The sequence below is a fragment of the Perognathus longimembris genome, chromosome 9 (assembly GCF_023159225.1).
Source record: "Perognathus longimembris pacificus isolate PPM17 chromosome 9, ASM2315922v1, whole genome shotgun sequence".
Taxonomy (NCBI): Eukaryota; Metazoa; Chordata; class Mammalia; order Rodentia; family Heteromyidae; genus Perognathus; species Perognathus longimembris.
The window spans coordinates 59,804,458-59,876,546 of NC_063169.1; the positions used below are offsets into that span (position 1 = coordinate 59,804,458).

Below are 72,089 nucleotides of genomic sequence, written 5' to 3' on the forward strand. Positions count from 1 at the left end.
ACTTATGGTGCTGCCACTATAAGGTGCTTTCATACTATGCACTGACTTACATTAGAAAGCCATGATGTGTCATAATGCTGATGAGACAGCACAATAGAGATGGAAATATTTTTGGAAACTATTCCTGTACCACAATGATGGTCATTAGTGTGTAGTTTAACTCTTCCCAGAATGCCTCAAACCTTCCAATCCCATGCCATGCAAATTTAAATATCCCAATGCCATTTTCTCGCTGGTGGGCCCCAGAAATTCCTGGGGCCACTATGAAACTATCTGGCAGAGGAAATGTGACGGATGGAAAACTCGAGCAAAAACCAAAGTTCTCGGTTTGTTAAGATTGAAATACTTTGCTGAATTTTATAAAATATGTGAACAAAATAAATACCCAGGACCATCTGCATGGTTTGGCAAGGGACTCATGCAGGTGGGGGCCGGAATTTAAGTTTCTGTAGCCTTATGTCAGTTCTGCTTCTGTTCATGAGAGTTCAGTTCTGCACGGCAGCTGGTGAAGAAGGAGATTCTCCCAAAGCTCATTTCACTGGAATGGCCAGAGACATCCCAGGTTTAGGCAGAGGAACATGACTCTTCATGCTGTACCAAGGCCCAGTGTCGTTGGGGAATCCTATCGTGTCTACACCACCACATCTGCTGAAGTGACCCAGGGATCTAGCATGTATTATTTCTGGCTGTGACACCCCACAGCTGTGAAATACTTTCTCTGTGCAATCTACACTACCTAGGGGAAATCTATTACTTATGCATGAGAAAAATAATTCTACTACTGACCTTTGACCTATGGGTTGTCTAAGTAACTGGAAGAAATGAGTCTTTCCTGAACCCTTACCTCTCCAGGTCCTGTCTAGTGCCCTGTATTCTTTCTTTCAAAGTACTTCTTTCGGTTTGTACATTCTAGGTGACTAATTAATTAACATCTATCCCTCAAAAGAATAAAATGAAATGATGTCCACATTAGGTACCAGGACCTGCCAGCTGGCATGTAGGTGTCTAACATACATTAGCTGAAGAAAAACGAAAACACTGAGTGAACAAATATTCCATTTTCATGGTTTTACCTTCTTACTGATATTATTGTCATATTCAACACACCCTATTGATAAGTTGTTCGTATATCTGCACATCTACTAGATTATAACTTCCTGGAAAGCTGGCATTATTTCACAATTACATTTAAAAACCTCCATAAGTACTCAGTAAATGTTTGTTGAGCTTACTATGTCATAAAGAGGGAAGTGGTATTTCTGACAGGCATCTCAGATGGTTTCCTTAGCTGCTCTGAATCCCATCTTATTTTAAAATCTACAAAGTAGTTATTCTAGAGATGGTCCCACAGGAGACTTTCCAGTAAAAAACAAGAGTTAAAAAGGATAAGCTTATGAACAAAATACATTTTCTACCTCAAACCACTAAAAGTATTTTAAACCATTTAAATGAAGAAAAGCAAGCCTTCTGGGTAAACTTAAACATTTGAGAAAAGTTTTCATTAAAACACATATGATGAAAATACGTTGATTGATTTTTACTCAACAGGATTATCAACAATAAAATGTTTATTCATAGAAGCCAAATTGGATAACCATAAAAGTTTTATGCTCTTGGGGAGCCATAAAGATTCTGAAACAGTGTTATACATTTTTCAGAATTTTTTTAGGAAATAAAATAGAATATACTTCCTAAGAACTTGATATCATTATGGTACTGACTTGATAAAATTATTATATATAAAGATTTGATGGCTTCCTGGAAGAATTTACTATCATACCCAAGAAAAATGTTTTAGACATCTGGGCACACTAGGCCATTTAGGATAATTTAGGATAACTGATTTCTGATAAAGAATAAATTATACATGCAAGCACACAAATATATATGATGTGTGTGTGTGTGTGTGTGTGTGTGTGTGTGTGTGATTCTATGTAGTGGTTTTTAATTAAATTTTTTTTGGCCAGTCCTGGGCCTTGAACTCAGGGCCTGAGCACCATCCTTGGCTTCTTTTTGCTCAAGGATTAGTACTCTGCCACTTGAGCCACAGTGCCACTTCTGGCATTTTCTATATATGTGGTGCTGAGGAATCGAACCCAGGGCTTCATGTATACAAGGCAAGCACTCTACCACTAGGCCATATTCCCAGCCCTCTATGTAGTGGTTTTTACCTGCCACTTATGAATGTAAATTTTATACTGAATTTATAAATAAATATAGGCTAACATATGAAAAAATAAAATAAAATATAGTAACTGGTAAGCCTATACCAGACACAGAATAATATCTTGAAATCTCTTTATGATATTAAGAATGTTTTCTTTGGGCTGGGAATATAGCCTAGTGGCAAGAGTGCCTGCCTCGGATACACGAGGCCCTAGGTTCGATTCCCCAGCACCACATATACAGAAAACGGCCAGAAGCGGCGCTGTGGCTCAAGTGGCAGAGTGCTAGCCTTGAGCGGGAAGAAGCCAGGGACGGTGCTCGGGCCCTGAGTCCAAGGCCCAGGACTGGCCAAAAAAAAAAAAAGAATGTTTTCTTTAATGAAAGCTTTCTTTCTTTACATCGTTTCACATTCTTTAAGTTAAATAACAATGAACATAATTTGTTTTAAAAAAAAAAAGAACTGCATAGTTTTATTGAAAGATTTGCCCCAGAATCTGAACATAATTTTCCTAGGTTAAACAGATTACAAAGAACTGTGAAGAAACAGAATAGAAAAAAATCTGAAAAGTATGTCTTTCTTTTGTCCTTAAGAATTTCCCCTTGCCCTAGGATAATCATGGTACTGAAAACCAAACCCTTCAATGTCTCTACTTGTTCCTAAATGAACTCATTGTCAGGACTAAAGAGATCAGAGAATCTCTCTGTTCTTATTCAGACTGACATGTCTTTTGGAAAACTAGAATAAAGATGAAACTAGTTCATGTTTCAAATGATTACGAGGTCCTTAATCGTAAGATTGGGAGGTCCTTAATTGTAAGTCTGTAGGTGATTAGTTAAAAGATTGCTAATGAAGACCACTGGCTTCTACTGGTCAGTTTACCTGGACTTTCAGAGTCTTGGCCATTTTTACTACATGACTGTTCAGTTCATTCTCTGGAGAGTTCCACAGTGTGGAATAATGAAAGAAGTTCCCTTTTATTGATGTGTGATTTTGAGGAGAACGTCAATGTGACAAAAATTAGTCATTTGACTGCATTTCATCTAGAACTTAGATTATGGTTGTTGTCCAATCATGAACATAAATGACAAGCAAGAAGAAACATCAGGACATAAGACAGAGCAGGAGCAGAGGAAAGCTGAGTGGCAGCCACGTAGGGCAGGCTTGAGGGAAGAAACCTGCATTCTGACTGTGGATTCTTGGCATGTGGGGCTAGCAGTAGATGTGAGGCAGGGAGACATGGAGAAGGGTTAATAGTTGGCTCGTGATAGAGCAAGACAGGGCAGAAGATCAACTTTGTTCTTGTCATAAATGTACGGATTGTACATTTTATGGTTTACTTATTTCTGAAAAGTTTCTCCTGAGAGTCACAGGGTGATTCCAATGCCTTTTTCTTTTTGTGCCAGTACAGAAGCTTAAACTCAAAGCCTTGCCCTCTAGCTTGGCTTACTGGCTCTCAGCTGGCACTCAACCATTTGAGCCATGATTCCAGTCTGACATTTTGCTGGTTCAGTAGAGACGCAATCTTGTGGACATCTCAAAGCAAATCTCAGCCTCCTAAGAAGATAGCTTTGGGAGGGATTGTGCGGCTTTAAATTTATGTAAATATTTTGAAAGCTTTTTGCACTACCAGGAATTAAACTCCCAAGGGCCTTAGGCTTGCTACCACTTGAATCCTACGCCAGCCTTTCTATTCTGTATTCTGCTTTTGGGGATTAAAGTCCCTTTAACGTTCCCCAGGCTAGTCTAGAACTCATAATCATTCTTCTTCTCCCTTCAGAGCATTTATTATCCTTTGATACCACTCAAGGTGCCCAAATGCCAGGTGATGATGAAGAATTTTTTTAGATTAGTCAGAAGAATAAAAGAAAAACATTCTTACAACTTCATAGTCTTTGATCTGGATGAAATTTAGGATAATGGTCTTGCTTCTAGTTCATTCTTGATTATGAAGACAATGTGTCTAACAGTCAACATAACACAAGAGTGTGGGGACATATTTGAAATAATCTCTGACATTTGCATCCATGTGGTGAAAATAAAAACAACTGTATTTTTTAAAGTGTCATCCTTTCCAAAAGATAGAATTTTATCCTAAATTATGTATAACTTGCCTTTTCTCAACATTTATCCCATGATATCAGACTCACAGTATGCAAGAGTTTCAACATGGAAATTTTTGTATTTTTATGTGTTATCCCTTTTTATTCCAAAAAGAATTAAATATAAAGTTTTACAACTGATCAAATAATATGACAGAATGAACATAAAATTAAAAATAATAAAGATGAGACCAAGGGGTAGAAATTAGTAGAAATACAAGTACAGCAAGGAGTAAAATTAGCTCAGTATACCCTATATGGAAAATGAACTATGTAACCTGTAGGCAGGGATGGGAGGGGGAAACTGAGAGAAAGCAAAGAAAGGGGTAACAGTCCAAAAAAGGTAATGTACTCATTGCCTGATTTATGAAGTTGTCATTCCTCTGCATAAGACCTTAATAATAACAATAAAATTATATTCCAAAAAAGAAAAGTGCCTCTCTTGTCTTCTCATGTCATAAAGAGGAGGAAAACAATTATTTCAAGCTTTGTGATTACATAACATATTTTTGTTGTTTGAGGACATCAACTATATTTTATTCTTTGGCCAAGGAGAAATGCTTACCATGAGCTCCTTGCAGGAAGAATACTGTGTGAAGTGATACATCAACAACATAGTTGGGGGCTGGGAATATGGCCTAGTGGCAAGAGTGCTTGCCTCCTACACATAAAGCTCTCGGTTCGATTCCCCAGCACCACATATATGGAAAATGGCCAGAAGGGGCGCTGTGACTCAGGTGGCAGAGTGCTAGCCTTGAGCGGGAAGAAGCCAGGGACAGTGCTCAGGCCCTGAGTCCAAGGCCCAGGACTGGCCAAAAAAAAAAAAAAAAAAAAAAAAAAAACATAGTTGGTATACATACCACATGCCTTCTTGAAGACAATCAATATTGGCTTAGGATGGCAAGCCAAAAAAGGGGATTAAGTAATGCAATTTTCAGAAAAAAAAGATGAGTAAGAAATACAATAAAACTTTCATAAGACCATGGTTAAAATTGACATATGCTACTTGCTGCAACAGTATAGCTATAAACCAGGAGAGAGAGAGAGAGAGAGAGAGAGAGAGAGAGAGAGAGAGTTGAGAAATAGCTCTTAATATACTCAGAACAAAGAAGAGAATAAACTGAAGCCACTGATAGTGATTTCACTGAATAAATTACCCAGCCATTAACTTACTTGGGAAAATGTTCTTATAAAATGTTTTCTTCACATTGCTTTTGGATTAAAATGTACACTAGATCAGAGCCCTGAACTCTACAAATGACTTAGCTTAAATATCAGAGAATGTCAAAAGCCCATGTTTCCCGGGCATATTTACAACTTATCAAATGTTAAGTAGACAATCACTGTGACATGGAGAATGTGGAAATGTCTGAGGGTTCATGAAGACAGAGTTCATGGATGAGTCTATGCCAGCCAGATACAAATGAGAGGGGAAAGGATTCCAGAACAAGGGAACATATTTGCAAAATCCAGAGGGTGAAAAAGAACATTTAAGCTAATTCACTCTGGGTCATTGGTTACCAGGAAGACAAATCAATCAGAGAAACTCCTGGTCCAGGTCATAATGAGCCCTAGATATCTATGAAGAATTCCCTAGTTTTTTGCTGAGAACAATGAAAATTAAGAACATTCCTGTGAACGTGGTGAAAGGAATGATCTGGAGAGGGAGGAAAGAATAGCAATATGAAAACATGTCAGAATGCCATAATCACTTGGACTTATTTAAGAGATCTTTAATTAAGCAGACTTTTGGAGTGGCTAAAAGGGTGGTAAAAGTGAAGATAACAAAAATAACATTTCAAGTTTTTGACCTGGGTACCTGAATAGCTCAACAGACAAAGTACAGAAATTTTGACTGAAGGAAGGGAACTTGACTGTTTGGAATATTAAAGTTGTGAGATATCCTGGGAGATATTCAGGGGGAAAATTGATATATGAGACTGGCACTCAGAAAAGGTTTAGAATGAGGATTGAGATTGGGTGTCATCGGTATTGATGATAATCGAGAAAATTCTCATTGAGAATGGCAAACACACTATCCTTCCTGACACCTGAACAGAAATTACAATATGAAATGTGAAGATAGAATTGCACCTGCCAGTGTGAAGACAAAGTTAAGAAGGATTGCCTGCAGGCAAAACATCTCAGCAGACAGAATGTCTCTGGAAGATTGTTGATAGATAAACCAAAGCAATGGACAACGTTGCTTGATGTATTTTATGAGGAGACCCCAGATCAGCAGGGAAGATGGATGATAAAGTACTCACTGGAACCTTGAGAATTTCTGGGTTTAAAGTTTCAGGAATGATGACAACTTCTCTGAGAGGAAAATAGACAAAAATAAAAGCTTAGAGTGGAGAGAGTGGTAATTATAGGTCTGGCAATCACTATTAGATTCAAACCAATGTTTTCTTTGCTCTTCATACTAATGTTTTTTAAAGCTAGGAAAACAAAAAAAAGAAAGAGAAAATACATCTAAAACAACTTGTAATTATAATTAAATTTCCAATACGAAGGGAGCACAAAGCCCAGTGGACACAGGTCATTATAAGGGGAAATATATAATTGCCAAAAATAAAAGCAACAGATACAAAGGAGAAAAAAATAGTTATTTTGAATGAAAAACTAAGTGAACATAAACAAGTCAGAACATAATTATGATTGCTTATCTTATTGATAATAAGCCATTCTCACAGGCTATAATCATGGATCACTGTATTTAAATTGGCATTTCTATGATAATTAATAATGTTCAACACTTTTCCATAACTTGTTGGCCAGGTACATGTTTTTGAAAATATGTCCTTTTGTTTTGTTTAGCTTTTGTTTATGTGGCACTGAGGAATCAAACCCAGGGCTTCATGCATGCCAAGCACGCATCTACCACTAAGCTGCATTCCCAGCCCCTGAAAAGATGTTGTTGGTGATCTATTTTTTAACTTGAGTTATTTGTCTTTTGGGTTCTGAGTCATTTGAGCTCCTTATGTGTCTTTTTAAGTTTATTAGTTAGTAGTTGTACAACAAGGCTGCAATTTTATATGTCAGGTGGATCAGTCGCCTTTCCATTATTCTCCCCTATTTTCCCTCTTCCATCCCCACCCCTCAAGTATTTCCTCTATTCTGTAAATTGTCTCCTAATTGTATCTTTAAGCCTTGCAGAAACTTTATAGTTTCATGGAGACATGTTTGTTTATTATTGCTCTTTTTTCCTTGCCATTTTAGTATTGAATTCAAATATTTATCTGAGGCCAGAATCAAGAAGCTTTGCTCCCATATTTTCTAGGAGTTTTTTGTTTTTGTTCGTTTCAGATCTTACCTTTAAGTTCTTAATCCAGTTTGGTTTTGGATGACAGCAATCTTTTTCACTGACTTCAAACTATTTCCTTTAATGATACTCATGTATTCCCACCTATAATTACAGTACAGAAATTCAGCCTTTTACTTAAATAGCTCCAATTATCTGCCTGTCCCTAACTGTTCTTTCAGTGGTATTCTCACAAGATAAACCTGTGAAGACGAGGGATAGTGTATTCTAGTTTCTTTTGAGCTCCTACTTTTATCCAGTTTTGTTTTTCACCCTACAGTGTTTCTGAAATAAACCCAATGGCAAAAGAACACTTTCTTTAATAAAGGTACATAAGAAATTACAATGTGAAATAGAGAACGTGCACATTAACTTTGATGTTTTCCCCTACATTTTTATTGGCATCCATTAGTTTTACAAGAAGGCTTCATTTGGGCACTTCAGTGTATACATACAATGTATCTGGACCAGATTCACACCTTCCACTCCTCTCCCTCATTCCTTATCCCCCTCCTCACAGCAATCTCAGCAAGTCCATCTTTACCTCTACACATGAAGTATTTGACTATATTTACCTCCTTCTGCTTCTACGTTCCTCCACCCCATCCTACTAGTACCTGAGTAGTGTCTCCTTTACATTACTGTATTTCTTTTTTTTAGTAATTGTTCAATTGCTAATTGTTCAAGATTGTTTCGCCTTGGTGTTTCACATGTGCATATGTAGTCTGTAGTTAGGATCAGTAATTGTATCCCCCAAAATCCATGTTGAATTAATAACTCCCATGTGACTTTTATAAAATAAGGAGATTGCAGAGGAACTTACGTAGGATGGAGACAGCTTGCAGGACAGGCCCTGCTCCCATGTGACTGGCACCCTTATAAAAACACGAAGCTTAGATCCAGATTCCCACACATGGTCAAAGCTGAGTGACAGTGTGGGCAGAGAACACAGCAGCAGCTCTGCATACCTAGAAATGTCAAAGACTTGTAGAAATACAAAAGGTGAAACTGATTCTCTCACAGGGTTCAGAAGGAATCGAGCTTAATCCACTTTGGTCTTGGAGCTCCAGACTCCAAAAGTTTATGAGAGAATCAATTTCCATCATTTTGGCCATCAAGAGTGTAACTGTCCTAGCAAACTGCAATACAGGCCCAGAGTTTATAGTGGCTGCTTCTCACCAGAAAATAAATTCACATTCTCTCTACACCTCTAGAAGTTTATCTGTGAAATAAGCATAGTCACATCGCACAAGACTGCTGGAAAGAGTCGATAAGTTGCAATACACCCCTGTAAAAGCACTTACAGAACAATGTGACACTATATACTCTCGGTAGTTATTAGCTATTCTTGTCTTTACCTTGAACTGTACACTAGGCTCTGTTCACTCTATTCCATTATCAAACAAAACATATGTAAATCTCTAACTCTATGAAGTTAAACCTGCAGTGAGAGGATGTAGACAATAAAACAAGTAAGAAAATGATGTAACATGCTGTCCTCCAATTAGTTCTATGAAGAGAAACAAGACAGGGATTGTGGATAGATTGGGACAGAACAGAGTCAGGTCACTCTTCATAGAGTGGTACAATGAGAGACATCATTGAAGGAGGTACAGAAGTAAGCAGTGTGCACTCCTGGAGAAAAAGTAGATTAGGTTGTATCAGTCTATCTTTTGCTGTTGTAACATAATATCTGAGTTCTTCATTTAAAGTAAAGAAACTGAGTTAGCTCAGAGTTTTGGAAGCCAAAAGACCAAGATCAAAGAGCTCCATAGGCTCAACCTGGGGTTAGGATGTCTTGACTATGTCTCACATGAGGCACAGGACTGTATGCCACAGAAGCCAAGACCACGGGCAGTCTTACTCTGTAACAAGTAGTTTTCATAAAAACTGACTAGAATCCTGTGTGAACCATATTAGTCCCTACTGAGAGCAGTGCCTCAACTATCCTGCCAATGGGCCCCACCTCAAAAGTTCTACCATGAGTGACATGATCCGAGATATACTTTTACAGGCTCTTGTGAGGGGGCAGATTTGACAGTGGCGGGGTCTAGGAGAAAAGGAAGGACAGAGACAGGAATACTGTAGAAGACTTTATTCCTGAAATCCAGTGGAAGAGATAAAGCTTGGAGTAGATACACAACAGGCTTCCCTGGTGGAGCCAATGTGATATTTGAAAGAAAATAGGAGAGCCAGGGAAGACTTGGAGATTGAAAACCATACTATAGCTTAAGCATGTCACTCCCTAAATACCCATATTCAACTTTTATGCTTCAAAGTACCACTGTTGGGAAGTGGAGTTCAGTGGCAGGTATTTGGGTCGTAAGGAGAGAGCCCTTGGATGGATTAATGCCTTTCTTGCAGGAGTGATTCATTTTTGTGGGAATTTGGCTCCTTTCCACATGTGCCCACCTGTCCTTGGCTTTCTCCCATGCACTGAAGGAGCACAAAGCCCTCACCAGAAGCCAATCAGATCAAAGCACCATACTTCTGGACTTCTCAGTCCCCAGAATCAGGATACAAAGAAAGCTATTCTTCTTTACACATTCCCCAGTCTAGCCTCTGGTAATCTGTTACAACAACAGAAAACAGACCAAGGCAGGACCTGAGTGAGTGAAAATGTATTTCCTTTGGCTGAATTGGAAAAGATGTTTGGCATAACAATTTAGGGGAGGAAAAAAACACAGTTGCTTCTATTATTGTTCACCTTGTATTTATTATCATTATAATCATTATTTTTATAATGAGAAGTGGCTTCATCAAATTTTTCCATTATTTTTATCTATATCACCCATCATATTTTCTCTTTTTTCTTTCTTTCCTTTGCCCCCCACTTCCCCCCCGCCCAACAGCTACTAAATTACTTCTAGCCATTTTTTCTTTGTGCTGGTACTGGGGTATGAACTCAGGGCCCCATGTTCTCCCTTAGTTTTTTTACTCACGGTGAGTGTTCTACCACAGGGCCATTCCTCCATTTCCTTAGCCAATCTGATTCCTTCTGAATTCATAATTGTCCCTCAGAGAAGTTGGAAAGCTCTTAGCATGCCTCACTAACACAGACATGTCACCTTGACTCCCCTCAGCTTCAGTAGTCTCCCCATCTCCACAGAAAACATATGCTTTTCCTTTTTTTAGAAATGTCACTTTTTTGCTTTTTCTCACTTTAGTCACTTTCTTCCACTTCCCCAATTTCCATTAATCCTTCCGACAATTTTTCTTGCTAACAACACTGACCTCATTCCTATTCATTCTCCTATAATTCCTTAATACCACAATAAATCCCCTGACCTAGGTTCTGGCTAATTTTACTCTGAGCCACAATTACAACTCTTTGGTATAAAGAAAAGCCAGTTGATAGCTTTGGGTCTGGCTTTTGTCTTTTGCTCCTTTTAAAATGAAGGAATTACCTAAATTATCTTTAAAATTAATTTAACTTCTGACTTGGCTCTCTGTGTAACTCTATTCCACACTATCGTATGTGCTTATCCGACTCCCTTTTCAGTCTCTTAATTATTTCTCTCATTCCAGAATCTTAATAATGTTTTTTCACCAGTTTTATGCCAAGCCACGTATTTTTCACTTATACCTGGATATTGGGAAAAAGAGAGCACATAGCATTTATAATTTTCTTAACTTTTGAACATAGGGAAGGGAAGGATAATGTTCCAAGTGTGTAAGAAAGGAACCCTACTTGGGCATTTGTTTACTTGAGTGAGCTCTTCTTTTGATTATCTTAGAGAAAGCTGTGGGGTATAGTTCGGTGGGAGATGTATGCTTAGTCTATAAGGGTCCTGGAATTAATCGCCCGTACTTCCACCCCAAATAAGCATGAATGCCAGAGATGAGAAGCTAATGACATCCTTTCTGCTTTGATTTTCCAGGTACCTTCTTGAAGGTTCATCCTCATTTCTCTGAAGTGCCCTTACCTATGAATTCTTTGTCATCTAAATGTGCCTTTCCATGGGCTAATTTGTGAGTAAAGAACAAAGAAACAGAGTTTAGCTGAGCTGACTATCCCCTTTACAAATAAAAGCCTATTCTTTGAGGTTCTAGGTTAAGTGGATAACATTAAAAAATATTCTGTACATAAAGATCTTCTTCTCTAAAGGCATTTATTTAGCAAAAATGTTAGGTGATTTGAGATAGGGTAGACATCCCATTCATTGAAGACTACATGTTATTCCAGAACACTCTAAATAATCCTAAACTGATTGTGTTTAGCAGAGAAAAAGTGAAAACGTTGGAACTATACCTCAAAATCCAATTCTATTATGGATATTATGCAGAAGTTATACACTGGACATTAAGGAAATTTACACACACTCATGCATGTATAGACACACTTAGGTTTATTAAGAGTATTCCATTTTTAGCATTAAATGTGTTTGCTAATGGGTTCTTGACTACAATAGCTACTTCTAGCTACTTTTAGCAAGAGAACAAATTTCACATTATTCAATGCTGGTTTGTCCATTTAACTTTGTAAAAGTGTACAATTGTAGGAGAAATGTTGACTGTCTATCTCCTCTAAAAAAGCAAATATCACCTCTCTTGAGAGCCATCTTGCCTCTGAATGATACCGAAACTTATTTTCTATCCTTACCCTGGACCCTCTAAATCACTGTCTTCCCTGTCTATCAATACGTTTCAGTGGAACAAAGGAGGAACAGAAAAATACATAGGTATTATAGTTTAACTTTTAAAGTAGGGGTCTGAGTCAGACAAGCATAGCTCTGTACTGCACATCATATGACAATGGGCAGTAGATTTCACCTCTCTGAAACTTAGCTTCCTGTGGACATATTAGAGATAATACAAGCTTCCCCACAGGGGCCGATGAAAGCAGAATTAGATAAAGTAGCCACGCACCTAACATATAGAGATGCTATTCGAGGACTTGTCCTCTTCCTGTGTTCTACCATGTCAGGCACAGTGGGCTCCATGCAGGTCTGTTTCCAGGTCTTGTACCTCAGAAGGCAACATATTGCTCATCTTTGCATATGTAGAACCCAGTGGTGTGTAACCGTGCATGCTAGAGAAACAGCAGGTGCGTGTTGCTTATACTGAGGGTTGAACCAGGATCAGACTCAAGCTTCAGAGTCAAATCTGTGGCATCTGGCTCTTGGGGTTGTTTGGCTAATACAGTTCTTCTCAGGAACTACGACGTCTCAGGCCTGCAGGCCATCCACTATGTTTTAAGGTTGCTCAAGTAGAACTTCCCCATCTAAGTTCTCTTACAACTGATCTGAACACTCTCCATTTCTCACTGTAGAAACTGCTACAGGGGTATCAACCTTATCCAGGGATGGAATAAAGTGAATCAACTGCACTATGCTAAAAAGAACAAATTGTATTGAAAACAACACAATGTCAGATAAATAAGGATTACAAACGTCAGCTCAGCCCCTTCTAGCCACCAGACCCTGGGCAAGTTCTCTACACTCATTAAACCTCAAAACAAACACTGAGCTAACATTTGCTGTCCCATGGGGTGTCTGGGTAGATAACAAAGGCAATGTTTTAAAGTAGACTTTAACAAGCAGGAAGCAGTATGTAGAAGATATAATGAATGGGAAGCCATTGCTTTTGACCTTACTGATCTCTTTAATTCAGGCTTCTAGTTTTATTTCTTCCTCTTGTCCATGATCATCATTTTAGTTCATAAGAAATGCTGAGTGTGTATGTATGTGTGTGGTTCTGTATGTGTGTATACATGTATTGATATGTTATAGTCATGAACTCCACATAACCAGTCTTCAGCACAACATGCCAAAGCCATAAGAAAGTGCTGTCAGGAATTTCTCACATGCAGTACCAGCAAGGCAAAGCAAGCGTTCCTTGTCTGCTGCTAGAACAATGCACAGCCCAACGGCCTTTCTCTCATGAGCCCATCGCAGTAGCCTTTGCACAACATCTCAGGAACACAGTCCAGTAAAAGCATCCCAGGAAGTCACCCTCATAGGAAGGAACGCAGCCTGGAGGAAGAGAACGCACCAAGCTTCATACTTCCGGTGGGGGTCTTTGTCTCTAGATCATTTAATGAATATCATCTCACACCTGTTCAAACAAACGCAAGTGGGAGGAAGGAGAGGCAGCTTGGCCGGCTACCGACTGTACAAGGAAGAAGACATCTTCCCAAATTTCTGGAAAAAGTCTTCTTTTGCCCTGGCCAAGGCATCTTCATCGATGAACACCGCGGGCCTCTTGGCCATGAGGAAGTATTGGATCTTCCTCAGCTTCCAGCCCAGCACGTAGTGGAGCCAGCCGCAGACGGCCGCGGTGGAGCGGCCCACCCCGGCATTGCAGTGGACATACACGTTGTGTCCATTCTCCAGGAGAGCATGCAGGAGACACACAGCCTGGGGCAGCATCTGCACTCGGCCTAGGATGGAGAAAGCACAGCACACACGTGAATGACGAAACCTCCACATCAGAGCTCCTGAGTTCTCGGGGCACCCGGCTGGTACAACCCCATGCGAGGAGACCCCGAGGGGACACTTGGCTTCTTTCCTTTGTGTTTAAGGAAAGATGAGATAGGCGTAAAACTTGCAAGGAACGTCTGTACAGCGCTGCTCCTCTGAGTGACTGTCGCACCGAGGCAAATCCCCTTTGGAAGAAGAATTATCACCTACTGTTCAGAAGAATGTATTTTCCACATCTTCCAGAAGGGTTTGCAGAGACATGGCAAAGGAAACCTACTCTACCCTGCCCATCGAATTTCCCTTCTCAAAATGTCCTACCAGCTCAAGCAGAGCTGAGTAGAGTTCATCCCCATTGGTTAGAGACACAAGCCTGTTCATTGATTAGACAAATGAAATTAGAACCAATTTGATAAGGCTCATTTTCCTTAGTGCAATGGAATGCCTGATACATGCGGGATAATATAATGCTTTATTTCTTCCTTCATGACACTGTGAGCACTACACCTGATTGAATTTCTATGTTATTGGACAATTATGAGCTGTAGTTAGGACCATTTTAGAGCTGCTGTTTTAATGATTACATTATCCAAATGTCTTATCTAACTGGGCAAGGGTGTGCTGTGTGCTGCAGAGCCCTGAGTGGTTCTGTTCCTCCTTACATCCTGTGGGGCAGAGGAACACTTCACAACCATCCTTTGCATCCTTGCACGCGGGAGGATGCCCTGCTCACACATACTCACGACAGAAATCCTTCGTGGGTTGAGGTTTGGGGTCGGTTGGTCAGTTGGTTTTCTGGTGGGTGGAAGGTCATTGTAAGTGACGACCTACACAGCATCATGGGGTATAGTTCTGCACTTCCTTACTTCGGCATTCTCTGCCCTCCATGGAGGGACACCACCCCCCAAAAGAATATTCCTAGGACTACACAGGTGAGACCTGCACAGGTGTCAAAGTGCATTGCCACACGAAGAGTGACGAGAGGGGCAAAGCCGCTTCCTCCAAACATCTGACCTGCAGCCGAGAGCCCATGGCTCACACCTGTAATCCTAACTACTGAAGAGGCTGAGATCTGAGGATCATGGTTCAAAGCCACGCAGGCAGGAAAGTCCATGAGAGTCTTATCACCAATGTATTACCAAAAAAAGCTGGAAGTGAAGTTGTGGCTCAAGTGGTAGAGTGCTAGCCATAAGCAAAAGAAGCCCAGAGACAGAGTCCAGCCCTGAGTTGAAGCCCCAGAACTAGGGGGAAAAAAAAAAACATATCTGACCTGCAAATCTTCCCCAAGCACAGATTTCTCCCAGAAGAGCCACTCTAGTCAATTTATCTTTAAATCTTCTTTTGAAATCCCTAACACATTGCAATCAGGTACTTCTGGAGGAACGGAAGTACTTTTGCAAAATCAGCCTTCCCTGGCTGGAAGGCCCTCTCTCGGTCGCTTTTTCCATCCTACTTCAGGAGTGGGAATCTGTCAGCATAGTATTCTGATCTGTCTGCCTGCTCTTCAGCCCCTTGAACAAAGCCATCTAGAGCTGCATGCACCCCCCAGCAGTTTAGAAATGCTTTCGAAGGAACGATTAGGCATGCCCACTTGGTTGTCTTCTCAGGCTCGACTACGGACTCTCTACTGCCTAGTGCTAGAGACACATGATCTCTGCCTGGTTTCTGAACACACCTGGATTAGGGACACGCTAGCTCCCAGGAGGGTCTGGGTCCATGTCCAGCCTGAGCTAGGAATTTTTTTTTTGGCCAGTCCTGGGCCTTGGACTCAGGGCCTGAGCACTGTCCCTGGCTTCTTCCCGCTCAAGGCTAGCACTCTGCCACTTGAGCCACAGCGCCGCTTCTGGCCGTTTTCTGTATATGTGGTGCTGGGGAATCGAACCTAGGGCCTCGTGTATCTGAGGCAGGCACTCTTGCCACTAGGCTATATCCCCAGCCCCCTGAGCTAGGAATTTTAATTCATTGAAGTCAATAGGCCTGGTCTTGGGATGCTCTGAGCAGAATGGACCTGCCAGACCTTCTCCTTGAACTCCCTTAGAGGTGCTGAGTGTCCTGGAGAGAGGCAGCAAGGTGCAGAAAGGATCAGCAGCACCAGCAAATCGCCTCCCGGTGGTCTCAGCCATAGCACTGCATGGTAGATCCACCACGTGATTAGAGATCAATGGAGGTCAACTCTCCAAGATGTGCTCCATGGGTGTTGCTGCTCACTGCATGGATTCAGTCCTGCTGAAAGGGGCTGAGGCACCTGCTACAAAGTTTCTGGTGGGAAGAGAATCTACTGGCACCACTGGGATGCACTGGTTCTTCCTGCTTCTACTGCCATTAACACCACCTAAAAAGTTCTCATCTACGATTGCTTCTCCCTCCACCCACCCTCCATCCTATGCCTTGACAGGAAGCATAATCAATGGTTTTGATATAGGTTCTTGTCAAGTGCCCAGTCTATGCATAGACCACAGTATGAGCTTCTGGCCTGGGAGTTTGTCACCGAAGCTCAGTTTACACAACATCAAGCAAGCAGCCTGGCCACACAAGATCCACAGACTGGGTCACAGTCTCTTCTCTAGGTGTCAGCCTGCTCTCTTTCTTCAAGGAAGGATCTTCCTCCATGACACTGCTGATGCAAATACCTCCTTTCCTCTTTAAAAGATTATTTAAGAGGCCAGTGCACAGTTGACAAGTTAGAGGGACGCACGCTGGCTTGAGGTTCTCTCATCTCAAATTCACCCTGCTGAAGGGACCGGCAGCTGCCCCATCAGTGAGCCAAAGGCTCCCACCTTCACGCAGAATTCACACACAGGAACACCTCCACCCGTGGCCTCCTCGCACAAGCATTCATGAAGGAGCTATCCAGGTATTGAAGAGAACAGATAGATTTTTAGGAAGGGCACCCATGAAGTGGCCAGGGCAGTGTGCCTATCATCTTTTGCTGGCCTCAGCTAGAGCCCTGGTGTATCTAAACACAACTCTAGTGACTTCACTCTGCTTTGATGACTGAGAAACAGCATGCTGAGGCCTTGCTACCCACAGGGCTGTTCTAAGCTCTCTGCATCAAATAGATGCTTGATAATCACCCCTCCACATCTGTGAAGCTGGTGATATGTTGTCCTCTGTTTTTTAGACGAAGGAATTGAGGTGTTAACTCACTGTGCTCACTCAACTCAGCTCCACCAGACTGACTCCAAAGCTTCTGATCTTAACCTCTCCACTGTGGTCCTTCTCTAACTTACCCGGTTACTGGTACTATCTTCCCAGTTGCTAGTGTGAATCTTCCATCAGTCCTTCTGTGCCCTGCTTCCCTAGTCCTGTGCTGTATGCAAGCTGCATCCTGGTACGTAGCAGCACTTCTCCTAGAGCAGCTCTCTGCACCGAAGGGGGCCCATCTCTCTGCTTTCTAGGAAGCCCAGACCAGCAAGGATCAAAAAGAAGGAGCTGTGTAAAATTCTCTTGTATACAGTTGCCAAATAATTTGGATCCACTCATCTATTGTGGGGCATCTGGGATGTATGTCAGTTGCAGGGAAATGAATGGAACTAGGAGAAATCATGTCAAGTGAGGTAAGCCAAGATCAGAGAGACAAATGGCACATGTTCTCTCTGATATGCAGAAGTTAGATCTAAAATTCATTGGAAGATGATAAATTATAAAGGATTCTAGACATTCACATACAATGAGACCAAAAGAGGACATTCTTTTTTTTCCCAGTCCTAGGCTTGAACTCAGGGCCTGGGCTCAATTCCTGAGATTCTTTTGCTCAAGGTTAGCACTCTACCACTTGAGCCACAGCACCACTTCCAGTTTTTCTGTTTATGTGATACTGAGGAATGGAACCCAGGGCTTCATGCATGCTAGGCAACCACTCTACCACTAAGCCACATTCCCAGTCCAGGACATTCTTAGGAGAGAATCACAAATGCACAATGCCTAAGTGCCTCTTCATATTTATATAAAATAATATACATATTGAACTCCAAGATATGGAAACCAAGACTTTTCATTGTTTTTCAGTTTTTCGTTTTTGGTGAATCTGCCTTGTTTACCTTATAAATGATGCATTCATGTGCATAGTTTTGGGAAGGTGGTAGGGAAGGTACAGAACCCTAGAGGAAAAAAGTGCAGCAGGGTGCTCACTGGACATTGACGAAAGTGAACTATACAATTGTGAGTGGAGCTGGGAGGAAAGGACTGGGAGAGAATGGGGGAACAGCTGACACTGCCCGAAAGGAAATGAACTTACCTGACTCGTGTAAAAGTAACACCTCTATGCATCACCTCTATAATAACAATAAAGTAATTTTTAAATTTTTTTATTGTAGAGGTGATGTACAGAGGGCTTACAGTTACATAAGAAAGGCAATGAGTACATTGATTTTATGACAGTGCTGCCCTATCCCTCATTTTCTCCCACTTTCCCATCCTGCCCTCCATGCCCCCGATTCTCCTTCCCAGACAAGTTGTGAAGTTCCAACATAGTGTCTTGTGCGTATCACTGTTCCATTGGTTCCCACCATTCCTGTGATTCCCCTTCCCTCCTGCAAGTCAGATAAACTTGTACAAGACAAAGGGTACAGAAATAAAAAACAGTGACAACAGGGAATAAGCCAAAGGAAAAAAGAAAAAAGAAATGGCTGCAAGCAGGACACTTAAAAAATCCTCTTGTTTCCATTTCTTGGGAGTTCATTTTGATAAGCATCATTTTATATGGTCATTGCATACAGCTATTGAGACATTGTGATCCTCTGCTAAGAATATCTTAGACAAATTCTAGTTATTACAAATGAGGGGCACCATATATTCTATGTTTCTTTGGGTCTGGCTTGCTTCCCTTAATACAATTTTTCCAAGTCTTTCCATTTTCCATTTCCTTATGAATGGGGCAATGTCATTCTTTCTGACGGAAGCATAGAATTCCTGTGTGTGTGTGTGTGTGTGTGTGTGTGTGTGTGTGTATGTGTGTAACACATTTTCGTGATCCATTCATCTACTGAGGGTTGATTCCATATCTTAGCTATGATAAATAATGCTGGTAACTTTAGTGTAGCCTTGTTTGTGGTCATTTGGGTGAATGCCCTGGAATGGGATTGCTGAGTCACAGGGAGCTCTATGTTTAGTCTTTTAAGAAATCTCCTTACTGCTTTCCAGACTGTTTGAACAAGTTTACACTCCCACCAGCAGTGTGGTAGCATTCCCTTATGGCCACAGCCCTGCCAGCATCTGTTATTAGTAATTTCCTTGATAATAACAATTATAGATTGTGTGAGGTGGCATCTCAATGTTGTTTTTATTTGCATAAAAATGAGTAATAACGTAAATGAAAAAAAGAAGGCCCTCAGGGTCAAGGTTCACCAGGAAATACCCTGCACAACAGGGTCCATGTCCACCAGAGCACCTAATGTTCAGATTTCCTATACACTGGCTCCACGTACAACTTAATTTGAGGAGAAAACTTTCCATTTATAAAAAGACAAAGACGTAATATCTCAAGATAAGGCAAAGATCCAGATCTTTTTATGTAAAAGATTCCAGATTTTAAATGTTGGCAACTGAGTCGAAAATTTATAAACCATATGTAGGTCAAACAGAATACCATCTGTGTTTCTCGCTTTGGGATTTAGAACAGGCGTTGGAGCTCAGTAGATGTTCAATAAACATTCCTTAAGTGCACAGATAAAAAGAAAAACAACAAATAAAAACCTCCCAACAATCCTGAGTCACTCTTTAGATCCTCCTACCACAATTTCCGAGTCACGCCTGGTCGAGGCGGATCCAGTTCTGGAATGATGCCAGCATCCCGAAAGTGAAGCACGCATTGCACAAGTCAAGATGGCGAGATGGGGAAGTTCACTTGGGCAGGTAATGTGGAGCCCCGTAAAGCACTAGAGGCTCAGACAGGCTGGCCAATGGGCCCGAGCGGAACGCTTTACCTGCAGCTGACCTTGCTTGCAACCTTCCATGGCTCAATTCTCAGCCTTTCTAACACACACATACTTCCCTTTCTACAGAAGCATATATATGGCTGAGCATATTATTATTTTATTTGGGCCTATCTTGTTTTTCCATCGAGAGCTTACTATGGATGAGGTCCATTCTATCTGTAATAACTTTTGGAAGAAACTTCATGTTTTAGGACTAAGCTTAGAGTCCTAGCTTCAGGACGTTCACAGCCCTTTGGTGTTGATGGCCTGCCTCTATTGTTATACACCAGTGAGACAGAAACTGCTGGGTCTACTTTCCAGTGCAGGAGCTATGGGGTGAGTGTCCCCTAGCTGGGGCCCAGGTGTCCTGCCTCCAGGGTCAGTCAGTGTCTGCACAGTGGCAGTGCTGTGCTCAGTCTGTTGAGTGAATGAAAACCGATGTGACTGTGACCACAGAGAGTGGCTCAGGACTAAGTTATCTGGGAGGCCAGGGAGGGCCACGCCCCCTACACAGCTCTGCATGAACCAAGGTCAGAGCTCTATCTGAATTCTCTCCATGGGAAGGATGTTTTCATGAGCAGCTTTGTTCCATTCAGATGAATCCCGAATTTGGGAGATGCTCTTTTTTTTTTTTTTCAGGAGAATGGGACAAACTAAATTTTAAAAAGAAAAAAAAAGAGAGAAGGAAAAGAAGGAGAAAGAAATCTAACCCCCGCCCACCACTGCCCCCCCCCCCCCCCGGCCCTGTCTGCAGATGAAAAAGTGTACAGGAAGGATGGCGGAAACAATGGATGGTAACAAGTCTGTGACAAGCAGTAAGGGCAGTCCAGCCTAACAGACTGTCCTCCTTCCCAGAGTTAATCTGACAGCCAGCATTATGCTGCTGCTCAAAATGCTTCCAAATGCATGTTGTTTTTTTCCTCTAGAGTTCTAAAAATATTCTGCTGGTTTAATCTCTGTGTGCACTGTGCTATTGTTATGAACTGCATAGATGAAGCTATTGTAAAATGTTGCTCTGTCAGTCAGGAATGGGGCGTGGGCATTAACTCTTTGACTACTCCTCTGGGTTAAGCTGAACCAAACAAGTCCTTTATTTAGCCTTTTGGGCCTGTTTCCGGTGGGAGCTTTCGTGTCGCTGTCACCTGGGCAGCCACAATGCGGCACTAACTGCTATCTATGTCTGGCACCTGGTGACCTACTGCCCCACCAGTGGCTTGAAGACAGCTACAATAGTTCATTAGGGATAAATCTCTGTCAGACACCTGCAGAACTCAAGATAGTGAGCAAATGACCTGTTTGCCATCAGAACCATCAGGGCCTGCATGGCGTGGCAGACGGTGGCTCAACTTCTCCCAGCCTGTCTCCCATAGTGCCCCAAGCGGTAATGATGCTACAGAATCTTTACCAAAGCAGCTAAATTCCACACGCTCTCGTCCCAACTATCCCAACAAGTTTATCTGTCTCAAACCAGAGGAACACGGTGAGCAAGGCAAATGCAACCTACTTTTTTTTTTAATTCCCAGAGAAAGGATGGAGCTCTTAAGACTAAATCAAGCTTCTGTATACCAGATTACCAAAAGGAATAACCAAACTATCCATAAATCTCCCCATCGCTGAGAATAAAAATTGGACCCCATTTTCAATGATAGGGGCAGCCTGGCCAGGAGGACAGTTTAAGGTCCAAAAGAAGCCAAGGAGGCAGCTTCCCTGTGGTCCTCCGGTGTGATGTCTTGCTGATCACGGACTCTTGGAGGCATAAGCAATCTCCCCTGCAGCTTGTACCTTTGCATAGCTCCAGCTGATCGTGGATGTAACAGACTGAAAATGTGTCAGTCAATGAAACGTGCCTGAAGAGTATGTTTGGAAGTGCAGGAAGACGTTTCATAGTCTTGTGTCTGGGGTGATTTTCTGGATCCAATTGCAAACCTTGAAATCTAGACTGGGTATCTTTCTACTTCTATTACCTGGTCAAGCTTACTTAACTTTTTGTTCCTTACTCTCTTCATAAAAGTGGAATTAATTACAACGTCTGCCCCGATCTGTCTTGTGAAAATTAGACAAATTCATGCATTTAAATTGCCAGGGAGGGTATTTGATGGGGAGGAAGGGTTGATGGTACAAATGTTTCTTGAGTCCCTATCTGGGCTTCACTGACTGTTGCCTTCTCCCCAGAAAGTGCAGGGTACCACACTGCCTCCGCCTATGAGAGTTACACAGCTCTCTGCTGCCCCCTGCTGACACATCATTGCCATTATCAGCATAACGATCCTCTCAGACACAGTTACGGCTACCCACTCCCCATTGTAGACTGTAGCCTGCTCTACAACCAAGCTCACATACATATTGTCCCTCTAAACTACCATGCTTTCTGGATCATTATTCTACTAAACATATCCTTCCTGCCTTCATCTCTCCCTGTACCAGCCAGGCCCACCTGGAATGCCTGGCCTGGCTGTGCTCCTCCACAGCTCTAACCCTCCCAGAGCACACTGCTCATCCTGTCACGTCCGTTCTTCTCTTCGTCATCCTAAGTTTTGACCTCATCTCTGCCTTTAGGCCAGAACTCTGCCTCTCCGGCATCACAGGGATGACCACACTCTAATTCCCTGTTCACCAAGGCCTCCTGTCCAGCGCTTGCTCAGTCAGTGATGACTCATGACCCAGCACATTACCTCCCACCTTCCTGCAGTCACCTCAGCTCTTAGCTCAAACCCCACTCCCCAAGGAAACCTTTTGAGACTATCTGTGATTTCTCATAGCAATGTCTACATATCATCCTAACACCAAAATGAACCATACCTCTCTACTTCCTTTTTTGTCTCATGCTCCTAGTGCTGGCCATCCCTAAAGGACTACAAGGCTTCACGATGGCCATTGTGCCTGCCTTTTTTTTTTTTAACCATTCCTGTTCCGGCCACCAAGAGAGTGTCACATACACAAGAGTTACATGACAAAACGCATTCAGAGTCTCCCTTACCTTCAGTGCTCATGTCTGCCGTGGGCATCCAGATGTAGGCCAAGCCTTCTTCCTTATACAGTTTCATCATGGTGTCTGGACTCATGGGTTCTGGGTAGCGGTTACAGCCCGAGGAATTCTGCACAATATCCCATTCTGTCTGGAAATTCATGACAGCTGTAATCCCTAGTTCATGCTTCAGCTTGATGGTGACATGTTCCACTTGGCGAGGACAGCTACCCAGCCAGATATTTGGCACAATTCTAATGAGAACACATGGGGTCAACGATTAGCACTGTGGCTATAACGTCATGTCCAAGAAGTATTAAAATATAATTTGCCTTTCAATCTGGCAGAGGAAATCTGCATTGTACAGGGATAGAAAGGACAATGTTATTATTATTATTGAAAGAAAAGGCATACTGATGTTGCTGTTTTGAGGGAAACAATGAGTTCAATTAGCTAGAATGTGGGACACGGGTATTAGCAAACCTCATCAGATAGGCGCCGTGCCCTTTGCCCTTCCCTCCTCAGGCTGACCCCTGGCTCGTTACCCAGTACTCTGGAGGTAGCAAGATGCCTAATGATGCTTTGCAACAGTAAGTAAACTTGTACAACCCCGTTCCAAAGAGAATAGTCTGCCACCTTTAAAAGTGCCTTTTTATTCATCTTATCTTACCTCTAATCATCTTTTAATGTCAGTGACAATTCCAGCAATTTTTAATATGAGAATTTTAAGGTGGAAAAATCATAAAATTAAGATATTTGGAGAATCAAAATCCTCTTTAGGTACTCTTAATGTAAGACATATCAAAATACAAAGACATAATAAGGAATAAAGGTTATGGCTATCTTACGATTGAATTGTAAAATACATTATAACCTCTCCAGAGAACCATTTTGTGAGTAATTTACCACTGATTATGATTGACACGGAGAATTTCTGGTTTCTCTAGTAGAGATCATTTAGAAAGGTCAAAGAGAAGTCACTGTACCAAATGGACAATGACAATCACCCCAGAGGAGGATTCTAAGCCTGATTTAAAAAATATATTTTAATTATCCCTAAGTAGTTCTACAAATGATTTCCAATTTAACATGTCAGTCTGGGAGTACAGTGATTGTTGTTCAATGTCAGCCTTTTCTTGATTCTCCCAACCCTACCCATCCCCTCATTTTACCTCGTTCCATTTTCATATATACACAATGAATATTAAGACTGCATTTTCCCACCCTTCCTAGCTTTGCATTCATATCACCTGAGGTATTTTATAAAAACAGTTATTACCAGAATCTTTCTAAAACATATACCTAATGTGGGTTTTGAATAAGGCCTGTGATTTCATAGATCATTGGTCTTTTTTGGTTCTCTATGAAATTTGCCAGATTAATTCAGTCATATTTCAGACCCAGAGCCTGGTAGGTCCCTTTAAGCATGCAAGGAAACCTTCATATATAGATCTTGCTAGCCTTTCAAAAGCAGTATATGTTGGGAAAGGAGAGACCATGGAATTTCTCAGGGATACCACATGTACAAATAAATTTAAGTCCATATCTCGCTCCACAAGTAATTTCAAGACTGCAAAGGACTCCTAGACAGAAATTATGACATGAGGAAGTAGTTAGGACAGAGTAGTTGAAAGACCATGTCCATGTGTTTAATACACAGAGTCTTTTAAAAGCTCAAAATTAAACATATGCCAGCTGCTAGTGGCTTATGCCTGTAATTCTAGCTATTCCGGAAGCTGAGATCTGAAGATCACAGTTTGAAGCCAGTCTAGGCAGGAAAGTCTAGGAGACTCTTACCTCCAGTAAACTACTCAGAAAAAGCTGGAAGTGGCGCTGCTACTCAAGTGGTAGAACTCTAGCCTTGAGCAAAAGAAACTCAAGGATAGAGTTCAGGCCCTGAGTTTGAGCCCCAGTACTAGAAAATGAGAGAGAGAGAAAAACTAAATGACTCATATTCATGAGTCATAACAAGTATTTACTGTGGTTACATGCAAAAAAGAATGAATTTTTTTCTGGGAATATGCCCTAGTGGCAAGAATGCTTGCCTTGTACATGAAGCCCTGGGTTCGATTCCTCAGCACCACATATATAGAAAAACGGCCAGAAGTGGCGCTGTGGCTCAAGTGGCAGAGTGCTAGCCTTGAGCAAAAAAAAAAAAAAAAAAAAAAAACGAATTTTGTAGGAAAAAATATCCATTGTAGTAAAGTTACAACTTAATTGAACACAAGGGGAAAGAAACGATGGCTGCCAATTTCGGAGTTTGCTCGGATCAGCGCCACATGGTTCGCTTCACCCATCAGGCTGGGGGCCTGTGGCACAGCAGCTACTGCAACGAAAGACCAGAGCTCACCTCAGCTGCCGGGCAGAGAAGCCTCCCGGGCAATAATGAGGACCATCGGGTCGAGTGAGCACCCACACACTCTGCAAAAATCACCGCAGGGGGCTGACCAGCACAGAAAAGACTAGAAACACCTGGAGACACGTCCATGATATGGGATCAACAGCAGAGATCCCATGGCCAATGGCCATGAGAAAGTGCAGAATAACCTTTTCCTAAAGGTGAAAATTTGCATTCTTTTGTATCCACAGCAGCAATAAAAACACTCGTGAGAAGCCACAGAAAATGATGGAAGAGATATATGAACATAAGTTTGGTCTATTTAGTGTAACAAAAGAACCCAGTTGTAGAAATTACAGTGCCCTCTTCCTTGACATACCAGCATTATCACCATTCCAAAACCAAAATAAAACCGAACAAAAAAGAAACATGAGGCTTTTTCAAAACCAGCTAAGAATTTAGGCGGAAAATACAAAGTCATTTTGTCGATTAGATAATTGTGCTACATTTAACTTGCTTAATATTTTGGGGAAATTCAATGTGAAATTAATGTGGCTATTAAATAGTGAGTAAAAATGTCTATCAGTCTTGTACTTTGGATCTCGTTTAGTGGTAAAGCAAGAGAAATATAAAATAACCAACATCTCATAAGCTCTAAGCTTCATGAGTGCATACAGCTCCTTCTGCTCTAAATGTGTCCTCTAGTACCCAGTGTTAAATTATCAATGCTTCCAGTCTAGACAGTAATACTAATTAGCTACTTTTTAAAACATCACTTTATTATAATTTCACATGGGTCACCCAGTATAGTGTAAATAGAACACATGGAGATTTTTTTAAATGAAATTACTGTTTTGGTTTTTTTTTAGTATGTTACATAGTTCATCGCCAGAGGACGCAAGTAACTTTAATCTAATGTCCTTTTTAATTTTCTATGTTACTAAATTCCATATAATTAAATCAATTATGAAGACCCATATACTAGGATGATAGATGTCCTCCCAAAGTATATGTGGTGAAGTCTAAACACCGTCTCCTCAGAGAATGACCTATGTGGAGGTAGGATCCACGGAGGTAACTAAGTTAATCTGAGATTCTTCATCCAACTCAATATGAATGATGTTCTTACAAGATAATAATTGGAAATAGACACCAAGGAAAGACAATGGAAAGACCCAGGCAGAAGATGATTAACTGCAAGCAGGCCAAGGAGGTGTCCTGCAACAGATCTTTCTCTTGCCACCCTTATGGAAACTTTCAGATGCACACATATGTGAAGCTGCCCATTTCTCTCACACAAACCACCCTCATTATGGGCCTTTGACACTGCAGCCATAGTAGACTAACAAAGGCTGACACATTCAGGCTTAAAACATATCCATTCAATCATCCAGATTCTTCTTCATATATCAATACACAGATGTACTTAAGGTATTTCAACAGATATTTTTCACCATTGAGCCTGATTTTGACAACTGCTGCCACTATGTGTGTACAGGACTTAGATTAACCCCTTGGATACAGCACAAAACCCACCACCCCACTCCATCCTCCTTCACGGAGGTCCTCCCACCTCTCACCTGAATGTTCTCCACGTGGCGGTAAACACCAGCACATCCTTGACTAAGCCCTTCCCTTCAGAGTTTCCTGCCATGCCTCCGCTCAGGTATCTCATTTTAACACATGCAGTAAAGGGTTGGGCTCCTTCACAAGGCCTTCAAAAAACAGACTACAATGGAAAGTCACCTAGAACGTATAACAGTACAAGCTCTAAAAGTCATAGTGGAGAGTTAGGCTCATGGCTGTGTGTGTGTGTGTGTGTGTGTGTGTGTGTGTGTGTGTGTGTGCTGGTGGCACCTTACTTATATCCCTAGTCCTCTACCATGAAACACACTCTCAAGCCTTTAGCTTTTAGTCTGATTTCGAGAGGTCTCACTAACTTTTGTTTGGGCTAGCCTTGGACCACAATCTTATGACCTCCTCCTCCCGAGGTGCCAGCCCCACTGGTATGCACTACAGTGTTCAGCATTATAACTTCTTAAGGCTCTTGAGTCAAAGACAGTTTGGCCTTCTTGCTCTGAAGCCTTTGTTACCCTGGAATTTTATTATATGCCATATTACAGGGTGTAGTGGTAAAAATCACTAACCCAGTTCACTTCTTAAAAGTCAACCACAAGATAACACGAAGACTGAGACTGTAGCTTTGCTGCTTCAGTTGGTTCCCTTGACATGAATTTAAACAAAATGTTCTACTAAAATATCCTCTTGATGAGTTCATTTGGTTTCCAGTGCTGAGTCTCTTTTGAAGGAGTAAAATGTCAGCTTTGAAATTTTTCCACATAATGAACTTGAAAGGATTTATTTAAAATTAATCACTTGGCATAATAAATTGTGAACAACAGAAGATCAAAGAAGTTATAAAAAAATTAAAGATGGGTAATCATATTTGTTTTAAGGTCATTCTGCCTGTTCAACAAATATGTAATGATGCCTGTTTGTCTGGTTTGGTTTTTTATTTTTGTTCTTGGCCAGGCACTCAAAGCATACTTTTATTTGAGCACAGAAAATATCGGTTTACCCCCATTTATACAGGACAAAATCAGGGGATTAAATAAAGAGCCATTGCGGGGGTGGGGCTCAGATTAGAGAGGAGGGGCTTCTCTGAAGCACTGATTCTAAACATGAGATCTGACACAGGAAAAGAGTGACATGGATTAAGATACACTGACCTCACAAACTGACATGTTGAGTTAAAATCCTTTCGTGTCACTACTTAATGATAATATAAACAAATGTAATTACATTTTAAAAAAGGAAAAAAGGGAAAAACCAATTCAATGCAAGAGCCAGACAGCCAACACCTGCCAAGTTCCAACTGACACAAATGCTATTTCACAAAGACGGTTTAATATATACTTGCTTTCTCTGCCTGTTCCAAATGACCTCGTTAGGTCGCTACACTCATCTATTGATCTCATCTGTTACCTGCCATATTTCCAATTTATTGTCACCATACCTCTGCCTCCTCTGTGTTCTCTGCATGCCTTCTAAGTGTAAATGTTTCTCTGAGTTCCAAACTGGTCTCCCTTCCGTTGTTACATTCCTAGATGTCTCGTTAACATAACCGCGGAAACTGCCATCCACAAGGCTGGCAAATTCCAAACCTACTCTGCTCAGATCTCAACTGGGAATTCTCCTGTATCAACTGAGCTCCTCGGTGCCAGCTTCTACTTTTTGCTTCCCCACCTACAAACCTGGTTCCTCTGAATTTTGCCCAATCTCCATAAATGGTGCTACAAGGTACCCAGTCTAAGCCAGGAAATTTTACTCGTATTCTTTCTCTTCCTTTCCCTCTGCTCACACCCATCAACCTAGGCATACAGGTCAATATCCTGAATTGTTGTCAATTGCTTCCTGTCTGCCACTACCATGGCTTTCCTTCAGATTCTCAGCACTCCGCCATGCATACCAATAGCTTCTTCAGTGCTACCTCCCTGCCTGTCTTCCTCTCCTGCTTTACTAGAGATGTCATTTAAAACAAATCATGGTCAAGAGCTGGTGGCTCAAGCCCGTAATCCTAGCTACTCTGGAGGCTGAGATCTGAGGAGCATCGTTCAAAACCAAACCAGGCAAAAAAAGTCCATGAGACTCTTTTCTTCAATTAACCTCCTAAAAACGGGAAGTGGAACTGTGGTTCAAAACAGTAGAGTGCTAGCCTTGAGCAAATAAGCTCAGGGGAAGCATCTAGGCCCTGAGTACAAGCCCCACAACCAAGCCGTGTGTGTGTGTGTGTGTGTGTGTGTGTGTGTGTGTGTGTGTGTGTGTGTGTACACACATGACACCCTGCTGGAAACACGGAGGTGATCACCCATCAGTTTCTATGACATCTCAGTACTTTGACCCAATCCTTTGGAACATGGTTCCCATGGATATCTCTACTCCCATACCAACGTGAGCATATAATTTAAAGGTAATGTTTGTACTTGTCTTACAAGTGCCATGCCTTCTCCTCTCCTTGTCTCTTCTGCTACTCTTCCTCTCATATTGCACTGCACTGTTCATATTCTGATTAAGCTAACTCCATCTTCCCCGATTCTCCATAGGCTTACTGAGTCCCTTCTTACATTCCCTTGGTAGCTCATGCAAACAATCACATAGCTTTAGTTCAGGTTCCTGTCTCTCTACTTTGAATGCTTGGTTTTCCTGAAAACTTCCTCCTCTATAATGAGCTCCTGACTAAGGGTACTCATCACCATATCCTTGGAAGTTAACCCTGTCCTCATTGCATTCATTAAAAGCAATAGGTGGTTGAGAGAAGAAAACAAATGTCTGAAGAACCATCTGTAGAAATGGCTTTACTAGCCAAAGACATTTTAGCTGGTTCATTCAACTGCCACTTACTGAACAGCCTTTCTATGACCTTTGCAAACTGTGATAATGACATTTTCAACTGTGTTATCCCAAGGATATATGTAATAAATTACTGGTTGAATTTAGCCCAAAAATAATACTTTTCTCCACAGGTAAGTACAAAAGCTTTTTTTTAGTAAGAATATAAAACTATGTCACTCACTGTGTTCCTTTCTTGCCTTAACTGCCAGGAAACTTAAATTTAGTGTTCTATAGTACTAATTAGACTGTCTCAACTTGCTTGTATTTTTTATTCTATTTGTTCTCATAGACAGTCTGTTTTCTATGCTAAATGCTTCTGTGTAAATGATAGCTTTTCTCAAGTCTTCTATTATAAATAATTATGTATTTATAAGAAGGTAGAGAATGGTGACAAAGTCTTTAAAATGCTTATTTATTCCACCTTCAGTGTTTTCCATCAAAACAGTCACATAAAGATAGAGATGAGCCTCTATTTGAGACATACAGTTTCATTACAATATTTCAGAAGCCTTAAGTCTTGGTCAGTTTGATTCTGCCACTATGTACATCTCTTCAAAGACCTCACACAAAATGAAATGAATATTATACAGACAGTAGAATTCATCTGCAATAATGATATACACTACATATATTTTATATTACCTATCATGCATTAAATAGTATAACCCATGGACCATAAGGCTAATTTTCATTTCATGCTATGAATTTTAAGTGTTAGTTATTAATCCAAGTGGATACTCTCATAGGCAAAACCAAGTGAAATTCCAGAGTAGTGCTTCAAACCATGGGCTAAATTCTAGAATGTCTTGGAGGTTCCCATGGAACTATTTCTGTTCAATCCCCAGTGAAATCAGAATCTCTGCAGTGGCAGGAGTGGCTTCAAGTGGCGTTATTCTAAGCCTCCTAATGATACTAATGGACGTTGAGGCTTAGGAATCACTGGGGTGAAGCCTGAACAGAGGTCAAGCCGAAGATTAAAATTTGTCATCTTTGCTGTTGTCCTAACAGAATAAAATCAAGACGTTATAAACCACTGAAGTAGACATATAACATATAATAAGACTGAAGCAGTAATAGTCTTCCGACAAAGAAAAGCCAAAGACTCAATGGATTCGATTCGCTGCCCAATTTTGTTGGATCTTTAAAGAAAAAAATAACATCACTACTCCTGCAATTTGTTCATACAGTAGAAATGGAAATAACACTGTCAACCTCATCCTATGAAGTCAGCACTGCACTCATTCCAAAACCAGAAAAGGACAGAACTTATAAAGATTTTCTAAAAAGCAGAGGCCAATCTCTTTTGTGAACAAAGATGCAAAAGTTCTTAATAAAAATACTTTCAGGGCTGGGGATATGGCCTAGTGGCAAGAGTGCCTGCCTCGGATACACGAGGCCCTAGGTTCGATTACCCAGCACCACATATACAGAAAACCGCCAGAAGCGGTGCTGTGGCTCAAGCGGCAGAGTGCTAGCCTTGAGCGAGAAGAAGCCAGGGACAGTGCTCAGGCCCTGAGTCCAAGGCCCAGGACTGGCAAAAAAAAAAAAAAAAAAATACTTTCAAACCGAATTCAACAATGTTTTTTTTTTTCATAAATATCATATGCCATGACCAAATTAGCGTTACACAACAGGGATTCAAGGATGGTTCAACACAAATCAACAAATATAGTACAACACATAAACAGATGAAGGACAAAAAATCACATCATCTCAACTGACACATTCAACACTTAGGACAAAATTAAACACTCAAAAAAACTCACAAGAAAAGGAATAGAAGGAATGTGCTCCATATAACAACAGCTATATAGGACAATCCTATAGGCAGCATCATACTAATGAGGAAACCTGAAATATATCCACAAGAAATGATACAGGGGTATCCAATTCTCCTTACTTTTATTCAATACAGTACCATAATTCCTGGCCAGAGCAATATGAAAACAAAATAAAAGAGATTCAAATACAGAAAGAAGAAACAAAATTATCCCTATTTGCAGGAGATATGATACTATATTTTAAAAGACCCTGAAAGATTCCACCAAAAACCCCCTATGTCTTATAAACTCAGCAGTGCAGCAGGAAATAAAATTAGTGTTAAAAATCAATACTTTTTCCAGACATCAGTGGCTCATGCTCAGGAGGCTAAGATCTGAGGCTCGCAGTTCAAAGTTAGCCCAGGCAGGAAAGTCCATGAGACTCTTATCTCCAATTAGCCGCAAGAAAACCAGAAGTAAAGCTGTGGTTCAAAGCAGAACATCACTAGCCTTGAGCAAAAGGAGCCCAGGAACAGCACCCAGACCCTGAGTTCATGCCCCACAACTGATCAAAAACAATAACAAAAAAAAATAGTTTCTCTATTCTAAAACTAAACCAAAATGACAACAGAAAAAACACCAGAAGCTGAAGGATTACCTCCACCTTCAGAAGGCTAGAAGACTATAGTCCATAGTTGAAAAACCACCTTGTCCCATGTTTTGCAAATAAAGTCCTACTACAACATAGCCATATTTATTTGTCTACCCACTGCTCATATCTAATTCTTCACAACCACAAAACATTTGAATCATTGACACAGGAACTATATGACCCACAATGCTTAAAATGTATCTTGAAATCAAAATGCTGGTCTCTGCTTTAGAGGCATAATGAATTGGGAAGCCTGTGGTTCTATGCCAGTCACTGAATCATCAAGGAAAATGTTCTTTTAGTAATGGGTATTTCTATTCCATATACCCAACTGGCTGTAAGGAGAAAGGCAAGATTCATATATCGTGTGTGTGGGTGTGTGTGTGTGTGACACAGAGAGAGAGAGAGAGAGAACAAAGAGAGAAGGGCCATAGGCGTGGCAGGAACAGTGAGGATCATCACAAAAGCTCCTCTGATGGGGAAGAAACAGAAACAATAGGTAAAACAGAAGGCGTTTGAAGGTTCTAGCCTTCAAGTTAGATGCTTTCATGTGATGGGCACTTTCTCTCATTGCCTCTCCAATAGTCTACACAAATATACTCTAAAAAATATTTTCTTTCCTTTATAAGTTCTACTATTAATCAAGTATAGTCCTAGAAAATACGTTCTGGTTATCTATTTGATTCTCGTAAGTCAGGTCTTACTATCTTCATTCTATAGGTGAATAAACCAAGTCATATCAAGTCTAAGCAAATACTCCACGCCTTCTCCGTGGTTGAGCTTGTAGTTAAACTTCTTCATTTGCTTAGTCCCAGATCTCCCATTGTGCCTCACTGCTCAAGATTTTCTCCCAAACCCAATGAAATGTTACACAAGGTTCTGATAACTGAGATTTCTAATTTACTATGTTAGACCACAGGCTATCTTGGAGCAAAGATTTTTCTCTTGTGTTCTCCCACTAATTACCTACTGATTCTCTACAAGCTCAGCTCTTTGGATGAGAGTGAAGGAAATTTAAAGGAGAGAGAAGATGAAGTAAGGGATCTGCCAGGTTCTGGCATAGATAGCAGCCCCCATAAGACTTATGTTAGGGGATGAATTGATATGAGTAGAGAAACACAGGAAGCTACTGAAGAATAACGAAAAGCCACATTGTTTGAAAATGGCAGCTGCAAACCTTCCCTCTTGTGTTCCATAGCTAGTCAGCCAAATGTAAATTCCAAGAAATACAATCTAGTGTTTAGAAAATATGCCTATTTTTCCACCAAAGCTATACAATTTTTCTTGAAGGAGTGAATCCTGTACCCACTTTATAAAATGATGGTGATTAAGATGACTACAATACACTTCCACTGTTCCTTTCCTTTCATTATTTGTAGCACCCTGATGACAGGTAATTATGCTTTGGTGGATTTTCCTCCTACGTATAATTTGGACCACTTATCTAAGATGCTCAGAAGGGAGCTGACTTGTCAACTACAGAGAACACCTGCTTTGATCAATGTAAAGGAAGCTTCTCCGAGAGTCTTCCCCTCTGCTGGCAACACGCAGCTCTTCTGCAGCCTGAAATACGGAGTGCTGCACCCATGAATTGCCTCTCCAGACAGTGTTTCATTTAAAAGAAATCAAGATTCCTATGACATATCACTTTGTATTTACATCAGGAACAAAAGGAGGGTCACGAGTGTGAAATAACCAAGAGAAGAATACTGAGATTTAGTGACATAGAGTCCTAGAAATGGACAAACATACCTAATGTCCCTTTGCTACTCGGCTACTTAACTCATACTCTGCCATTGTGATTGTTTATGAAACAGGTCAAGTGAGACTTCAAGACATGTATGTCTGTTGGCCACACATATTTCTGTGAGTGAAAATCCTATGCAGCCTCTTTGGTATGAAAAGGAGACAATGGGCATGGTACTTGCTGTGGCTCATAAAAAGAGGATGGTTCTAGGGCTTTATTAAAACACTAAATTATTCTATTTCTGATGAGGTCCTGGGAAGCTTCAAATACATTTTTACGAGACTATTTGTTCCTTTTATGATCTATACAAAGACAGTGCAGATATTACCTGGTATTTTATGGTATTCTAACAGACATCAAGATGCATTTTGGCAAATACAACCCTTTGACTTCACTGCATTCTTGAGATAAGCATAAGTGACAAGAATTCCAAAGATGTAAATGCACAGTTGGGGGGGGGCGCATAGCAGATCAGCTGATGGACAGAAAGGAGATTTGTTTTCCTTTGACCACACTTTGCCACCTTCTTTTGTTTGCCATGCATGGGAATCCTATTTCCTGGTGGAAATCATTGAGGGAAAAAACAGTAACAAGTTCTTTTGCTTATTCATATTTAAAATGCATTAGGATTTTTGCATCCTATCTATTTTTAAGTATTTATAAGTATGTACAACTATTGAAATGTACATGGATACACTGCAGGTATATCAGCATACACTTCTCAGTCATTTTCTTAAAAATTGGATATGTCTACACATCCACCCAGTGGCAACCAGACATAAATACAGAACTCACACACTCTTTCCAACTTTTACAGAGATAAACACCATCTTGACTTACACCAACAAGAAGTAGCTTTGTCTAGCTGCCTGGGTATATAAACTTCCAATAACTTCCTTTATTTACAAATAGGAACAGAAGCACGGAGCCTGGAGCCATCTCTATATTGGCATGCAACTCTGAAAGAATAAAGTCCAGACTTTTCTTCTGCTGTGTTTTCACCGGACTGCCTAGCCAGTGGAGAAAACTCAGGACAAGCCTATCTCTTTTGCACATTAAAGGAACTTGTGACCATTTTCATTATAAGGATTAAATGAGATTCTCCTTCAAAGTCTTTATACCAAACCTTTGATGTTGTTCCTTATGACCTTTAACGACTCACTTTCTAGGAAAGAAGATTAAACACAGAACAAAGGATCTAAGACAATAGATAAATTACAATCAAGCCTTCAACTAATTGTCTCTGCTCAGATCACACTTCTCCGCTGCTATTGGTTTTGTGTGAATCAGAATTCTTCAAAGGATAAAAACGAATGTGGTGTGTGTGTGTGTGTGTGTGTGTGTGTGTGTGTGTGTGTGTGTGTGTGTTAGGGAAGATGACTTAGCTCAAGGAATTGGCTTAAATGATCCCAGAGGCTAATAAATCCATTTGCAGAGTGAATCTTGGGCAGGCTGAAGACTAAGAGGCCACATTGCAGTTCAAATCCAAAGCAGCCTGTTAGCAGATTTCCCCTTCTTCCAGAAAAGGCCATCTTTCCCTGAGGTCTACCCACACTAGGAATGCTAATCTGTTTAACTGGAAGTCAACTGTTCTACGTGCCAGTCTTATCTAAAGGTTCTACTATGGCTTGAGTGTGGATTTTTTTAATGAATATTTTAAAGGCTTGGCCCTCAGTATGGCGATGTAAAAGACAAAGAAGCTGTAAGATGGAGGAGTCACTTAGGTCAATGGGAGTGCTGCCCTTGGAAAGGATTGAGACAGTTCTCAGGAAGCACCCTTCCAATCCTTTCAAGACAGGTGCTGTGGAAGCTGGCAGCAGGCCTCATCCAGTCTGTCCCTGGCTTCTTGTGCTGAAATGTGATCCTTCCCTCCCATCTATACCCACACCTAAAACCACAAGCTATACAGGCATTTCTTCTTTATAAAGTTAACTTATCCTGAGCATTTCATTATGGTAGTGAAAAGCCAACTCAAATACTTTCAAAGAAATATTTAGAAAAATACTTGACTAGATACCCAATGGCTTAGCCAAGCTAACAGATAAAACTAACCATCAAAAGTATGTATCACATGCTTTCTCCTAGGGGTTTTTCTGATCTTGTCTTCACTTGATTGGTTGATTGATTGCTAATTAAATTAGCAGGCATTAATGCTAGTAAATAAGCTCCTAAGGCAGGGAGATAGTCAATACAGCAATACATGTTTATTCAAGTGTCAATAAAGCCATATTCTGCACAAAGTATGCAATCTTAATATCGTGTCAAAGCACAAACAACAGAGAATCATTTTAGGACCACATAGAACAATATTAATAATAATAATAACAATAATAATAAATAATTTAACCTATCTTACTGAACTTTTTCTTGATTTTAGGAAATATAAAGGGATTTTGGTCTGCCCTATTCATAGCCCAACAGAAATTCCAAGTTGACTACAGAGCTTCATAAACTGAGATTCTAACTCATTTCTTTATTTCTGCAGTAATAGTAGGCATAAACAATTTGCTTACAGACAATACCTCCTGCTTCTGTAAAATTAAACAGCAAATCTGGCTTGTACAGGGAATTTAATAACTGGCTACTAAGTTATGTATAATACTAAGTATGGCTACTACATATGTATAATAAGCATATAATAAAGTCTACATAATTTATCAAAATGACAAAGCAATATATCACTTATAAGAACAGAAAGTATGTATAGTATAAAAATAAAAATAGATAATTATAAGGAACAGAGAAAAATCCCACCTAATACAATAAAAACTGAGTGTGTTTCCATATGAAGAAGCTGTATGATAAGAGCTAGGGTCTCTGAAGCAACAGCAGGCTAACATTTCAAAGATAGTATTTAGTAAAAGTCTATGTGCCTTCCATTTATCAGAAAGGTGAGTTTACACAAGAGAGAGAAGGTATTTACATTGTTATAAAAAAGGATGCTTTAAATAGGTGGCATAATTAAGACCGAATATTTATATAACACTAAATATTAATGGGCTAGATTTACCCCTCTCAAATCATCAATAATACTCTCCTAATGATTGAAAAAGCAAAAGTGATTGTGGCAAATATAAAAATCATATTAGAAGTAAACTTGTTTGGAAGTGTGTAAGATAAAAGCATTCATCATTTGTTATCTTTTTTTATTTTATTCAACATGAAACTACTCTTTATAAAAAGACATCAAGTCTTAAGATTCTAGTTGTTGGTTTAAGGCAGGGTCTTACTATGTAATTCAGGCTGGTGCTGAATGCTTCATTATTATTGCTCAGCCTTACAAATGCTAAGATTACCACTGTGGGCTACTTTGTCCAGCCAAAGCTTAAGATTTTAATAGCATGCAAGACTGAATTCAATGCAAAAATGTTCAAAAAATGATCTCTTTTGAGAACTTTTGGCTATTCACAGTAGTGAAACCTCTGCATGGACAATAACGTTGAATTTTATGATTGAATACACTGATATGATTATCTTCTTGACACGTTCATATTTTTATCTAGTGGCAGGAAAAGAACTTCCCTAATGAGTGCTAAAGCAACTTCGTGCTAATTTACAATATTCATTATGATGATAAGTAAATATGTCTTAGAAGCGTATGTGTAATAATGTTTTACCTCGGGCTGGGGATATGGCCTAGTGGCAAGAGTGCCTGCCTCATATACATGAGGCCCTGGGTTTGATTCCCCAGCACCACATATACAGAAAATGGCCAGAAGTGGCGCTGTGGCTCAAGCGGCAGAGTGCTAGCTAGCCTTGAGCAAAAAGAAGCCAGGGACAGTGCTCAGGCCCTGAGTCCAAGGCCCAGGACTGGCCAAAAAATAACAATAATAATAATGTTTTACCTCATTTAATCCTGGCAAAAACCACACAGGGTAAGCTTCCAAGGGGAAAGGAATAGACAAATGAAAAGGAGATAAGGGGCAGAATGCAGTCAATAATCCAAAATATATCCTACAGGATATTATCCTAAGAACATGAAGGAAGGGGTGGGTAGGGGAGAGATGAATGAAAATGCTGAAAGGGGTGATCAAAGTATATTATATTCATAAACTGCTTTGTTAAATAGGAACTCCTTTGTACAACTACTTAAAGAGAATAAAAATAATGGAATAATATTATATACAGTTATATATAAATTATAATGTAAATACAATACATTTATAGTAATATGTTGCACATATATTATTTACAGAAATATAAGTATATTATATATAAGTTTACATGCAAACATGTATACAAATGTATATATTTATATGATATATACAATATATAAATAAAATATATTAATATATTATATATTCATAAATATATAGTATGCATTTATACTAAGTATTATATTAGAAATGTATTTCTATGTCATATATTTACATAAACATATTATATTCATATATTATATAGTTATAATTTATCATTATAATTTATATATAATTATAATTTATAATAGGTAATGTTATATGTATATATATAAAATATTATAAATGTACATTTTTATAAATGTATATATTAATATACCCCATAGCCTTTTTATGTGCTTTTCCTCAAAATGTCATGCACAGTATTTGAAGCCTCCAATCATCTCTGATTTACAGGGCCTGTGATGGTCTGGCTGCATGGAATCTGTCCAGTTCTTGTAAATAAAGATTGTGAGGGTCAAGTATGGTGCCTAAAATCTTAGCTACTCAGGAGGCAGAAATCAAGATGATTATTGCTACAGGCCTGTCCGGGCAAAAAGGTAGGGAGCTCCTACCTCAACCAATGAAAAGCTAGGAATGGCGAAAGCCCCTGACCCTTGAACAGTGAAGAAAGTGTGAACCAAGGAGGATTGTACCCCAGTTCAGCCTCAGCATAATGGTAAGATCCTGTCTCAAACATAACCAAGGCAAAAGCAACTGTGGGCAAGACGCAGGGGTAGAGTGCCTGCCTATAAATCACAAGGCCCTGAGTTCAAACTTCAGTACCACCAAACAAAAAAGGGGTCAAAATTCAATATTGTACTGCTAAATTCAATACTGCATTGCTAAATATTGTATTGCTAAAATACTCTCTTGGCTCTTATGTTTATTATATGGTTTTGTGTTCTTTATTATTGTCATTTTAAGAAAAACTAGAATTATTTTCCCAGTGCACTAACAAAATTTAAAAAGATTAATTTTAAAGAACTTCAATACTAGGTTTACAATAAGCAGTAAAATTTGAAGTGACATCACATTAAACAAAAATATGCCCATGAATTTTCTTGTTTTTGAGAAATTTAATGCTCCTGATTCTTTTTCTAGGCAGAGATGAAAATTCTTTATAGCAGCTATTTTTCCTACCTCATGTACAGGATTTATTCTCAACATTAGGATCAGGATTTATTTACTTTGTCATTCTGGCCTTAGCCTTTTTTCATTTCTGTTCTTCAATTTACTCCTCCTCCTCTGCCAGTCTCTTAACGGTTTGGTCCATAATAACTACTGACTTTCAAGTCACATGGATTTTATAATCATCGTTGGTTTGGGCAGTTGGGATCTGAGGCTATTGCAGAGCAGATTTTTATGAGAATTTTAGGAACAAAGTATAGCTTTTTTGTTGAGATGTTCAAGTTCATGTTCAGGACCAATTTCATGGTCTCATCAGAAGACTGTCAGTCCCCTCTTAAACCAGCAAAGATTTACAGCCTCGGTCCCCAAAGCACGCTGTATTCAGGCACAGAGCACTCAGGTGCTAACTCTCTGGACTGTCCTTCTACTTTGTCCTAAATGGATCTGCCTGGATTCCCATCAGCCGGGAAGATCATAACACTACATTTGCTTCATCTAGGATCTGGGATAAAACTTCATTTCTGACAGTTTTCTTAGTACACAAACTACAGTGTCTAAATTTACAATTTGCCTGTTCCCCAAAAGATAATTTGCATTGACAAGAAAGCCCAAAACAACTATCTTTAAATAAGAAATTAATCAATAAGACAAAATAGGTTAAGCCAACATTGGGTCGCAAATACTGTCTGCATCTATCCAAGCATGCAGTTATATTTTACCCTCTCCTTATTTTGCATTTTAATTACAGATATGTTCCAGTAAATGACTGACCTGTTCTGCACTCTATAGCATTATTTAAATTTATGGGCTTCACTTTTTAATGAGGATCCATCATCTGGGTTCATCACAATGCAATAGATGGTTTTTGCTTCTCAAGTCATTATTTCTTCTTCTCATTACTATTACTTGAACTCAGCAACATTTCTAAAGTTACTTGTGCTCACTTTTATTTCTAAAAGCAAAAAAAAAAAATCCAAGCAGATGTCTTTTTTATTCCTTTAATTTAAAAATACAACCAGAAAGTCTTATCTCAGTCTTATTTGGTAATGGCATATTTCACTGAATTTCAGATGAATGTTATACTGTTTTCATTAAAATTCAATTCATAATTAAGCAATAAAAAATCTACTCTAGGATGACACATGCCTTAATAGGCTATTTTACAAACCTAAATATGTAGAAAAAAATACTTTGCCTTCATAAGTGAAAGTAGTGAAAAGCCATAACAGCTTTCTAATTTCAAAATCCAAAAGTGGCTTTGATGTTTAATTAAACTGCTGCCAACTGAGTTTCTTAAGTTATTATTTTAATTGTACATGAGGTATGATATGGTAATTTGATACATGCATACACTGTGTAGTGATCAAATCAGGAGTTATTTCCATCTCCTTAAAATATTTAAAATGTTTTAACACAAAATAATCACACATATTGACAGAACACAGCATGCTATTTCAATGCTTGTACCCAGTAAATACTGGTGAAATCAGGGTAATTGCCATGTCTGTTGTCTTGTGATTACTTTGTGTTTAGAGCCCTTATACACTTCTGTCTCATTATTGCTAAAATGCATCATAGGTTACCGTAAACTCTAGACATGCACACACACACATACACACATATTTGTGTGTGCATACGTCACCATTCTGTGGAAGACTGGGACTTATTCCTCCCTGTGACTGTGTTTGCTACTTGTTATCTAACTCTCTTCCCTTGACCCTTTCTATCCTCTGTCATCTTGTTATACCTTCCAATTGACACTCTCTCTCTCTCTCTCCTAATGCCCACATGTGAGAGAGAACATGTGGAATTTGTCTTTCTGCTATTTCATTTAGTTTAATGTCCTCTGCTGTCATCTGCTTTACTGGGAGGATATCATTCTTTTTACGGCTGTGTAATATTCCCCTGTGAGGATATAGGCTCCAGCTGAGGCTCATAATACAACCTCAGCAACACTGCACCCTAACTGATGGCAAATTCAGGGTCACTTGTTGGTCTGGCAAGTGGATTAGACACCTTCGTATAACATTTTCAATCTCCAATTTCCTATTTTGTTTGGAAATATCTGTTTCTAGCTTGCTCGGTAAACAGCAGCACCATCAAATCCATTGTTTGGTTAGTAAAAACGAAAGTCATGTGTCGTGCCTCTCTACTTCATACTTTGTTTCTACTCAGTCAGCCAGGCTAAAGTCAAACAGGAATGTGTCAGAAAGATGTGTTCAAGAAAAATACTAATTCTCGGGGGCTGGGAATATAGCCTAGGGGCAAGAGTGCTTGCCTCGTACACATGAAGCCCTGGGTTCGATTCCTCAGCACCATATATATAGAAAATGGCCAGAAGTGGCGCTGTGGCTCAAGTGGCAGAGTAGCTAGCCTTGAGCAAAAAGAAGCCAGGGACAGTGCTCAGGCCCTGAGTCCAAGGCCCAGGACTGGCCAAAAAAAAAAACAAAAACAAAAACTAATTCTCTAATATTTTGATGAAGTTGCATCTTCTTTCTCTCCCACTGCTCCTATTCTATTAATTATAGCTCTACCCAAAGCAATAAATCTTTCAAAAACACAAGAATACATCTCCTTGCCTATGGCATAAACATTGCACGTTCTATAGTAAATAACATTTAAGTGATAATTGAAATGTTGGCAATTAGATTTAAACTTCAAAGCATCAAAGCTTGAAAAAAATTTACACTTACTAAATTGAATTTAAAGTCTATAAACTTTGAAAGTGTTAAAAGTAAAACAAGTGTTAGTAGGTTAAAGTAAATGTAGAAAACTATGGAGACACAAAAAGCTTGTTCTTACAAAAAAAGAAATCTCAAGATACTGTCAAAAATTGATGAATCACAGAATAGAATTTTTAGGAAGGTAAGTAATAACAGAATTTTTGTTACATCTAGTAGAGAGTAAAGCAGATAGGAAGGACAAATACAGAGAGTTGAATTTCTCACATGGAATAGAGGGCAATCAATGGCTGTTTTTATATCATTATATTAACAAGTGAATTATAAACATCTTCAGATTCCAGAAAAACTAAGCATGAAGTCATTAAAAATAATCTCCTCTGATGAGGAGGAATGAAGGAAAAGTGTCACAAGTGCTGTTCTTCATTTAACTTCCTCTTCAGTATTTTTATTATGGCATATATTGCTATTCAATATTTAAATGAACAAATACATACAAAAATTAATAAATAATAAAGGAAATAACCTCTTCCAAATCACATGACTTCTTTTCCAGAGTTACTTAAATAAATTCTTATAAAGACACACCAATTCTTGTTACATTGTTGGTCAGTACCATAAATGATACAAATGCTCATCTGGGATGTTTTTAAGTGCATTTTTATTTTTAATTCACTATATCATCATACATTGGTGTTTACTACTCTGTCAAAATACACTGATAAGAACATATATAAATAATTCAAGGATTCTTCTTTTTTAAGTATCTTTCACATTGAGAACCAAAAGAGCTTACGCCGTGACTCACTGTCTTGACTCCTCAAAGCACTGAAGGTCTGTAGACCCTGCCTCCCCCAAAAAGAGGCACTGTTGTGTTCAGCACAGTAAATATCACCATTGTCCTAATGTTACCTCCTGTTCTACTTTTAATTTATCAACATGGCGCTATTTTTACCTTGAATAGTGCATGGCGTGGTGGCCTGCGATATTAAAATAGAAGTCTGTAGTGTGTTTCATCTCATTGGTGTGCCCAGTGGCTTCAATCCAGTGTCCTATTGGGAGACAATAAACACCATCCACCACGTTGTTTTCATTGTAAACACAGCACCGGTCATGATGAGGCCCATTGCCTGGAACAAGAAGAAATGTCAAACAGAGCAACCGGATGAACCTTCAGCTCCAACAACTTCTCAGGCTGATTCAGAATTAATAGTCAGATGAAAATAAATTCAGAGCCACTGAGTCTACACATTTCCATATAAACATGAACAGTTGAGAAGTGAGAGAACAGTAGGAATTTGCAAACACTTATGAAAATCAAGAGGATTCTGTGCTCCCTTTCAGTATGTAAACCTTTAAAAAAACAACTCATTAACTTCTTCATGGTACCTCTCCATGCCTTAAGAGCCCAGCAGGTAAAATATGGGTTATTACCACTTATAAATAAGCTTTTACTAGCTTGTTCAAGGTTACCAAGTGACTAAGCACAAAGTGAGTAGTGACTTGATTTCCCTAGTCTCCTACCTTTCAAGGAGGTTTCGTGGGACTCTCTACCTATATCACGTATATAAAAACATGGGATCTTCCTTCCAGGGCCGGGCGCAAAAGAGATCGAGACAGAAGACTATGTCTCCAAAACATTATTTACCTACTTTGCAATTCTGCCCAGTATCAACTATACTGATGCTCTGCTCTGAATGTTCAAGTCGTAGTCCCTTCCCCACCCCAAAAATGTATATGCTGAAGTCCCAACCCCCAAGGTGACTAGGGAGTAGAACTTTGGGAGACACTTGGGTCATGGGGGCAGAATCTTCACAAAGAGGTGCTACTTTAGAAGAGGTCCCACAGAGACTGCCTGGTCCCTTTTCTCATGCACAGACACAAGGGGCACCATCTCTAAGACATGGGGAGCCTTCACCAGACAAGGACGCTGCCTTGATCTTCGATCCCTACATTCACAAATACAACATATTTCTGTTGCTTTTAAGTGGTTAAATCGATGATATTCCACTAGAAACAATGCCAGAGGGAAATGGTAGAGGAGAGGAGGAGAGAAGTAGAAAAAAGGAGGGGAAAGGAGGAGAGGAAATGAAAAAAAGAAAAAAAAAAACCTTCAATCATATGAAATTGATTGTTCTTTTTTTATTAAAACCTATGTGATTGTTTCATTTCAAAATATTCTTTTCCTTAAACCATGTATCTGTCATATATTATAAGAAAACTATACAGGCAAAATAAATGTCTGAGTGATTTATAGAAATTGCATTTGTTATGACTACACAACTAGGTGAATTATTTGCTACGTGCTCTCTCTTACAAAGTAGCCTAAAGTTGCATGACATAACATCTAAGGGGGGAAAAAAAGTCTAAATTATTAGGTGATTCTCTTGAATATAACCCCCTTTCCATCAACTGGAAAGCACAATGACTCACTTAATAAATCATTACTAATCTTCCTAGATTAGACACTTCTATTCCCTTAATGACTACAAGTCACTGCACCACCTCTCCATTAACCTTGATACTTAATAGATGATAGCTAAACTACATAAGCAACATGCTCAACCTTTATATTCAACAGAACTATTAGCAAGAATGTAGATACATGTAAATACCAATAGCATTGAATAGAAAATATTGTGAACTGCCTAAGTTCATTTATTCTGTTTTAAATATTTATTGAGATAAATCTGCTATGTCATGAGAAGGAGTTAAATATTTTTATAAGAGCATTATAAAATCCTGAAATATTTTAAGCCAGTATAGCCAAGCTTTCATTTTGAAAAGACTTGTATAGTTCCAAATTGAGGAAACTGTTTGAAGAAGGAGACAGAAAAGGGGAACCTACCTAGCAAACTATTATGAGGAAAAGTTGTGAATAAAAATGGAATGTAGATTCAGAAAGGAAAAGCTACAGGACTTTGTTAACAAAAAAGAACTTGGAGGAAAGGAAGAGCAAAGAGGATCAATAAGAATCCCTAAACTTCCAGTGAATTTAACTTCAATATAGGGTGATACCATCTACTGAGATGCAAAATCTGGAAGAAATTTGGTTTAGAATGTTGAGTTGCAAGTGCTAATTTAGTTTATTTTTAGATATACAAAAGGAGATGTCAAGTTGAGCTGGAGTTAATGGTTTGACACTCAGATCAGAAACCTGAGCTAAAAATACAGTTATGAGTCATCTGTGTGTGAATGACAATTGAGATAAGGACACAGATGAATCATAAAGAAAAGCAATATTGAGTGAGGAAGGAAGAAGGAAGGGAAGAGGGACGGAGGGAGGGAGGGAGGGAGGGACGGACGGACTTCAAAATGTGGGACACATAAGCCTTTATTATGAATCTGTACATGAAAATTTACCTCTAGTCACAAGTCAGCCACACAGTGGAGAACATTTTTTTATTTGATAGAATTACAAGTCAGTAGATTCATACTCTGTATGTCGCAGGCCTGGTCTCATTTGTTCTCATTAATAATTGAACTCAGGTTTATTCATATGCTATAAGAAACAAGAAAGGTCTTTGAGAGTGTGGGTTAGCAGCCGGTGGGACACCTTGTTCCTCTCAGAGGTAAGCTTGGCGTGAGCCTAACGAGCAGGAGGAGAAGCAAGTGCAGCTCAGACTTGGATTCGCTCTCAGTCATGGCTTCAGAGGGGACCTTCAAAAGACAACTTACCAAAACACCTTGATCAAGCCGAGCACAGAATTTTAAGAAAATACTTCACTTTTTTTTTTTTTTTGGCCAGTTCTGGGCCTTGGACTCAGGGCCTGAGCACTGTCCCTGGCTTCCTTTTGCTCAAGGCTAGCACTCTGCCACTTGAGCCACAGTGCCACTTCTGGCCGTTTTCTGTATATGTGGTGCTGGGGAATCGAACCCAGGGCCTCATGTATACGAGGCAAGCTCTCTTGCCACTAGGCTATATCCCCAGCCCCAATACTTCACTTTTAACCACTGCCAAACTACATGAAACAGAAAGTATTAGAAGGGAAAATTTCCATGGTTAAAGAAAGACACAAGGACAGTGGAGACTTTTATCAAGCTAGGTTGAGAAATGTGCTAGGGGAATAACAAAGAACTTGGAGAAAGAAATAAACTTCATGGCTGGAAATGTGGCTTAGCAGTAGAGTGCTTGGGTAGCATGCACGAAGTCCTGGGTTCAATTCCTCAGCACCACGTGACAGAAAAGCTGGAAGTGGCGCTGTGGCTCAAAAGAAAGAGTGCTAGCCTTGAGTAAAAAGAAGCCAGGGACAGTGCTCAGGCCTGAGTCCAAGAACTAACTTCAAGAATTCTTTCCTGAAGAGAATTAACAGAGGTTGTAAACAGTCCTCACCTCAAATGTTGTTTTCAATGTATGGTGGCTGAAATGCTATGTCAAACGGTATGCTAAGAGGCAACTGGCTCTCTGGAAAGAATGTTGTGATGTTCTGCTTGGATAAAGGAGACTGGAAATGAATTTCATTGAAGAAAGATGCATAAGTGAGAGCAAGAATGTCTGAGAAAGGGCTGGAAATGGGCATGGATCTTAAGGTGTGACTAACAGCAATGTCTCCTTCAGGCACATAGTACAGCAATGTGTGAGTGGTTTCTGTTTAGAGCAGAACTTGGATAAGAACAAATTTAAGTGAGAGGAATGACAATCTAGGGTTCCAGGGAGGCTAATGTCTCTTACCAAATCACAAGTCCACACGCTAAACTGGATTCCATGACTTTGAAAAGTCCCAGACCTAATTATTCACACCTTTAATCATTATTTAAAGACGCCATATGTGCTAATCATCTTCCTGTCATGGTTATGAAATAACTGAGATATTTCATGTATAAAGAGAAAAGACATGTTTTGCTTCTATTTTGGAAGTTCCAGCCCAGGATTGGGTGAATGAATCCATTGCTTTGAGCAAACAAAGGGATTATATGACTCATCTCATGAGCCAGTTCTATAGCATAGCCCCGATTTCTCAGGACTTGAGGATTTATGTGAGACCCACACCTCCTAATTTTCCTCACCTCCCAGTGGCTTCTTAGGGACTAGGGCTTTAATTCAAGAACTTGTGAGAGATAGTCAATATCAAAACTGAAAACTTTTCATGAGTAGATTTATAATAATACACATACCTCGAAATGGAATACATCACAAAGATGATAAATACTCCTAAGAACCTCTCAAAAACTGTGACTACTAATCAATTATCTGTCCATTTGAAGTTAAACATAATAATCAAATTCTTCCTCTGATGTAATTTCCACCAAAAATCAGAAAGTAAAACTTCTTAATAGACTTGATCCAAAGCAACAAACCAAATTATGAATGTTTCATTCAATGGAATATAACCTAAAAAGAGGTCCAAAGTGTTGACTTGGTAAGAAATCTTTCTGTGCCTATGTCATGACTGAAAAGATGAAACAAAAAAGATTACTATACTGATGGCATCTTTCTGGGCACTGGTGGCTCACCCCTGTCATCCTAGCTACTGAGGAGGCTGAGATCTGAGGATCAAAGTTCAGAGCCAGCCAGGGCAGGAAAGTTCGTGAGACTCTTATCTCCAATTAACCAACAGAAAACTGCAAGTGGTGTTGTAGCTCAAGTGGTAGAGCGTTAGGCTTGAGCTGAAGAGCTCAGGGACAGCGCCCAGGTGAGTTCAAGCCCCACCACTGACAAAAAAAAAAAAAAAAAAACAACAAAACACATTATTTCTTCATAAATGGAGATGTCTGCTGTACCTCGCATTTATTTTCTAATTCACATGCAGAGATGTTTATGTTCATTTAATTGTGGCAATATTTCTAATGTTTTTCCTACAATTGTTACAACTTTTATAGTACTGTCTAGATTTTTGTTGTTGTTGTTTATTAAATTGGCAGGTCTTTTTTTTCTTTTCCCTCTACATTCTTCCCAGAATTGAGTAGAGATTTCATTGTGTTTCATCATCTGAACACAAGTTTAAGTTGTAAAAATAGATAGGACATCTGTATAAATCTCCCTATATAAAAGGAAATCCTTCTGACCAGACTTTACTAATTCAATTGCTACACACTGAAGCCTGTATGAAAGCTTCACATCCCGTTTGTGTACTCACAAATAATGTAGGGCAGAAGGAGGTCTTTTCCTCAGTAGCCATATCTCAATTATGTCTAATATTTGGATATACAGAGCCCAGAATAACCATATTCATAACAGAAATGCCTCAGAAAAGGAAAAAGACCTTACACTTAATGGTATCCCAGCCCAGCAAACATTCATTTTAGCAATTTTGTAGCTAATAAATACTTGGGCATAAAATAGATCCTCAATTAAGGTTTTCTACGACATGGAATAAATAGCTTAATAAAATGTTCCCTTGAACTAATCAAGTTCTGCTGTGAAAAATCATCTTTGATGGTTTTTTGCTTCAGTTTCTTTCTGATCAAAATATTTTGTATGCAACTGATGTGAATACCATATAGGCCCCAATATAATTATGAGAAGTAAACTAGAATTATGCAGATCATTGAAAGATAAGATGAGAGAGTCAAATAAATTCAAAGACTAAATGTTTCTGAGAATGATAAGCCAATTGTTTGAGCTCCATTTACTGAGATGCTACAGGCTGTGGAAATAAGAGTGCTCACTTAATATATTAATTGGGGAGGCAGAGTCATGTAACATTTCAGTAATGATGCACTGACTATATGAAGGTGATTCAGTAAGATTATATCACCTGTTAATGGTGCAGTAGCCCTCTTGGTTTCTGTGCTGACACTCTATGATGTTTAAATAAATAACCACTGGGCACTGGTGGCTCACACCTGTAATCCTAGCTACTCAGAAGGCTGAGATCTGAGGATCATGGTTCAAAAACAACCTAGGCAGGAAAATCCACCAGACTCTTATCTCCAATTAACCACCAGAAAACCGGAAGTGGTGCTGCTGCTCAAAGTGGAAGAGCTCTAGCCTTGAGCAAAAGAACTCAAGAAGAGTGCCCAGGCCCTGGATTCAAGCCCCATGACCAACCAAAGGAAAAAAAGAGAGAAAGAAAAGAAATTGTCCAAGGCCTATTTGTCAGAAGGACAAATCTCCATGACCATATCGTGAATTTTGCTACAATTATAAACTGCATGCATATAAGAAACAACTCAAGACGGATTTGTTCCTCTACGTACTATATCTAGTTGTAAGAAAAAGAAGTTTTGATGAACAGCAACTTAAACAAGTATGTCTGTCTCACAGAATGAGGAATGGAAAGTCAGATAAACCAGAGGCAGTCAATACCAAGATGGCTTTCATGCTGAACTATGCCCTCCTCAGGTGTGGACTCTGTTGTTTGTCATGCTTGTAACACCTCAGATTCAGGCATATTCCCCTCCCCGGGCAGCATGTCTGGAGTGCTTTCCATAAGAAGGATGACTCCCGATGCCCCTTTACGTGAGAATAGTGGAAGCTCTCCTGGAAGTCTCACCCAAAAGATTTACCCAGCACTTGTGGCCTAGATATCTGGAGATCAATTGCTAGCCATGGGGAATAAGGTAATTGTAACTGCTTAGAGCTAAAATGATGGATCACACCACTGCTGTGACAAATGGGTATTCTGTTAGTTAAGGAGGACATTGAAGAACAAATTGCTCAAATTGCTACTTAGGCCACTGACAGCAATGGAGATAGGTTGGAAAACACCATCCTTCTCCATCAAAAAAAAAATTAGGGCATAAATCATATTTCCTGAGGGATTACAAGTCCCAGCCTAACTTAATTCAAAAGTATCCAATGTGTTAAATTTTTAATTGCCTAGGGTTTCCAGCTAAATGAATCAACAATAAAAGAAGCAGTGTGGTATACTGTACTTTTAAAAAACTGAAAGACTGGGAAGTGCGGTTCAAGTGGATGAGTACCTGCCCAGCGAGCATGAGGCCCAAGTGCCAAACAAAACAAACAGAAAAAAAAAAAAAACAACTCTTTAAGACTTGTCAAGATAGAAGGAAAGAGTAACTAATATGTGTGTACTTCCTGATGGTGTTTTGGTTTTACAGCCTCCTCGCTATACTGAGAAATCTCCTCCTAATACAAGCCTTAAACCTCTTCCCTCCCAATATTTCAGGTGTGTCTGACCCCCAACCATCTCCCATTACCTACTTTCCCTCAGCTAGTCTGCCTTCACCCAACTTCCTCACTTCCTGTTCTCTCTTTAGAGACTATTAACATCTGCCTTCGGCACACCACCAAGGGACTTTACATGAAGTTCTATTCTAACTGCTATGTTAATCTCTCACTTATTTTTTTTTTCCATCTGCTGCTACTTAAGGATGGTGACTACCCTGTGTTAGAGGTCTCCTCAGTGGGTTCCATAAGAACCTTCTCCTCGAAGGCAGTGTGTCATAGTAGGCATGCGCATGGCCCCAGGATTCAGACTCCATTCCAAGGCTGCAGAGCTGTAGCTCAGTGTCTGCGGGGAGCAGCATCGACCTTTGTTCCAGAATCCCCAGCCGCTAATGACCTTGGATAACGTGGCACACCATGTGCATGTAACCCATGCCTATCTCCTGGATACTTTAAATCACCTCTAGGTCACAGATACTAACGTGATGTGAAGTCTATATAAATCATTGTACTACATTATGTAGGGAGTGACATTTTGTAAATAATCTGTATACATTCAGTACAGACGCAATTCTTTTTGTTCAAATAGTTTTGATTCAAGGCTGGCTGAATTCACTGATGTGGAATCCACACTTACAGAAGGCTAAATGGATGAGGTGCTGTTTGTACACAGTAATGAGAAAATCATCGAAGCAACCTGTGGCTGTTTTCTCATTTGTGGAAAAAAAAGGTGGGGGGCTAACAGCAGGATCTACCTCATAGAGTTGTGAGGGCGTTCAATTAGATAAGCCATTAAGGAAAAGGGTGTTGTCTGACAACAATCTTGTTTCCTATTTGTCTGAAAGAATTTGTTAATGCAAAGATAAGCTTGTAGTAATTATTCTTCTTGGTTTGGAACATATTTTGAATAGTGCATCTCTCATCAAAATACCACACACCCCCAATTTCTATTATTGGAAAATTAGCAATTTTGCTTCCGAAGTCACCAATAGACACACAAGGCAGCGAAGAGCCAAGAGCAAGATGCTACTCTCACCTCCTGCTCCCAATGTATCAAAGTCCTAGGGTCCAGCTGCTCAACTTGCAATAAATCTACCTCACTAATTAATTAACCAGCCATTGTCATTTTCTAATTTGTATATAAAAAATTGTGAAATTTCTTAAATATCCTTTGCTGAAACCAAGATACTCTTACAATGTAAGATACACATTTCCTCCTGTGCAAATTGGATTGATACCAGATCAGTAAGATTTCAAAAGCAATTTTTAAGCCTGTATCAGAAACATGTGAAGATAGTGAACTATCAGAGGTTTTCACCTTATGTAGTTCCTAAGGGCCTATTTAAATCAGCAACTTGGATCATCTTCGTCAAAAAATACTCAGGCTGACAGAGCCCCAAACTCAGCATCATTCTAGATGTTATAAGTCAGGAAACATGGCTTATGACTACAATTTTAAGAGACAAACATGAAATTGTCAGCAACGTATCAATTTACTGGTAGACATTTTAAGGTAAAATAACTTTGTTTCCACTTTTAAAATATTTTTTTAAAGTCTATTTAACACACAGCAATTAAAACTCCTACCAAGTTTCCATCGTTTAAAAATAAAAATATCGGGCTGGGGATATAGCCTAGTGGCAAGAGTGCCTGCCTCGGATACACGAGGCCCTAGGTTCGATTCCCCAGCACCACATATACAGAAAACGGCCAGAAGCGGCGCTGTGGCTCAAGTGGCGGAGTGCTAGCCTTGAGCGGAAAGAAGCCAGGGACAGTGCTCAGGCCCGGAGTCCAAGGCCCAGGACTGGCCAAAAAAAAAAAAAAAAAAAAAAAAAAAATATCCTGGGCTGGGGATATAGCCTAGTGGCAAGAGTGCCTGCCTCGGATACACGAGGACCTAGGTTCGATTCCCCAGCACCACATATACAGAAAACGGCCAGAAGTGGCGCTGTGGCTCAAGTGGCGGAGTGCTAGCCTTGAGCGGGAAGAAGCCAGGGACAGTGCTCAGGCCCGGAGTTCAAGGCCCAGGACTGGCCAAAAAAAATAAATAAATAAATAAAAAATAAAAAAATCCTGTATTTGAGCCTAATTTAATAATAATTTTAAATAGCCTAATTTTTCAAAACAGGTAATTTCTCTTATACAGGATATAGTTCCTGTGGAAGCTTAAACATTACTTTGATTATTTCCTTATAACTGAACATTAATGATCCACTATGCAACTGAAGAATTCTGACTTTCTCTCTTTGAAATAGAACAATAATACTCTAACATACACTAAAACTCAATATCCAAAGAAGCCAGCAAGGTATTTCCACTGATGGATTCGTCTTGTAGAATTCTCTAGGAGATTCTGCCTCAGAGTAGGCTGATAAGAAACCAGAATAAAGCATTTCTCACACACATCATAATCATTGAAGGATTCAGAATTACCAAAACATGATGGGTTTTATAGCACATGGAAGAATGTAGGAGGCACAGTCTAAAATGCTCATGTGAGTTTATTGAAAAACTAATTGTTACACATTCATAAAGAAAAAAATGGCAAGATTTCTGTGAATAATTTTTTACTAATTTTGGATTCCTACATCAAAAATCACAGCAAAGTAATTGGCTTAGATCAATCAAAAATATGGATATAGAAGAATTGCTGTTTTACAAAGACTTGCCCTCACATTTAAGTAACTATTTTTTTAGTAAATGCTCTTTTTAGAGTTGTTTGAAAAGTGCGCGTGGGATGGAGAGAGAGAAGGTGGAAAGAGTGTGGTCCTCCTGTAAAATGATTGAATTCTCTGATAAGAGATTGCAAACACCGTGCAAAAGTAGTAGAGTGGAAGTAACATGCTGCCACCTAGTGGGACTAAAATGTAGATACATTTGATGCTTTGTAGGTATATGAAAAGATTACAAATTTCTTATCACTTTTCCAGTGGAATAACAGAGCTGAATAATACTTTCAATTATATTATTCCTTTTTAAAATCCATTGGTATGCAAAGAAGTATTAATCCGTCTTTCCTGAATCTAGGGGTATGAGTTAAGTGACATGATAGAGTCCTATGACTAATAGCAAAGAAACACTACGGTACACATCACACGACTTCTTAATTTTTCATGACACCTTTGTTCCTGTCCAAACACTGCATTTCACAGGGGATAAACTGAGACTCAGACGTAATCACAACATCTCAAGTATAGTCAAGTAGTCTTGGAAACACAGCGTTAAAATGTATTCTATTACCATGAAAATGTTGAGTCTTGTGTTCTTCCCCTTTAAAAATATTACATAGGATCTGTGTTCTGTCCAATAGGACATACATGTGTGTTTTCATTGTCACGTTTTCTTTTTTAAATATCTTTCCAAAAGTTGATGTTTTTAGACAATTTTTTATTGTTACTTCATGGCACAGAAGAAAAGACAGAAAGTAGAAGTATATTAGCCATTGGGCAAAGTAACTTCGAAACAAATATTCCTCTCATGAGATACATTTTTTTCCAGTCTTGGGGCTTGAACCCAGGGCCTAGGCACTGTCCCTGGCTTCTTTTGGCTCAAGGCTAGCACTCTACCACTTGAGTGACAGCACCACTTCTGGCTTTTTCTATACATATGTGGTGCTGAGGAATCGAACCCAGGACTTCATGTATACGAGGCAAGGACTCTACCACTAGGCCATATTCCCAGCCCTCATGAGATACTTTTATATGACAGAGAAAATGTGAAAAAACATAAAAACTAATAAGCATAAACAAACCAATGACAAAATATTCAGTACTTATATATCAAATAGCTTAATTCCATTGATAATATTCTTCTTTATTAACTTCATCTTTGTTCATATTATTCTGAAGTAGTGCATGTTAAAGTAATGGCTTAAAACAATTTATTTTCACACAATGTTCAGAATTACCTTTACCCCAAAGCTAATCTTCAAATACTACTAAACTAGCTGGGAATATGGCCTAGTGATAAAGTGCTCACCCTGGGTTCAATTCCTCAGCACCACATATATAGAAAGAGCAGGAAGTGGCATTGTGGCTCAAGTGATAGAGTGCTAGCCTTGAGCAAAAAGAAGCCAGGGATAGTGCTCAGTTCCTGAGTTCAAGCCCCAGGACTGGCAAAAAACAAAACAAAACAAATACTACCAAATCTAAAGTGATGGAAATAACAATGTAACCCTAAGTCTATTTCTCCATGTATGACAGTTTATGTGATTTCAGTTCTAGAAGTGAGCAAAATGGTTGCAATACCCATCTAATAGATCTCTACTGATTGATATCAATGGAGATGGGAAGATGTTGTTATTTTGCAATAGGAGACATGAATTTCAATACTAACTTTTTCCTAAGGTACAAATAGTTCCTGGAATCTACAATATTCAGAAACGTTGACAATAACAGATAAAACCATAGTAATTCTCTTCTATAGTTCATTTTATGTTTGTTTGGTTGTTTGTGCAGAGCTTTATACTTGCTACGCAGTACACCTTAGACATGCCCCAGCCCTTTATGTTTCAATATTTTTTTTAAGACAGAGTCTCACATTCTTGCTGAGTGACAGCTTTGTATCCTGAACCCTAGCTCCATCCCCGCTACCTACCAGGTGTCAGCCATCATGCCCCGCCTAATAATTCTCTCAGAGACACAGCATGGAGTGGAGCCTTTTATGACTAAATGAAGAAAAAAATCCTTATAAATCATTCTCCTAATTCTTTATGGTTTTCACTAGGCAAAATTCAAGGTAATGTGTTATCATGAATATATACACATATCTTTGTGTACACACATGTCTTTGTATTCACATGTCTTTGTATGTATACAAAGACATAACATATTCACATATATGTAAACATGTTAAAAATGAGCAATAAAATGAGGAATTCTTCTACACAAGAGTATAAAGGGAAGAACGAGCCCTTATGCTCACAGAGCTCACAGTATGGTGTAAAGCAATATATTTTTTAAAATAATTATACAAATATCGTGCTTGATTGTCTTTCAAAATGCTGCAATGTTTCAACTACCTACCTAAGATCTGTTCTCGTTATTCTTGGCAGCCAGAACTCTAATTTGCTCCAGGGAGCAATGGCTAGGGTAACATGTGTAGTAGAAATAGCCAAGCACAACAATTCTGGCCAATCCTAAACACATAAGCAAGAAGAGCAGTAATGTTTTTGCTTCTAAATAAAGAGGCACTCAGGGCTGACTTTTCCTGATGTCTCTCTTTCTGATTCCAGTGAATGTACTATAGCTAGGACTCCTGTTTCCTTGAGGAATTCCAAGAGAATGCAATGTGATAGCTCACTTGACAATGGATAGTTTTGGTGGGCTTTTTTTCTTCTCTGGATTAAACCATATATGCATAAGCATGTAGGGAAGTCTACTGGGTATACTCACATAGACTGAGCAAACACAGCCCAGGCGAATGGAGAGAGCAAATGCTACAGAGTAAATGAGAGAGAAAAGAAAAGCTGTCTGTACTCCACCTTCTTTTGTTGGTGATAGGACTTCATTCTTTTTTTAGACTGGTTCGCATTTGGTTTCTATTACTTGCAATTAAAGAGTCTAAGCCATTACAACCAATGTGGTTTTGAGCTGTAATTAGAGGTGTGAGAAAAGCGAACAGGTGCTAGGAGAACAAATGAGGTCGTTAGAGAAGACTTCTATAAAAGCTGCAGGGGCAGAGTGCCTGCGAAGTAGGCAAAGTCCTGAGTTCCATCCACACTACCGCCTCTCCCCACCAAACAAACAAAAAGCAGGAGACCTACAAATAAACATATACCTACACCAGACTAGAAAAGAAAGTCCATGGAAAGACTTCCCACAGCCTTCCTCTACCTGACCCTGCCCCCACGGGCCATTTTAAAAGCCAGTGTGCACCCAGGCAGTGGGAAAGGCCTTACTGTGGGCAAGGGAGCTGGAGATAAGCTGCAGCCAACCCTGAGATGTCTGTTTATGATATATCTTTATATGACATGTGTATATATGTAAAAGTCAAATAAAGATTTCAGAACAACAGATGTGAAATAAGAATGAAAAAGCTTAGAGGCATTCCATATATAAGCAGAAGGTATAATATATAACTAACATATTTCCAAGAGGAAAAAAAGACAAAACAGAGAAAGAAATGATGAACATTTTCTTCAGCTAAAGGAAATAATTCCTGGAATTAAAAGACCCAATCAAGTGTCAAGTAACATTAAGTAATAATAGTGAGATGTGTCCTTATAAGAAGAGAAAAAACATTAAAGCTCCTAGAAAGAGAGGCAGGGGATGACAGAGAGAACAAGTTGGCCACCAAGAAAAGGCTTAGTCGACATTAGACTTCCCAGCCACAATAAGTACGGATCATTACTGAGGTAGAGTCAATGAAAAGGGAAAATTACACTGAGATTGGTACACAAACACTCCATAAAGGATCGACCAATCCCTAGAGCAGAACAAAACCATTGAAAACTTCTAGGGATTCAAGTGCTGTTTCTCATTTCTTAAAATTATTTGAGAGTACAATCAACAAAACGACATATTCAGGAATTCAATGATATAGACCCAAAACAACACAATGAACACAAGAGTTCGATTTTTCTTTCAAAGAAAGCCTCATGTAGTCTTTACAGTTATGCTCAGGAAGATACAGATTAGTGAAAAATGGGACAGGATTTCCAATTCTTCAACCCAAAACTGTCAAGAGGTGAGCAATTTCTACTCAGCAAATAGCGCCATGAAGCAGGAAATGTTGGAAGTTCCTTGTGATTTGTCAGTTAAAATAATTAACATGAAGTTGTAGATGAACATTTTAGCCCAAATATGAAGTCAAGTCCGCTATCATTTTACGTAAAAATCCTGATTTATAAAGACAAACAGAGACGGTTTTTTGTTCCTTCCAACAATGGCTTCCATATCACAGATTTGTATTTCTTCTTCTTTGACCTAATTTTACAACTTGGTTTCTGATACCAATAATAAGAGCTAGCCCTGTGGAACACTTAGTCCATTCATTCTTTTAAATTAGTATATGTCCTGCCTGAATAAAACAAGTTCACTCATTAAGCAATTTAATCCTTCCATTGATAGCAGTGGTTAAGGGACTCTCTCAGGGCCACACAATGGCTGATAAACCCAGGCCACATGACACAAAAACGTAATAATATTGGCGCTTGAATGCCTGACACTCCCTCCATACTCTTCTCAGAACGTACAGTCCTTAGAACCAAACTATCAGCCTAGAGCAAGTCACAAGAAGAAAACAGAACATAACCTATAACATTTAACAAAGCAGAAGAAAAACCAAGCAGGATATGCTATTATTCTTATCTCTTTGTAGGGGTAATTTTCTTCATAACAGAACTACATTAATGAATTTTCTACCTAATGGAAAATCAACATTTAGCTATATCTGGGTGATTTTAAATAACAAAAATCAGCAGGGAGGAGAGCATGAACTGGAGCTGAGTTCTTCACATTTCTAACTGGTGGTTAACTTTATGCGTATCCACTAGGTGTCAATAGACACTGCCTAATTTTAATTAAAAAATTACATAGGGCTTAATTTTTTAAAAAATACATAGGGAACAATCTCAACACAAAGTGAGACCATTAAGCAAAAGCAATATAAGCACATTGTTAGAGCTCTAGGAGGAATATCAGAAAGGCTAATGAAAGCAGAGGGCCTAGGGAAAGGATAGACTTTCTCCCCAAGTTACATTTTTATTAAAAATGAGCAGGTCTTATTTGATTATGAAAAACAATTCTATGCTACACATAAGAGTAACATCTGAAATGAACATGATAATACGACCAGAGATACCATCCAGTTGGGTACAAAAGTGAGGAACAAAGAGCAGGTTGAAACCTGTGCCAGAAAATATTCCTACATTTCTGTGACTTCCGTAGGGACTCCACCATCCATTCTCCTCTCACAGGAACTTCTCAAGAGACTCTTGTCAGGTTACACAATCTGCCACCGAAACGCAACGTCTGACTACATATTTGGACCTAAGCATTTCACTTCTCTGGATCAATCCAACAATACCTAACACTCCCAAAGGCTCAACGACAACACTACACTGCGGGGACTTCAACCGAACCCACGCCCAAGACACTTGAAAACTCCCAACTGCCTTCATGTCACGTGGCTACGTCGAGGCAGAGGCCTTCTTTCTTTCCATTTTTCTTTTCCACATAAAACGAAAATGCTCGTCGTGATGCTGAAAGGTACCCACAATGTATTGATCAGCAAGATTCTGAATGATATGTTGGACAATGTGGGGGCTGAGAAAGCAGTCAGTGCAGGCAGCATGTCTTGTTTGTACGATTAGATTATGATGTCTTTACAACCAGTGTTCACCAGTGTTGCTACTTCCATATTGCAAGAAATTAGCGCATGTCTCAATTCTGACATAGCTAGGAAAACGTGTAGTTCCAATAGTTCCCTCTCAGTAATCTAAGATAAAGCGGGGGCAAAAGCTATACAGTAAACGGAAAACGAAGTCTGGGATTTGCAAACATTTTCCTTGCCAGAATCAGATTTTAGCAAACCTGGCCGAAAGAAAGGCTCCGCGAAGGGCTCAGACGCAGCGCAGCGGAGACCCCGGGACGGCGCCTGGCCAGGGAGGCCCCGAGGGCGCACGGGGAGCCGGAGAGGGTGCAGAGATGGGGCGGGGGAGAACGGGGGAAGTTACCCGCGAAGCCAGCCGCGGTCGGGGAGTGGAGGGGGGGGGGGCCGGGGGGTGGTGAGGGTGACCAAGGAAAGAGTCCCGCGACTCCGGCCTGCCAGCCGCGAGGGCGCCCCGGGGACTCGGTGGGTGCAGAGATGGGGGCGGGGAGGGCCAGCAACGTGACCCGCCACCCGGGCCTGGCAGCCGCGAGGGCGCGGCGACGCTTCGGCGGTGCGGGGGCGGGGGCGGGGAGACTAAGGATGGGCCGCGGGGTCTCGGGCCCACGGTGCCGGCCGGGGCGGGCCGAGGGCGACCCCGATCGCGGGGAGCGGAAGGGCGGCTCGGGGCCGCGCCGGGCCCGTACCTTCCCAGGCGAGCTCTCCTCCCGGCTCGCGCTTCAAGAACTTGTACCAGAAGGTGTCCACGCGGCCCGGCTCCGCCCCGTCCGGCGCCCCCTCCTCGGGCGCGGGCCGCAGCTCCACCTCCCCGAGCCACAGGCCCGGCTCCGGCAGCGCCAGCGCCCCCGCGCCCGCCGCCGTGCCCGCCGGCCTCATGCGCACCGCGCCGCGGGGCTCCCAGCATCCCAACTCGGCCCGGGACCCCACGATCAGCAGTTCCGGCCCGGCGCCAGCCACGGCGGGCGGCACCACCACCCCGAAGCGGAACCGCATGGCGATAGGCGGCGGGCGGCGGGGCTCCCGCGCGCGGCGTCCCCGAGGCCGGGCCACTAGGCCCGGGGCGGCCGCGGCGATTGGACGGCGGCGGCGGCGGCGGAGGCGGAGGCCGGGGCGACTGCGGGGACGCGGGCGGCTCGGCGCCTTTTTGGGGTGGCATCACGCGGCCCCGGAGCGCCGGGCAGGGCCAGTCGCGGCGTGTGGCTGCGGGAAGCGGTCAGCGGAGCCACCCGGGGCCTCTGGTCGCATCACAGCCTCGCGGGAGGTTGGTTTCCACGGGGACTTGGCGACGAGAAGAGCGGGGGGGGGGGGGGGAATGGGGCTAGGAGAGAGAGAGAGAGAACGAGCGAGCGAGATTGGCCAGCCACCTTTCCAAGAGATAGGAAAGGATCGCGCCGAAGGGCATGGAGGGGAAATGGCATCTAAAGTGCGCCTCCGAATGGCGAAATGGAGGGAAGATTCTAGAGCGGGAGTTTGTGTGTTGGAAAATGAGGGGGTGGAGAGTGATCTCTGGCGACCCCACCAGCTCTGAAGGAAGGGTCTGCGATCAGGACCCAGAGCGCACCCCACACCTGGCCACCCCACCCCACACTCTTAACTCCAGTCTCATACCTGGGGGGGGGAGGGGTAAACACTTTTCTCCCGCATACTCCTTTTTTCTAGCATGTATAAAATAGGATTGGAATAAGTACCACCAAATATTTCCCAAGGTCAAAACGAGGCAACGACTAATCCAGTGTTTATCAACACAGAATTACGGACTTTCCTGATTTTTTTAAATGGCATAAACATAAAAGCCCTCCGTTTAAATTTTATTTCTAATACAAAACACTACTCTCACAACCTTTTTAAGTCAACGAATGCCTTTCCTTCTGTAGTTAATTTGGCCTGAAGGAAAATTGCTCATGTAAAGGTAAAGGGCTCTTCAATTTGTCACAGCTATGGAGTTCCAGTTACATCTACTGGAGACATCCTCATGATGTTCTTCTCATTCTCTTACCTTTCTATATTCACCAGCCTTTAACACAATACACGTCTAATGAGAATTAAACTCACATAAATATGCATGTTGGTTAATATTTGAAAGCTTATGCATACCGAAAAGTAAACGCAAAATGGGATGGATGTAGAAAATCATAAGACAGAAGCACAAGAATGTAAACTGCCTAACGGTTGGTAAACTAATCTCCCATCTCCCCCAGAAGGTTGACAGTCAAAGTTTAATTGGTTGCTAAGCTGAAGGATAAACATCAGGGGAAAAAATGCGAAAACACCAAGGCTGGCCAAACACAGCTGATTCAGTAGCAAAGCAGACACGAACGCACAGTGGCACGCAAGTCAGTTTATTCAAGCTGCTGTTACAAAACAGTGATTTTAGGAGAATAGTAGTCATCAGTTGGCTGTGCTAGAGGGCTATTGGTCTGTAGTGGAATTTGGACTTCAGTGAGTCTTCTCATTTTTCTTAGGACCCCCCAAAGCTAAGTGTTCAGAACTTCGTTGTGTTCTGGGGTGTGGGTTGCATCGTGGACTCTTCACACAGCTTTTTCCCACAGGCTCCTCGGATCGGAGCCCTGTGCCTGTACCATGAAACCTCAACAGAAAACAAAGTGATCAGTTTGGTCAAAAGGATGGACGTTATTTCCTTCTCCCTCTCATCATCATAAGGAAGTAATTTTAACTATTGGAAGAAGTTAAGTCCCTTTGAGCCACTAAACTACCACAAAAGGTTATTTAATGCTGTGGTCTTAAATAGGGTACAGAGTTGATGCTTACAGTGTGTACCAAGAATATTGCAACTGGAAAGAATCCCAAGAAGAAATTAAGTGACATATTTCATAGCATCAATCTATTTTGATTATCAGTCTTTTGACTTAATTGACAGTCATTGCCACAGACACACACCATCCACATACCGAGATCTGAGAATTCCAAGCCTGCCCAGGCAGGAAAGTTGTGAGTCTTGGATCTCCAGATAACTGCCAAAAGGCTGGAAGTGGAACTGTGGCTTCAGTAGTAGAGTGCTAGCCTTCAGCAAAAAAAGCTCAAAGACAGAGCCCAGGCCCTGAATTCAAGCCCCAGGACTGGCACAAAAATAGATATATAACATGGAAATATATCCAGTGTCATTAGTCATTAAAGAAATAGATATTAAAACCATGGTGGCATATTAATTCATACCCACTAAGATAGTAATAATGCTTTGAAAAACAATAACAAGTATTGGCAAGTTTGAAGATAAATTGGAACCATCACATATTGCTAAAAGGAATCTAAATAATGTCACTGCCATGGATACAGGTTGAAAGGTTCTCAAAAATTAAATATAAAATTCACATATAATCCAACAATCCCCTTCCTATGTACACACCCAGGATAAGTGGCAACAAATGTTCCCATGAAAACTGTACAAACATCCCTTGACTGTTCATAGCAGCAGCATTATTTGTAATATCTCAAAGTGGAAACAACCAAATGTCTGGTAGGAGAATCGATGAACACAGTATGGTATACACATTGTGTAATAATGAATTTTTTTATTCAGCAACAACAAAAAGAAATTAAATGTGTATATACTATTGCATATTTAAATGTTAAGGTAAGTGAGAGAAATCAAGCAAGAATGGTTACATGTGAAATTTTTATGTAATTTAGAAAATAGGGAAATCCAACGAGACAATAATTGGGTTAGGGGGTTTGTTACCACAGATGTCGAAAGAGATATCGAGACTGGTTGTAAATATATGCGATAATGTACTAGAATGATGATAATAATGACTAGAATTAATTTGTGTTGGTATCGTACAACACAGTAAATATATTTTTTAAAAACTTAATTATGAAGTTTGCATTATGTGAATTGTATCACAGAAGGTTACAGTATTCTGGCTATTTTCCCCTGGTACTGACCCAGAAGTTGCCTGCATTGTTTAACTCATTTAGAACAAAATGAAGAGGAGACAGAGTTCTGTTACTTTAATTAATGAGAGCTCCACATGAAAATAGAGAGCTCCACAGCCATATAGCATATAGCTATAGTTTAATTATTTCTGTTTCTGTTTAGCATATTTTATCATTTGAATACTCTATACATTTTAGTAATGGCAGGTAGATGAGTTATTTTCAGAATGGGCCTAATTAAAACAACAAAAAAGGAAGCTAATGAATCTGAAAGGCATGTCTTAAGGCACATTTACAAAAGTTTCTCTAGAGTGTAAACCTTGAGTACAATTGTACATCACCAAATATGTTCAGAATCTGTTCCGTAAAGAATGTTCAAAACAAGAGACAGTAGTCTTTACCCAGAGCACTACTGTAGTAAGGACAACTCTTCCTAATCACAAATATTATTCACCCTCTGATACTACAAGGTTTGTGTAGGAAAGAAGGACAAAGGCTCTTCATTCTTCAAGTATGATCTATTGCTGCTCTTCGGTAAGTATAGTATCACTAAGTTTTCTTTTTGCTTCAACAAATAAACATGATTAATCATTTTTTTTTCTGTGTGGACTATCTCTAAGGTCTCTATTTCCATTATTCTCTTCTAGTGTGGATCTAATTTTTCGTTTTGTTTTGTTTTTTGGCCAGTCCTGGGGCTTGGACTCAGGGCCTGAGCACTGTCCCTGGCTTCTTTTTGCTCAAGGCTAGCACTCTGCCACTTGAGCCACAGCGCCACTTCTGGCCATTTTCTGTATATGTGGTGCTGGGGAATTGAACCCAGGGCTTCATGTATACGAGGCAAGCACTCTTGCCACTAGGCCACATCCCCAGCCCTGGATCTAATTTTTCAAATCTAGGGTGACTACATAATTCATCATCCAGTAACAGGTCAGTTTGGCTATAAAAAGAAGAGCTAAAATAATTAACAGTTTCTATTTACAGAAGGGGTAAAATGGAATCATTCCAGGCAAACCAGAATGTATTCTCACCTTAGCCACAGTGCACTTTATGTGTCTGTTCTCAGAGCCCATAAAGAATGCTTTTGGAGAACTAGCTCACATTAAATACTGAAGAGCGCGATTAGCCACATGACACAGACATATTTATAATCTCATCTTCAGAATCTTCATTGTATATGTCACAGCACTGAATGAGGTTCCTAAACAGGTGGTCTAGATCTAGATCTCTTAGTAGTTTTCAATTTTGTCTTTTCTGAAAATAGTTAACTGCATCTTTTATCCACAACTTAAGCACCAACACAATTCTCAATGGGGATTTATTATTCAAAGAAGATTTTTCAGGAGTGCTAGCTGGCTGCTAAGTAACCAGTAACCTCATAGGAAAGGAGAAATAAGGAAAAGATTACTGACTTCCTTTGTTTTTAGTGACTTCAGAAACAGTTCTTTTACTTAGGACTGGCTCAACAATTTGTACTTGGAAAATTGGAAGTGTGACATTTTTCTACACGCAGAAATATGCAAAAACAAAACTATTTTAGTCACAAAGAAATTTCACAGGGTTAGTATTTGTTTTTCTAGAGCAGTCTATCAGACAGCTCATCGCTTAGATAAGTGAAACATCTGAATATTAAAAAAAATGTCTGGGAAAAGGCCTAATTGCCTCAGACATACTTGGATTTTTCTGAAATAGCTTGGCAATAACAATAAGAGCAACTATTTAAGGAGAAATGCCTTGGGACTAGTCAGTGAGTTTCGCAGTTTAGCTACATTGTCTAATAAAAATCTCCTTCTGCCAGGTGCTGGCTTATGCCTATAATCCTAGCTACAGAGAAGGCTGAGATATGACGATCTTGTTTCCAAAATAACCTGGTCAGGAGATTCCAGAAGACTCTTATCTCCAATTAACCACAGAAAAAGCTGTAAGTGGTGCTGTAGCTCAAGGAGCTTAGAAACAGTGCACAGGCCCAGAGTTCAAGGCTCAGAGCTGGCCAAAAGGAAAGAACTCTCCTTAACCATTTTGTTTTTTGTTTTTTTTTGCCAGTCCTGGGCCTTGGACTCAGGGCCTGAGCACTGTCCCTGGCTTCTTCCCGCTCAAGGCTAGCACTCCGCCACTTGAGCCACAGCGCCGCTTCTGGCTGTTTTCTGTATATGTGGTGCTGGGGAATCGAACCTAGGGCCTCGTGTATCCGAGGCAGGCACTCTTGCCACTAGGCCATATCCCCAGCCCCTCCTTAACCATTTTGAAAAGTAGAAAATGATCCCATTTCAAAGCTCAAGTGGTTACATAAATTCTTTTTTCCCAAGTTTGTAAGTAGCTGATTTGATATTTGAACTCAGTTCTCAAGAAATCTTACATGTTTTGTAAAATCTTCTGAGGTATTCTTTTTATTTACTACCTCATAGAAGATATTTTCAGTTCAATGACATTGTATTTCTCTAGACAGAAGAATATTGTGCCAACACTTGAGGGTATCAGGATTATAATGATAACACAATTCAAAATGGCTTAAATATGGATTTGGAAACTCAATAATTATTTAAAATTCTTCATATGTAAACAAACCAGAGGTTGACTTAATCTAAGAGGCAGGAAAAAAAATAATACTATTTTATACTAAATATTGAACTTCAGAATCTTGAAAAGTTAATTTAAGTAGTAACAACCTATAAATAAATATGAATCAATTAATTAATATAATATTGTATATCATCAAATAGGATGGATATAACCCTCCCAACTTTTTTTTTTTTTGCCAGTCCTGGGGCTTGAACTCAGGGCCTGAGCACTGTCCCTGGCTTCTTTTTGCTCAAGGTTAGCACTCTGCCACTTGAGCCACAGCACCACTTCTGACCTTTTCTATATATGTGGTGCTGAGGAATCAAACTCAGGGCTTATGTGTACAAGGCAAGTACTCTTGCCACTAGGCCATATTCCCAGGCCCCCCTCCTAACTTTTTTAAAGTTAGGTGTTTTTTTTCCCCAGTTGACTTCTAAATTCATACCATTTTTCCTTAGCAAAATTTCACTTTGGTGGGTGAGTTTTTAGTTTACCTTACACAGCAAAAAAATTGAAATCATTTAGAATATTCCATTGTAACCCAATTGTTTCAAAGGGTATTGAAAGCAGTTTTTTTTAATTATTCAGTTTTTGTTCTTTTCTCCTTTTCCATTTGTCCTTCCTATCTAGTTTCCATAAATAAATCCCCTAATCTTCCTGCCCTTTGGTCTCCCTTCCTCGACTTGGCTAAAAAACTCCTTGAAAATTCTTTTGAAATGTTTCAACAAATTAGCTATCTGTCTTCCTTCAAAGTGTATTAAATATAACAATTTACTCAAAATATTCCCAAAAGTAATACAAGACACATCTTCAGGGGAAAACACTTAAAAAAATAAAAAAGAAAAGAAACAAGAAAAAAAGAAAAGGAAAGAATGACTAAGTTCTGGTTTGATTCTGAATGACTTTAAGATTTGGTTAAATGATGGGAGCATAAGGTTTGGAATTGATCAATCCTACCATGTACCAGTGGGCTGTTTTCAATAAACTGCTAAACACTGCTCTAGTGTGTGTGTTCAGCTTAATTATAGAAGAAAAACACATTAGAAGAACAATGAGGTTGGCAGTAAATAGCCATCTTCCAACATCATTTGGTCATCTCTCCTCTTCTTCCTCTTGCTCCTCTTCCTTCGCCTCCTCCTTCTCCCCACCCCCATCCTCTCTCTCCCTCTTCCTCCTCTCTGGTGTGTGTGTGTATGTGTGTGTGTGTGCGTATGCAAGCGTGTGTGTCTTTTAATATCAGTAATATGCCTAGGGATAGAGGCAAGAAATCATTTTATTTTCCAAAAGAAATGAGTAGCTTTGTGTCAGAAAGATGTGGCTACTAGAAGGTCACTTCAAATGAAAATGTGTTTGAATATTAAAAAGAGATGACTTACTGATGCTTATTTAAGGCAAGATTTACAAGATTTGCTGAGTACTGAATAGGCGCACAGCCAGTGGGCCAGAATGCCAATATTCATAAATTATACAGTTTTATCATGGTTTTCTTAGATGATTAGTTCAATTCGGTTTCTGTTCTTGTTGTAGAACAAAGGATTACATGTATTTATGAATGAAGTTGATTGAAAACATAGCCATTCCACTCATTCATGTACTATCTCTGGCTCATACTTCCTCATTAAAACTACAGAGGGCTGGGGATATAGCCTAGTGGCAAGAGTGCCTGCCTCGGATACACGAGCCCCTAGGTTCGATTCCCCAGCACCACATATACAGAAAACGGCCAGAAGCGGCACTGTGGCTCAAGTGGCAGAGTGCTAGCCTTGAGCGGGAAGAAGCCAGGGACAGTGCTCAGGCCCTGAGTCCAAGGCCCAGGACTGGCAAAAAAAAAAAAAAAAAAAAAAAAACTACAGAGGTGAGCAGGTGAAATACAAATTAAATGCCTTCCAAACCTGTCTCACCCTTCAGGAAAAATCTTCCCACTCCTGCTCTATCACAAGGGGTTCACAACTGCAATAGTAGTGACACTTTGCTCTCTGGATGCCAGTAGTGCAAGTCAAAACATCTGCAGACATTGCCAGATGTTCCATGAGGGACATATCACCAGCCATTGAGAGCCACTGCTCTATGCAAGTATCACTTTCCTAAGCACACTTCCAATTTCCCTGCCATACTGATCTGCATAGCAAGACAAAGAGTCAGCCCAAGGAATTTTTTATTGCAAAAATTAAAAATAAGAAAAAAAACTACATGCTCTCATCTCCATCTCTACTGAACATTCAAGTGTGTGCTCTTACTGTGTGCCTCTTCTGACTTTCAAGTAGGTGCCAGTCCTCCTGGGGCTGACTCCATCTCCACAAAATCTCTCCCCCTCTCATCTGTTCAAATACTTCAATTTTCCCCTCTCCCCACGGGCTCACCAGTCACTATGTCTTTAATGGATCAGCTCACTCCCTAGTGTTTCTCTTCAAACAGACAAACAAATGAAGTACTTCCTTTCTCAGTTCTGCTGTTACTACTCACAATTATGGATGCTACTTATCGAAAACTTCTTGAAGAGATATAAACCTGAAGATGCAAAATTATGATGACTACTAAACAATAAATTAGAAATCCATCCACACATACGATAAGAAGAGTACTAATGACTTAAAGGTCGTGTTGAAAGCAGCCAGAGAAAGAAAATCTGTAAGCTGCCAAGGATGGTTTTACACTTCTTGCCATCTTCCATTGAGACTGACTGCTGACTTCTCATAGCAAAAATGAAAGCCATGGGGTGGTTGAACATCTTCACAGCCCTTGAAGAAGGGTAAGCTTGCCCGCTCAGGGCACCTCCATGGGAGAGAGCTCCTCCTTTTGTGATGCTGACTCAGAAGCCTCATCTTTAAAACAAGAACAATGACAGTAACACAGCACTTGCCCTGTTTGGCTGGTAGCGTGGTTATTGGATGCTATTTGGTAGCATTCAGTCATAAGGTTAATTTATTCCTACCATAGTCTCTGCCTAAATAACCATTTTTAGGGTAATTATAAATACATGTGACATAAAATCAGTGTATTCATGTACTTCTTTAGCTTATAACACATGTTTTATAAAAAGCACAAGACCACTGAATAAACAAAATATTATATTCCGAAAAGAAAAAAAATCTAGGATTAATGCTACATATATGAATTCCTTCTAGACAAGCAGAGAAAGTGAATGACAAGAAACTAAATAGAAAATGAACTATATAGCAACTGTCAATTACTCACTTACATCAAAGGAGTGAAGGACATGGAAACAGAGGAAGTCTGGATTCATCTTTTCTGAAAATCTATTGCTTCTAAACCACCATAGATAAAATTGAGTGTTTTCAGAAAGGAAAATGTTGTTCAGGTGTGACCATTACCTGAAAGCCGTGCAGAAGATATGAACCAAGTAAAGTGAAGTCCATTTCTTTAGAATTGACTATAGGTTTAGATTCAGGAGTCATCAAATCAGGTTTCACTGAAAACATAAAGCAGAAGTGATTGTCCCGATAAATGCTAAGAATGAGCCAAGAAAAGAGCCAAGTTGAAGCCCTGGTGGGCATCTACTTTAAGTAAGAGGCCTGAGACCAACAAGAAACATTTACTTGACAAGCGGCTGTGAGTCCCTTCTACCCCATGCACTGAAAAACCTGGGAATGGGAGTGAGAAAGACCATGTATAAGAAAAGATGTGGTCCATGATTTTCAAAAGACCAGTTGAAAAGCAGCTAAATCACTAACCAAAAAGGGAAAAGAAAGGAGGCATGGGTTTCAAGCGTGTCTAGTGTTACAAAGAGTTTGAATAAGGTAAGGATGATGGGAAAACATCCTGATGTGATTAACTATTCAAAAGTCTTCTTCCTTCTTCTTTAGTGTTTGCAAGGTAAGTTGAGCTGCTCAAGGCGGCTGAAGGACTTAACATGAACTAATGGAGAGCGATAGCAAAACCTTCTTTCAAAAGACTTGAGGTCTGGTGGGATGTGGGGAAAGAAGACGACCAGGGGTTTCTTTTTATGTAAAGGAGAAGATTATGGGAGCGAGCATGGAGACAGAATTTAAGTAGCCACAGAAAAGATGCCAATGGATGGAGCAAATGTCTTCTGTCCTAAGGGATAGAAGCCAGAGATGAAATCCAAAGCGCTGGCAGAGGAGATTGATTGATTGACTTTCTAATCAGGAAGAATAAGGAGTTGAAAGCAAAAGCAGAGCTGATGACTGGTGGAGTGACAATGATGCAATATGAACATTTTTAAGGAGGTTATTTGAGCTAATAAATATTTCATCATTTAAGACTATTCCATCCTCAAGTTCTCCGCTCTACCATCCCCACAATCCTTTTGCCATTAGCACCAAAGTAACAAGTGTGAACACATCATCATTTAAAGTTCAGCCCTCTACAAATGGTATTGCCATTTACCAGTTTTCTGGGTGTGTTTTGTGGGATAGAAAGAAGGGAAGGGACAAGAAAGTCAATAGGAAGTGATCAGGAGTCAGAATGCCAAACTCACTACTGCTGTTAACACCATTTGCTGCTGGAAAATTATGAATTATTGAAAGCATTTATGATTTGTGATGCTGTAATCAACTCTACCTTATTTTTAATTTCATTTATGGATAAATTATTCATGCAGAAGAAAATGATAAGGGAAGAAACTTCAAGTGGCAGATCTTTGTTATACACAAGAATAATCCTCTAAACATTTCTGTCTGTAACAATACATATTTTGAAGATCAATTAAGATCAGGCAAAAGAAAATATAGCTTAAAATTTAGTGTAAAATATATAGTTTGAAACCCCCAAATCATTTGTATTAATGCTACTGAAATTGTTCAGCTTTCATAGTAGATTTTTTTTGGGGGGGGGGAGTTGCTAGTACTGAGATTTGAACTCAGGGACTTGCTCTCTCAGCTGGCACCATACCATGTGAACTCTGCCTCCAGCTTCACTTTTGACTGGTTACTTTGGAGGTGGAATCCCATGAACTTTTCTGCTGAAACTGGTTTGATACTACAGTCTTCTAGATATCTTCCTCTCAAATAGCTAGGATTATAGGCACGGGCCACCAGAGTCTGGCCTTTGAGTGTTTAAGTTGGAACATAAATTAAGCAGTGACATTCACCCTTTTAAAGTGTACAAGTCACTAGTTTTGAGTGTTCTCGCTGAATATATTCCCATCTGAATAAGAAACCTAATTCCCATATGCAAAAGATTTTACCTAAGTTGCTTACCAACCGACTGATCAACTTTCCTTGTCTATGAGTCTGCCTAGTCTGGACAAATCCAATGAACCTTTATGTACAAGTTTTTTGCAAGACCATATGTTTATAGTTCGCTCTGGTATGTATTTAAGTCTAGAATTACTAGGTCCTACAACAACCTCTATTTCAAGGAATCCCTAAACTTTCTAAATTGGTTTCAACCTTACATTCTCAGCAGCTATGTAATGAGGGTTTCAATTTTTCCACATCCCTCCCAACACTTGTTATTTTTGTATTTTTTAATGTCAGACATCCTAATGGGCATTAAATACTATTCTCACGTGGTTTTCAGTTTCACTTTTCTGATGATAGATGACATTGAGTATCTTTGTATATGCTAATTGGCCATTTGTACATTATAAAACAAAATCTATTCAAATTCTTTTCCCACCTTTAATTGGGATTGCCTCTTTATCATTGAGGTTTAAGAGTGTCCATATTTAAAAAACATTGCCTAACCCAAGATCATAAATATTTATGCACGTTTCTTTTGAGAGTTTGTCATGGAGCTCCTACGATAGGATTTTTTTGTGTGTGTCCATTTTGAATTGTTTCTGTTTGTGATATGAGAAATAATGTCTAACTTCCCTCTTTACTCTTGGGTATCCAACATAATTTTATTAAAATATTTATTTATTGTCAAAGTAATGTATAGAGGGGTTACAGCTTCATACGTAAGGCAGTAAGTACATTTATCAAACTTGTTACCTCCCCCTTCATTTTTCTCCCATCTTTCCCCTTTCCCACCCTCCCCTGAATTGTACAGTTGGTTTACAGCATATTGTTTTGTAAGTATTGCTATTGCATTGGGTTGCCAATTAGTTTGTCTCTATTTTGGTGTTCCCCTTCTCTAGTTCCGATAAATGTACATACAATACCCAGTGTACCAAATCATTTATAGTGACATCAGGTATAAAACTATGGGGGAAAAAGACAAAAGAGAAAGGCATAATTTCATACGGTACATTGAAAATAACAACAAGGAAACCAATTATTTCCAAATCTTGTGGCACAGGTCAAAACTTTCTTAATAAAGGCCCAGATACAGCAAATCAAAGAAAGGTTTGACAAATGGGACTGCATCAAACTGCAGAGCTTTTGCACAGCAAAGGATATAGCTCACAAGATAAATAGGAAGCACTCTGAGTGGGAGAAGATCTTCACTGGCCATACAACAGACAAGGGTCTCATATCTAAAATAGACTTAGATCTCAAAAAATAAAGTTCCCCAAAAACAAATCCTCAAAGAAACAACTGCCCTCTCAAGAAATGGGCTAAAGACTTAAAGAGAGACTTCTCTGAAGAGGAAATAAGAATGACCAAGAAGCACATGAAGAAGTGCTCTACATCACTGTCCATAAAAGAAATGCAAATCAAAACAACATTGAGTTTCTATCTCACCCCAGAAAGAATGGCCATTGTCAATAAACTAATAACAACAGATGATGGAGGGGATGTGGCCAAAAGGGAATGCACTCCACTGTTGGTGGGAATGTAAACTTGTTCAATCACTCTGGAAAGCAGTGTGGAGGTTCCTCAGAAGGCTAAACATAGAGCTCTCCTATGACCCAGAAACACTACTTTTAGGCATTTAACCAAAGGATTACAAGCAAGATAATACTAAAGCTACCAGCACAACTATGTTTATCACAGCACAATTTACCATCGCTAAAATATGGAACTAACCCAGATGCTCCTCAGTGAATGGATGGATCAGGACAGTGTGACATGGAATTCTATTAGAAAGAATGACTTGGCCCCCTTCATGAGAAAATGGAAAGACTTGGAGAAAATCATACTAAGTGAAGTGAGCCAGACCCAAAGAAACATAAACTGTATGGTTTCTTTCATTGGAAACAATTAGTACTTACTTGTCTAGGATAGTCCTAGAAGAGGAGCACAATAGCTCAATAGCAACGTACTTATGATCACAGAAGATGATGCTAAGCAAAATGAACTACAAGATTTGGAAATAAGTGGTTTATCCAACATTATTTGTTGAACTATTCTTTCTCCCATTGAAATAACTACTTTATTAAAAAGCCATAAACATAGGGCTAATAGACCCTTAGCTTTATTCCATTTGACTATAGATCCACATACCAATAACATATTGTCTAACAAATTGTCTTTATTACTGTAGTTTGTAGTACCTTTTTAAGTTGGAAAAATTGAGTTATTCAACTTTATTTTGTTGTTAAATTGTCATATGTTCATTTGTAAACTAGAAAAGATACAATAATCTTAAGATTAATATTCATCATTTGAAAGATTCCATTACT

General features: G+C 39.8%; 1 protein-coding gene and 1 long non-coding RNA gene across 2 annotated transcripts; one reads left to right on the top strand and one right to left on the bottom strand.

Moving 5' to 3' along the window:
• Positions 1 to 11,657: 11,657 nt before the first annotated feature.
• On the bottom strand, positions 11,658 to 59,182 carry Epm2a (EPM2A glucan phosphatase, laforin). Its single transcript, XM_048354239.1, has 4 exons — positions 58,834 to 59,182; positions 42,701 to 42,875; positions 22,882 to 23,123; positions 11,658 to 13,952 (listed from the first exon to the last, which is right to left on the bottom strand). The coding sequence occupies exons 1-4, from the start codon at positions 59,138 to 59,140 to the stop codon at positions 13,675 to 13,677; spliced, it is 1,002 nt and encodes a 333-aa protein (XP_048210196.1). The 5' UTR covers positions 59,141 to 59,182; the 3' UTR covers positions 11,658 to 13,674.
• Positions 32,022 to 36,616, top strand: LOC125357372. Its single transcript, XR_007212135.1, has 2 exons — positions 32,022 to 35,094; positions 35,264 to 36,616. It is a non-coding gene; the product is annotated as an uncharacterized LOC125357372 (long non-coding RNA).
• Positions 59,183 to 72,089: the final 12,907 nt, after the last annotated feature.

Coding starts and splice junctions, on each gene's coding strand:
- Epm2a (XM_048354239.1), bottom strand. CDS start 59,140: ATGCGGTTCCGCTTCGGGGTGGTGGTGCCGCCCGCCGTGGCTGGCGCC. Junction 42,876..58,833: donor AGGAGAGCTCGCCTGGGAAG/GTACGGGCCCGG, acceptor TTCTTGTTCCAG/GCAATGGGCCTCATCATGAC. Junction 23,124..42,700: donor CACGCCATGCACTATTCAAG/GTAAAAATAGCG, acceptor TGTTCTCATTAG/AATTGTGCCAAATATCTGGC.